Here is a 72,089-nt window from a genome sequence, read left to right on the forward strand (position 1 = left end):
CTTGATTTTTCCCATGCCTTGCCTGCCAGCATTACATGTGTCATCTGGCAGTCAGTTCACTGACACCTCGTAGCTCAGCTGGATAAATGAATCAGTAAACAATGCAAAATATGTTGAGGCATGCTGTCACTTAAGGAATAAATGTTAAGCTGGCTAGAATTATAGAGAGGAGGAAACAGGATATGGAAATAGAAGAAGAAGGAATGTGTGAGTGATTAAATATGAGGTCATGTACAAGGGATCACAGGACAAGTCAAGGAAGGATTGTTACAATGGAGACATTCAGAGTAAGATCGATGAGATTTATGTTCAAAGTACAAACATGTAAAATTTTAAAAAGCCAAGTGTTGTTTCAAGCAATTCATTAGGTTCTATAAAGATGATGACCAAACCAAACTCCAAATCAGAAGCAACTAGAAATACATGTATACCAGGCATTGTGGTTCAGCCATTCGGTTGCTACTCTGTGAACCGGCATTATTCCTTGGGTAATTAGATTGCACTGCCTGCTGCTTTTATATCTCATCTCACTTGAGCATTTATTTGATATTCAGAGAAAATGCAGGGTAATTAATGAATGCTGCAAGCACAAATGAATATTATTTCTATGCAGACTTTTTGGCAACTGAGTAAAACATTTGGAAAGAGTAAACCAGCATCAGAAACATGGATGGAGAATAGAGGCTTTGCATTCTAAACATATGCCTGCCTCTAGCTCCACACTTAATCTACTTGGGTCTTCCCTCTGTCTCCTCGCTGCACCATCCGGCTAACCAAACTGAGAGTTCTCCTGGTATATGTCATCTGACAACAGAACAGGGATCATTGAAAATTCCAATAAAGAACCAGCAAAGAATTGACTCATAAATCAAAGCCCCTGTTTTTGTCTTTAAAACATTCTGAACTTCTAAGTGGCTTCTAGGCATCCCATTTACATTCTAGGTCTTTTTAGGAAGCAGCAAGATATAGATAAGATGCACAGAGAATAAAGCCAGAAAGTATTAGGCTTTGTTCTCACACTTATTACCAAGACCTAAGGATCACTTCATGCCTCTTAATGAATGTTCATTACATCAAATTTTTAAAGAGTATAAAATTTTACTCTAGCTGTCTGCAGGATTACATGGGTAATCCATGTGAACATTTTTGTACACTCTACAGCAATACAAACATATAAGAACTTATAAAATTTTAGCACAAGGTTTCTAAGAAGTAGTTCTAAGAAATCACAGAAGTGCCAGAATATAATAAGATTTTTTGATATTTCCAAGTCAATGGAAGTCTTACATCTACTCAGGATATAGATGCATGGTCACTGCATAGCAAATGCTTTGACAAATATACTGAGGGTCAGGTCCACTAAGGCAGGCAGTGTCTTGATGCCAAAACACTTAGAAATCAGTAGTGCAAGGGTGCTTTCTTGTATATATTTTAAAGTTAACTTCTTACTGAGAAATATGAATGATATGTGAAATAATTTGGACAGTAACTCTAAAACTGCCATTCTGACTTCTGATCTTACTACCTAATGTTTACATCCTCTTTTTTAATGTATTTAATTTCCCAATGAGAATTTTCAGTTTCATATTTCACTTGAGAGATAGTTTGTGTTAATAGCAAAATAGCACAAATTATAAAAATTTGTCTCAGTTATGAAAGCAACCACAGAGATAATCTAGTCTTTATGTAAGATCTGACATAAAAACACTAAAGTTAACACTTACCAAGTACTTACTATGCTCCATGAAAAGGGTTGAGTGTGTGTGTGTGATGTTCATTTAATCTTCACACAGCTCTCTAATTAGATAAACAGAGACTTGTTTAAGGTCACTCAATCCAGATCTGTTTCCAGAAATTTCGCTAAGAAATTCTCTTTGTGTATCACACATATTTTTTGGTGGCTAGCCAACAGAACATTGGCATATGACAGTGATTTAAAGAAAATAAAAAGAGAGAATGATCTTCCATGTGTGGGTGTGCTGCAAATAAACCACAATAAATTGCCAAATGGAAGGTGAACATTCATTTTGTGGAATAGTTTTTATACAAAGGACAAAGGGACTCAATTCATGTTCACAGCAAAACACATTATTTTAGGAACAGTTAAATGCTGATCACTCTTCTGTAATTCTGTTTTAATTAAATACTACCATTAAGGACCATACTAAATAATGTGCTAAAATTTCAGTTTGTAGATAAGACACTAATCTGAGGTTCTCCATCATCAAAGTGTTAAAGTGTTAGCACTGAGCAACCTGATCTCTGAGAACCCTGGTTTTCTTATATTTTACAAAGTGTGTGTGTGTGTATGTGTCCTCCTACTATGTGTGATTATTAGGAGGCTTAAAGGATACAAAATATGTGATGTAGTATTTGATTCCCTCATCAGTGTCTCAACAGATCTTTGGCTGTGTGAACTTAATATGCTTAAGATATATCATTTCTTCAGAAGACAGCTATTTTCAGTCATAATATAAAACTTTACAGAGATATTAAGTCAGTGTTAATGCAAATTTACCATGGAAGTCAATCCATTCTATTTTCTTGGCTTGGAATAATTAGTTATTAGACTTTTAGGATACCGTGTATTTAAGGGAGAGTGAAAGTCTTCAAATGCTTAAGAGTCACATGGGTGCCAATTAGGTATAAACATGATTATAAATTCTGGGTTGTTCTGTAATATTAGAATGTTAACCTTCTATTAACTAGTTATATATATATACACATTTTATATATATATGTACATATATACATATATATATAAATTATTATATCTCTGAAATAGTTTCTTTGTCTGCAAAATTGGAATAATAAAACCCTGTCACAGTTTGTTGTGAAGATAAAAAGAAATAGTATATAAAAAGTACTTAGAATAATGCTTTCTGCATGGTAAAACAATAAATTTAAATATTATTACTTTTATTAATAACTATATATTGAAACATGACATTATCAGTTTGTTTCATTATAATTTGAGTGAAACATAAGACTTGGATTAATGATTTGCTCTCTTAATCTATTTCACATTAGTACAATCAAAATTCCTAATAGTAATATAGATGTTAAAAAACAGTAATACTGAACAAAAATTTTATCCCAGAATAAATAGAATCAAAATGTATATATACCTTTATTAGGCAGATGATATAATTTTGAAAGAAGAGTGAAGAGTCAAAAACATAAAAATAAAGGTAAAGATATCATTTTATTTGCTGTCTTCTATTTCCTACAAAGATAACTAAGAATTGTTTCGCTCTAGGAATGTTAAGTGGTTCCCCAAAATTCCTCTCATTTATCTTCTAAATTCAATACCATCATGGTGTGCAAAAATGACAGACTTGTTGTCAAAGTTTGTATTACTATTGTTATTGACAATACCTTGCTCTCAATTTCTGAAGGAAGGAAAAACAAAATAAGCCATGGCTCTAAAAGGACAGTCTTTGTGTATGTGCTCAAATATGAGTGAACAAAAGTGACAATCTTACTTAAAAAAAAAAAAAAAGCAACTAAGGGTAGAAGAAAAAGTCAATCATGTCCTAAAATGGAATATAAAGAGGGTTTTATTTTAAGATTCAAAATTTAGTATTGTAAAGAGGCTGTTAATTATTAGATCCACTTCATTAAAAAAAAAAAACCTGTTTCAATATTGTCTTTTCAATTCTATTCAGATGAATATAAATAAATGAAAACTCTATTTGTTAAAAGTGTCCATCACTTCAATGCATGTGTAAATTGGGTGTTGGAAAAGAGTCTGCAAGAGAATTTCAAGAATTGAGTAATCTGCATTCTTATATTCAGGGAAAGTTGGTTTAAGCAAAATATTACTTTGACAAGTAACAATGAGCTTCGAAGTAAAGGAGCATATTAATGCACTGATCTGATTTCACTGAAGGAATATGACACTTCTGGACAGCTCAAGAGATTGGCTGCAACATACAGAAAGAAAGGTGATTACTGGAGCCATCCTGTGCTCTTCTGTGAGCTCAAGTCACAGCAGACATTAATAAGTCACTAGCTATTTTCACATGCTTTTCATAACCTTTGTGTCACAATTTCAGGGCAGAGAGAATATAAGACAAAGAACATCACGTAGAGAGAGCTAAAGCAAGCCTGTCAAAGATTAGAAGGCCCAAATTTTATCTACTTTCTGCTTTTTTTTTTTTTTCACTGTTCCCTGAAAAGCTTGTGTCAATCTCACTTGGCCAAGTTTTCAAGCACAGCAACTAATTTGGGAAATGTCTGAACACAATCAAGTTGTCATCAGACTATCTTGTGGGCATTCAGGCTTCCTGGAAATGATACTTACTTGGAAAGCCAAATTTAGATAACTGTGCTTATACTGGCCTCTATAAAATCAGAATTTAAATTCTGCCTTTTAAAGTTGTAAACATAAGGCATCTCAGGAAAACTTCTGAGTTAGCAAACCTCTAAATGTAACATCTATTTTTGTATATGACATTGTGATGCTCTGGGAATGACTAATGAGTGGCTCACCCACAGACTCTTCAGTTACATATAAATAATCAATAGCAGGATTAAAAGGGAGGAAGCCCAACATGCTATATAACATTTTGGGATAAAGTCAGTTTAACTGAGTAAATATTACTATGAATGTCACTGATGTTAGTTCTATGCAAAAGTTTACATACACCAACTACAAAAATTTTTTCAAAAATATAAAGAAAAAGAAACTTAAACAAGTCATTGTAACAGTTAATATTTCTTATTTATGCTTATTTGGAGATCTAAATTTAGAGCTAAAATTCAAGTTAATGTTATTAAGCCATTCTTAGGTATGTATATCATCTTCATACATTTAAATAAAATTGTTTGGAATCTAAAAGGTAATTAACCATAACTTCAAGCCTAGGCATTTAGAGAAAGTCATCATTTTTCTATCTGAGAGCTACATAACACTACGCAAAAAGAAAAAAAACAGTCAACAAACTTTTAGAGTTAGTAATTTTTAATCTATTTATGTTTCCTACAACAGAGAAGTCTATACAGGAGCACTTTCCAGTAAAAAAAGGAAATAGGCTGCGGTCTCTCTCTCTCCCTCTTTGGAGATGGACCACACTCTGTCTATGGAGTGTGTACCTACTTCTAATCTGAACACCCAACCCCACACCTCATGGCCTTTCTCTCACCTTTCAATGTATCTCTCTGAATAAACCTACCTTTACTCAAAAAATAAATAAATAAAAACTAATTAGTTTGAAAAAGAATCAAGTCTACCTTCCTTGATAATCCCTTGCCTAACTGTATCACTTTTTTACAAATACAAGAATTTCTTCTACCCTTAATTTAACGTAAAACCCATTATCTAAGCTCTGAGTGAGCATATTTTAAAAATATATATGCATATATACATAGGCTTGCATATGCACATGTTTTAATTTTATTATTTACCAAATCAAAAATGATTATAAAAAAGATATAAAATATAGGTTTCCCTTCAAATTGTATTTCTCTGCATGTTTCAGTCCCAATTTAGGTGGGTCATCTTCTCCCTAGATGTTCTAAGGACCCAGGTTTCTTCTGACTTTTTAATTTGCCATCCTATTGTCCCATTAACAAGTTTAAAGCTAACTTACTCTATCAACCCCAAGAAAGAAGATAAGAAACAGAGAGAAAGCAGTGTTGCCTTAAGAAACTGGCATGAGACTTGTCTTTATGACTGCTGCTTATTTTGCATTAGTGAGAACTCAGTCATGTGGAAACAGACAAGAAAGCTGAGAAATGTACTCTCTACCTGGACTTCCATGGACCCTACAAAACAAGTGTGGAAAGAGAATAGTGTGAGAATGGATACTGGGGAAAGTTATTAAGCTCTGTCATATTGATCCATTGCTATTTTGAAAAATTTAATAATTTTGAAATATTCATCATCTAAGGAAATCCATTAGCATTTTGAAATTGAGGGTTCCCTAGTCACTGTTACTCTTTTAAATTAGCATGGTATAAACATGAATTTGTTGAAGAATTTCCCTCTCCCAGGGCCACCAGCTTTGTCAGAGTCAGAGTGGTTGTGAGTTACAGCTCACTGTATGTGCTCTGCAGTTTATGATGCAATGTCACACTCATTTTTGAAAGGAAATGGTCAATGGCACTCTCCTTTCTGAACATTATGTGGCAACTAAAGACCTCAAGATGATTTATAATTAGTAGATTTTTAAAATGTAACTTTATGACAGACTGAAGATTAGAATTCAGGGTATACTTGATAAAATCACAGAAAATAACACAACATAGTTTCATAATATGAAAATGTACATTTTTTATTTAATTCACACAAGATGAAAATCTCCAAGGAATGCAACTAAACCTTTCAAATGTAATAATTTCTGACTTGTTCTGGATATAAAATTCTTACTTATATATCTACTGTCATTTATTTTAAAAAATTTAAAAACCCTAAGTGGAATCAATGTGGGCTATGTAGATGTGACCTCAATATATGAGGTTTAAAATTTGTGATTTGATTTCTGAAATTTTTAGGTTTTAGATATATATTTTCTGTCCTATTTAATTTCATGAATTTTAATAATACTTGGCAAATAATTTTTAACATCTAAGCTTACTACCAAGGAAAGAAAATTTGCTTTTTAGAAGAGTCTCAATTCTTGAAAGTCAAATTTATCACTAACTGAATGGCAGGATCAAAAGAAGTCTCCTAATTGACCCAAGGTAAAGGAAAGTTTTGGCCTTGGCTAGATTCTATATTGCACTAGGACTTGAATATAAATATGTAAAAAATATATTTGCCCACAAAGTAGAAGGCATGATGGCTTCAGAAATGGACAGCACTGTGGGCAAATAATCAAGAATCAAAATGATATACATTTCCTCAATACTCATATGCTCATTTCATTCAGTCTTTTTCAGTCAGTGTCCTATGATAGATATAAGGAATTCAGCTGAGGAAATAAAATAGTCTATGCCCTAATGAAATTTAAATTCTAAGAAGAAAGATAGGCAATAAACATATAATTACAATTTTGATGAGTGTCATAAAAGGAGATGCAGAGAGATTACTTACTAAGGCACCTAATCAGCTCTGAGGAGATTAGCAAAGGAAGTGATATCTTAGTTAATACATAAAGGGTGATGTAAACTTATGTATGTGAAGATGTAGTCATGAAGTAGAGGAGCTTCTGAAAGAAGCAATTTCCTGTTGTAATGCCTGGATGTGAAAAAAGCAAACATGTGTAGAACAAACTGATGTCCCAATGACCTGAAGCATTCACAGATGTAGTAGAAGGGGATGAGAGATGAAATTCAAGAGGTAGGCAGAGACAATACCTTAACAATACTTGTTATCTGTATTAAGAATTTGGAACTTATTGTAAATGGCAATAGGAATTAGGAAAGATGGCCAAAATGCTCTATCTCTAGTCTCAGGAATAAAGGGCAGTGGTTCTCTGGCCTACAGCAATAGCAGTGATGGTAAAAAAGTGACAGATTGAAGAAGGGTATAGATCAATACTACTTGGTGATAGAGCTGAAGGAGGAGTGAGAAAGAGAGAGGAGTGAAGACTGATTCTGAAATTACTGTCTTCAGAAACTGGATATATCATTTTATCACTGAATGAGATTGAAAACAACTGAAGGAGGGGCTAGTTTGAGAGTTTAGAGAAGGGTCATGAGTCTCTTAGCCTAAGTCATCTTTCAGACATCTAAGTAGAGAGATTAGTGGGGAACTGGCTATGTAATCTGCAGATCAGACAGTTTCTAGGTTGGAGATGGAAATTCAACAGTTCTCAGCTTATTTCTGGTAGAGAAATCCTTGGGAGTGGATGAGATTATTAGAAAGGATATTAAAAGACAACAAATACATGTTAAGACAGGTTAAATCAAGACACAGAATTGAAATGAATGATATTCTTTCACTTTACTAAATGATCTAAATGGAGTGATTCACAAAATTATCAAATACCCAGGAACAAAAAGAGCAACCTTCTTTTCTAAAAAAAAAAAAAAAAAAAAAGCTAATTTTTAATAATAGGTGCTGATTTCAAGAAGAGAAATGGTCAATTTAAAACAGTTTAAAGAATTATAGAATATAAAATTTAAATAATCTTAAATTACTAAGTAATATAAGCAACTAACTCCAATAGAAATGACCTAAGTAAGACACTGACTTTAACAGCCTAGGACTAGGACAGTGATGTATGTGTCCCAGTAACAGACTGTCAGTGAATGAAACTGTGTCTCTTATCAGATTACAAATAAAAGATTCTTTGTCTAAAACAGTGTTTTCTTCAATATAATCTCTAGTTGTGCTCAAGAAATGGTAAGGTGAAAAGTTAAAGTTTCATTTCTACCATAATGTTTTATTGGGAACAATGGCTCTTATAACAAGAAAAAAATAACAACGCATATGTGCACATTTTTGTAGGAATTAACTTTCTCTCCTGAGGACTCATCCTTATTATTCTTATTAATACTTAGAGATACTTTAGTTATTAAGTTCATAATCCTAAGAAAAGTTGGTGGCTATGTCTTTAAAGTAATTTGAGCTAACCTTGTGTGGCAGAAAAGCCCACTAGTTACAAGACCTATATTAACATCCTGATTTTAACATTTACTTAAATTTTCTGAACCCCAGGATTTTCACCTGGAAAACAGATTAAAAACACTTTGATCACCTTAAAAATAAATTTGTGAAGAACAAAATGAGACAAGGTAATTGATAGATTTTATTACAATGTCTAAAGCAGCTTAAGTGCCATTTGGAATTTAGTCATGTAAATAAAGAACATTACTATCACACAAATCAAGAAGAAAATAAAAAGAAAGACTTCTGTGTCATAACATATTTCCCAGTGCACATAAGAGCAAAGGAAAAAGATCACATCTATGAGTCCACTGATGATACTTCTTGAAGAAAGCCACAATGACATCAAAGAATTCTATTCACTTCCATCTATGACACCTCCATGAAGGAGGAACACATGAAGACAGGAATAACAATGTGAACATAATGGAACTGCATAATCCAAAACTAAAGATTAAAAAGCTACATGAATGTCCTTGAAATGCAGAAATTCTTTGAAAACCTGGGAAGTTCATAGGCAAATAAGAGCTTTGGAAATCTCACATACTATATAAAAATGGAAAAACAAAGTGAGTTTCCTTAAGTAAAAGTTGTAAGTTGAATTAGCCTTTTCTTTTCATTAAATTTATAAATGTAGTAAATAAAACTGATGCGTTCCTAGGAAGATGACTTAACATAATCAGTACTTTTAAAGTATGTTTCCCCCCATTTGACTTATTTGCTCACACTGGTCTTTATTTTACATTTATATCTTAGGCTTTCTCACATTGGCAGTCACAGAAGTTGAAAGTTTAAGTAACTAGCTTTCCTGAAACTTTTGCTACAGTTTCACATCAATATCTATTCTATGTTACAGACAAGCATCCTTACAAGTGCTATAAGCAATGTGTGAGAAGTGTCTGCAGTACATGCAAACACAAGTGACATTAGCTCTCATTTCTCCCAAGAGTCATTAAACAGTAGATGTGAACAATGTAAATTACTTGTCATATTTTTCCATTTGATCAGTTGAAGAATCCCCTTGTAAAATGTGAGGAAGAGGAAAAGTACTGGCAGCGTGACACCCTTTATGTTCAGTTTGAAAGTTTGTTCAATTTTATATTCACACTACTCTACTCTCTGATGGTCTCTTTTAAAAATGGGATTCCTTTGATAGTCAGGTATCTTATATCTTATTCCTCCAGGCTAAGATCTCTATTTTTGCTGCTTCCTTGGAAAATCAGAATTTTTTTCTTCCAAAATATTTAGAGGCTTTTTAAAAGAGTTTATGACTTGACAAAAAGTGCATTAGCTGTGAACACTGATGAGAACTTGTGCTTGTGGAGACTGCAAGGAGGAGCAAATTCTCTTACTAACATATTGCTTTTTATTATAAAATATGACTCCCATTAGTTTTGGGCTACAGCCAAGTCTCTTCTTATGGTTTAAAAAGGAGTTACCTTGACAACATTCAACTGAAATGACATCTTGATCTATATTATGAACACAAAAGAACTCTTTCTGCATTAAAGTGACAATAAGAGTCTGATTTATAATCCTAAAGCAAAATTCAGAGTTAAATGAATCAAATGACTTAGCACTTGTCCCTAGATTTTTTGCAAGGGTGTGAAATCTATGAGGAAAAAAGAATAAATGCTGTTGCAAGTATGTCATCTGTAAACTCAAAGTAGTATATGGGTGTATTAAGCATGCACTTTCACTTTGGTGAGTTTCAAAAAGATAATTAGAAATAAGGCAACTGTCTCCTCAGAACTGCAATGCAATTTGTGGTGTTTCTGGACTCACAATAATTGTGAGGTTTTTTCTTTCTTTTCTCTCTCTTTTTTTAATAGGAGCATGATACAGGTTTACAACTAGTTCACATATTTCATAATCTTAAACACCCCCAGGAAAATTTACTTCTGGTAAGCTCAGAAAGTTAAACTACCTAGTACTTGCCTAAAGTCTCCAAGACTAACAACCCTATAGTATATAAAAGAAAATATCTCCACAGAAAACAGAGCACAACCTCAAGGAAAAGAGACAAACACTTACTCATTTAAAAAATCCAATCAGTATCAAGCACTATTCTGAATGATGGCAAATTTAACAAAATCCATACCCTCATGGAGCTTAAGTTTAAGGATGACTCCAACACAAAGATAACAATTATCTAATAGTTATCTCCTGGGATGGAGGGTAGGCTAGAAAATGGAAGGGACAGGTGGGGTCAAGATATTGCAGGAAAACTTTCAAAAGAAAGTAACATTAAGTTGTTTTACATGTGACTAGAGAGGAGGCATATGCTCTGAGCAGAAGGCATACCATGAAAGAAAGCATGCGCTTGAAAAAGCGTATACTTGAGGGATCCTGAAAAGAGCAGCTGAAGGGAGATGAAGAAGAGACAGAGTCTTAAGTCATGTATTTGGGATATCTGGGGTAAGAGTCTCTCACACATGGCTTTGAAATCATAATTTGAGATTTAGGATGAGATTTCTCCATAAAGAAAACCAAGCAAATGAGAAATGCTGAGCACAGACAGCTAGGACAGATCCATTTCTCTTCAGAGAGGATGTTCTACAGGCTAAAGGAAAAATAAAACTCCATTCACTTTCCTTTTTGATTTGAAATTCTTCCCAATCTCTATCATAACTACATGGATAATAACTCTCTAAAGAGTGACCCAGTTAGAAATAATTACAAATAATCCTGCAAACTAAATTAAACACTTCTGATATTTACATGCAACTAAATTTTACCTATTAATAAAATCAGTAAATATTTTTGGAAAATGTTTTAACATTAAGACGTATTAGACACTAAGAAGAAGTGTTAAGAGGATGACTTCTTGGTCGGCGCTCTACCAGAAATCCAGTTCAATTTAAAAGTGCTTAAAAAATAAAAATAAAAAAAATAAAAGTGCTTAGCTTCATAAGCAATATACGTTTTAAATTATTAATGCTGTTTCTATGCCTTTCTAAAACTAACACAGTATAAGTTAGTACTTGAAATAACCTTTCAACATTACTTGCTTTTTGATTAATTGAAATCTAATATAATATATTTATTCTAAATTACCAAAATATATCAAAAGTTGCATATAATTACTCACACATACACCCAAGTTGAAATATTAGGCCTTTACTTTGCCACTGTATAGTTACTCTTGCAAGGAAATACGTTAAAGTTAGTGAAAAAAATGAAAAGAAATCAGATTAGCAGTCCTCTATATTACTGCTACCAATGAAAGTGTACATTTTAATTAACACAAAACAAAGGAACTAATTACTGTCAGATCCAAATTCACATTGTGGGGATTGGAACTAACGTTTGTTTTACTTGTTTTTAAACAACATACAGGAAGCAATTGCCATGTTTACACTAATTCAATATTTTGTACTTAAGTAAACAATTCTAAAATGAAAGAACAGTTGAGGTGGAAAATGATCTTTAGACCACAAAACTCCAGTCCATATTTTTCAAAAATTGTGCTATATAGATTGAGAAGCTAACACTCTCTCACAACTTGACAGTATCAAAGTCCAGACTAGATCCAGCTCTTACTTGTAACCAAGGAATCTGTCCACCAGGTCATGTTGAGTCATTACACTGTGGGACTGCAGAACACTTGTGATGATGACTATAAATTGTAGCCTTAACCAAGGACAGCCCAAAATGGTACACCATCTCTCTGCCATCAAACTTTTAATGCAGCCCAGTAAAGGATTCTTCATTACTTCACACAGACCCCTTAGGTATTATGAAGAACTGAACAAATAAAGAAATATACAGTTAAATAATTCCCTCAAAATGTAACCATAACTATAATGACTAAGTTAGACCATAGTTCAGAAATAAATTCTCTAGAATTATACAAGAAGATGAAGGAGATTCTTTTGGATTCCAGACTGCTTTTGTCTTTAGTTTAACACTATTAAATCTGAGTCTATAAGCCATAAGCTTAATTGATTAGTAGTCAATTATGTTCAAATACTTTAACCAAAATGGTTACTTGACTTCATGTACCACTCAGTTGACTGACTGAGGGCAGATGCTTAAGGTTGTCAAAAAAAATCACTTACTGTTTTATGGGAAGAAAATAAATACTCTGAAATACTTTGAATAATTGGAACCTAATAAAAATAATACACTAGGCTTAAAAGTAGAAGGTCACTTTTAATCCAAGTCTAACACTTCCTACCTATATGTTTTTTGCTAGTCCATTTAATCATTTGTAATTTGAGATCAGTATTACCTTCTTTCTATTTCACAGGAAGTTTAAGGTATTAATGCAATAATATATTCTAAGTTGTCTTGTAAATCAAGACATGTTATATTTGCATTGGAGACTATGAGAGTTGCTTTAAAAATATAGAAAGAATTTTAACAAGTCCATCAAAAATTACTGTGTATAGACTTTCTTCAATGTTTTCCCATGCCTCTTTGCTTTCCTAACCTTCCAAACCCTACTTGCTTAACAAACTTCCTTGTTGTCTGGCTACTAGTTGGATCCAGCCAAGAATGCCAGCAGAAGCTTAGAGAGAGGAAGGAAATTGTGGAGCCCATCCCCACAGCTCTTTCACCAAACAACTATGTGCTTCAATTGAAGATGATCACAGAGCTTGTCAAGGTGCTCTCTCTCCTCATTTCTGTAACTTCATTTTTTCCTTACTTTTATAGTTTGAGTAGTAACAGTGTCCCATATTACTACATCATCCCCTTAAATTTTGCTATAACTTGCTACCCCTTTGTAATTACTCTTACTAAACTCTCTTCAAATTCCCAACTTGTCAATGCAATCTATTCCCTACTGGGGTTGTGACTGATACAAAACTTTAGCATTTGATCATATCCAGAACTGCAGAGTATGACATCCTGGTAGTGGTGTTTGTTTGCTTTTTCCCCCTTAGTAATATCTACTGATTTGCTTAATTGTATCTCCACTTTCTTACACAATCCACTTTAAAATTAAAAATTCATGTTTTCAAGTAAGGACTCTCTCTTGGGCTATATACTATTAACCAAATAAAGCTAAATGCCATATACCTTAAAATCAATCCCCATGACTTACAAATGTTAAGATGAATGATAGTGTTCAATAAAGCAATCCACAAGACCTCTTGACAAGCTGTCACCACCAATTTTTCACCAATCTTTGGTGCAGATTTTGTAAGTGATCAAGAAACCAACATATAGGATAATGGGACAATTGTCATGAAAGCCTTCCTCCTAGCATGTAGAACACAGTGAAGCCAAATGGCAGCTAAGAGCGATATCCTGGGGAAACTAAGCTGCCCAAAAGTTCTGTTTCTCCAGTGAATTAGGAGTTTGACTGCAGAGGCCACTATTTTGAGAAAATAAATAGCAACATGAATTCTAGTGTTGACTCTATGGCTACCTGTACCTCTGTGAAAAATACTGTAATACTTTTTTTGGTCAAGCTTGATTTTTTATTTTATATTTTTTTATTCATTTGATATAGAAAATACATGATCATATCAAGTAATGACTCTGAGAAAGTAACATTATCAGCACCTAAACTACTCCCCCATCTTAGAAAACTGTGTGGCATTTCCATACTGCTAGAATACAGTGAGTCAAATTACTTAGAAACAGAATATAGGTTTTGGAGTGTTTGTATATACAAGTTGGCATTCATGTGGATAGTTCCATGTCATAGGTCAGTATTTGATGTTATTCTCTACTTAAAATTATCCTAAAACTCAAATGAAAATCCAACAAATGCCTTTCTTAGGAAAGGAACCAGAATTGAGTCCTGATCTCTATTTACCAAAAATTTACTCCACTGCTGGTGGGAAGTAATCTTGCATTTTAATATGGCTCTAAAACAAAGAGTTAAAATAAATTCTCAAAGCATATAACTGAATTGTAAGGAATAGCTTCTAAGCTAAGCCAATCTAAATCATTAAAAATAATAGATTTCATCTGCTGTGCTATTAAAAAGATAGTATGGTGTTATACAGAGTAGAAACTTAAAATCATCACATATAGAAGGCACCTCTGGGAATAGAGGAGTTCCATCTTTACAAAATCTTTCCATCTGAAATACACTAGGTATTCTTAAAGTCTTTCAAAGGAATAAGTTATATTTATTACTTTTAAGTTAATGGTTTATAATTATGGCTTTAATATAATGACTCATCATCTTTCTTTCCATGTAAATATATCACTTCACAATTCATAAAGTGACAAGTATTGACATAGGCACTAGGCAAATTTTAAACTCCTTAAATTACATATATAAATTAGAAAAATGTCTCAAGATTGGATTACTGAGCCACAAATATAACTGATGAAATAAATTATGGAGGAAAATATTGCTGTTGTAATATAAATATTTCATTCCATGATATTTTTTAGGTAAGAGCCAATAAAATGCATTATATTTTCAATATTACAGCTAGTTACCTTTTTCTTTGTATATATGTACATTTTTATCACTTTATATTAAACTTTAAAAGAAGAAAATATCCTAAAGTTTAATTAAGAGTTTTAAATCACAGGGATTTACAACTTTATATCTATGAACAGCGATAAACATTTGGTAGAAAGAAAAATACATACAATTCTTTTAGTTCAATGTGCAAGGGACATTACTAACAAAAATGATTTTAATGGTGTTTAATTTTTAATGTAATTGTTATGACATGTGTTTATATAAGTATAAATTGGTTCATCTTATTTACATTTCTTGGCCATGAAACCGTGCTTTTAATATGTTTACAAGATTATTAAAAAGAATTTGTCAAAACCATGTAGTTTCTGCATGATTGGCATTAAAGCTTTTCCTGCTGGTATTTAATGAGAGCTTTGGATCAAATGTGTCAGAAGTACCTTCTAATTAACAACAAAAGACAAGAGTTTGTAGCAGAATGAACTTTGTTAAGATTTAAGATTTTGCTTTCCAAAGAGTTATCTGAAAACGTATATAATTTATTAAGGGTAGTTCTAGTACAAAGTAGAAAGGAACCCAGAACAGAAATGCACCTTCTCACCATCGCAGGCTCAGGGCATCCTCCCACACAGGCCGTCTGAGTTTCAGCTCCTTTGAAATGTCGACGCCTTCTCCTCCTCGCTCCTCCTGCCTGGTGTTTCTTCATGGAAATAAAGTACATTTTTTTCCCCAGTTCTTCATAACATTTCATTAAAGTCATATTGAAATCACAGTACTCTGCGGAGACATTTTTAAAAGGGAAGAAGTCCCTGTCCGCTCTGGCCCTCCACACTGTCTGGAGCGAGTTCTCCTCAATTCCACCCGCAGTCCTCGCTGGACAGGTGAGAGAAAAGTTTCCAGAAGCTGTGGCGGCGCGCCTGCGCAGGCGGGATGGCGGGGGAGGGAGTCCGCGCGCATGCGCTCAGGCCGCCGCCGCCTACCCGCCTCGGAAGCCGCCCTCCCATCCCCCAGCTTGCGGAGCCAAATTCAGCGGGAAAAGGGAACTCAAATGTAGCACAGACAAGGAAGAAAGTATTTTCTTGTGGGCCCAATTATTCTCAAATTCTTAGGGCAATTTAGAAAAAATGATCGTCTAATTCTCTAGTCTTTATCTAGTTCCAATAGAAGATGTAGATGGCCTTCTACTTATTTAATTCATTCATTTAACAAGTTTAATTTAGTGAGGACCTATTTCAAAGTAGGCATTTTACAAGATACTTATGATTTGGGAAATGGCAGTGCTTCTTTATTTCTGGTCTGGTTCCCTAAACAGATGTGGCAACATTAACCAAAAAAGGGAATATGAGAAGGAGATTAAGATTATAAAGTAATATATTATTATTTTTCTTTGATTTCATATCAGATTTATAACAAGTTGCTCGATATCTGAGGAAGTATAATGAATTAAACTTCTTCAGTTGATTTAGAAGACCTATTATGTACTTTTCTTGTCTGTTTCATAAATTTTTAATTATCAAAATAATTATATATTTTTCTCCTTCTGTTACTTGTAAATTCCTGTGGTTTTGAATGAATCTGAAACCTCAAAATTAAAACCCACATATTACAGGTTAATATTTTGCCTGACCCTATTCCAAATAAATTGAAGAATCTACCAATAAAGATACTTTTTCCCCACAGATACTTTTGACTTGCTCTCTCATCTTAATTTATTTCAATTGGCATTATCAGATTCTAGACCTCACAGAAAGTTTTATTTATTCTATTCAGGCTTGGAATTTCTTTCAAATTTAACAAGATAATACTTGGTGAAATCATTTAAATGTTCTAGGTAATATCTATAATATACAGTAGATTCACATTAAACTAAATTTATTTCTTTTTCCTTCATTCAGCTTTTAAAATCATTAAAGAAGACAATTTGATGATATAAACAAATTTTATTTAACACTTCATGAAGTGGACTGTCTTATTTCAGAGAACAGCAAAATGGGCAGAAGACAAGAAATTTTTATAGGAAAAAGAATAAAGAGCAAGGAAGAGGAAAATAAAAATTTCTGATGGGCTGAGGCTACATAGTCAACTTTTAGGGTGAGAAGACCCAGAGGAGACTTGGATTGTGGGGACCGGCAGACAGGATAGTCTGTGCTTCTGGTTAAAATAAACATTTAGAGGAACACAAAAGCTACCTAAGCTTCAGTTTTCTGACTTGGTACTCGAGGCAGGTGTGGCTCTCTCTGGGACCTAGAAAGTTATTTCAATGGCGCCCTCTTTTGATCAGACCATTCAAGAGATGTGATAGCAAATATTGGTCTTAGCATGATTCTTGGTTACCGATGCCTCTTCAGGTCTCAGTGTGGTAGTCACAGAGATCTGAGAGAACTGACTCTGGTGAGAAATGTCACCTTTTTGCCAGTTATCCCAGGATCTCATCTTTAGGATCCCAGGAGAAAGGGGTTCAGAGCATGGAGCACAGTCCTGGTATATACCAGAATTTGGCAAGGTTTTCTATTAATTTTTATTTCAATTTTAGTTTCCCTTGGCTGTTTAAGGGAATAATGGATAGCAGGTTACTGAAGAATCCCTCAGGGTCCTGTCAGCCCTGGGAGGGGCCTCTACGGGGACCCTCGTTTGAGGTGAAAGGGTAAAGCCACTAACTTGGCCGACTTTTGTTTACAGTCTGGTAGTCTCTTCAGGGAAGAAAGGCAATTCAGATAAAGGATTAGTAGACTGAGTACTCAAGTAAAGGAGGATAGAAGGAAGTCATTATCAGCCTCATAGTCCTGGTTTAGTCTTGTGTCTTTGATTTTTCATTAGCCTTTTGCAGTGAATCATTCAGTGAAGTGTGTTTGTTTGTTTGTTTTAAATTTTGAAGACTTTTGGATGCTTCTGCATTCTAATTAAAATAGCTATCCTATTCTGTTTATTTGATTTAGGAGCCCCTGCATTAAAGTGCACTTCTTAAGTGAACCGTCTTGCCTACTTGGAACATTTTCCGTGATGTTCATTGTAATTCTGGGTGTCTTATTAAAGATTTTGCCATTTTTGCAGATATCTACAACTTCCGGGCCCATAGTTCTTAGACATAAAATAAGTAGCTTTGCCAGAGGGTAACACCCTCAATGTTTTGAAGGCTGAGGATCCCATTTCTTTAGCTAAGCCTTGGGTCTCTTAGAGCCAAATTATTACATCAGAGGGAGGTGCCACTGGTTTGGGGATTTTGTGGTGTTTTATAGTGTACCTCATTGCATGGGAATTCTCTTGAGGTTGGTGAGAGATCAGTGTCAATCTAACTCATTCTGTGACCAATTTATTATAGGTTCGGGGTTTGAAAGTCAGGTGGTGAGTGTTCTAACAGCTTTTAAGTGCTTGATCCAGGCCCATCAATTTTTTTATCTTTGGCTTTCATGATTCCCACTAGCAACAGACCTATTATTCCTTTCATGAGAATATTTCTTTATAGTGTTGGACACCCTAATGGCTTTTAGTAGTATAAATTGTACTTACTTAGATTTTGACTGTAGTAGTCCAAACTGACCAAATTCCTTGTCTTCATTTATTTCCCCAAGCCCACCAGTGGTTTATGCTGTGGACTTACCTCAAAGCTTCATGAGTCCCTTGGTGGCTGCTACACACTGCAGACTCCCAATATAACTATCCTGGAATCCTTCTGGAGCTCCAGAAACTTTCTGGGGAGTTTGTTTTGATCAAAGAGCAGCATGCTAGAGAACAGAGCTAAATTCCAAGACTGACTTACCCCGGCCCTTCCTTAGTAACAATGAGAGAAACAGTGAACTCAAGGGGATCAGCAGACGCCATGCCTGTGCAACTTCTGATCCCATCGGCCATTAGCATTCAGCTCTGGGTCTCACTCCTGGTCACTAAAAACTGTTTTAAAAGGATGAAAAAGCAACATAAGTGATACAAACAAACTTTATATAAAACTTCATGAAGTGAATCTTCTTTTGGAGAACTTCAGAATGGGGCAGAAGGCAAGAAACTTTTATAAAATAAAGAACAAGAAAGAGAAAAAATAAAACATCTGATTGACTGAGGCCACATAGTCAACCCAGTTTTGGGTGCGAAGACTCAAAATTTGACTTGTCATCTGGGGTGGGCAAGGAGTGCAAACAAGGGAGGGTCCAGCCAGAGTCCAAGCTGTAAGTTCCTTGGCTTGAGGATGGGGAGGGATTCATGTTACATGTTCATTGGTCAGGAGATAACTCTTAGTCTTCTGTAAATTAGGAATTTATGTGAAATCAGTCTCTCAATTCTTAAAGCCTATTTTTCTGAGGGTACATGCCTGAGATTCTCCATGTCAAACCCTCTGGTTCCATTTTAGATTGAAATCCTTTCACTCTGATCATGAGGAACATTTTGCACAGACATAAACTTATCTAAGTTCCGGTTTGCTGACGTGGATCCCCAGCAGAAGAAGTACCATGTTGTGCCTAGAAAGTCATTTTAACACTGGAAATGTAAGTAAAAGACATAATTGAGGCTGGAATATCTGGATTTGACAGTAGCATCAGATGCTCTCCCACAGTGTCTTCTGCATGTAAAACTACAAAAATAATTTCTCTCTCCCAGTTGGTGATACACTTCAACACTAGCAGGTACTGAATGCCCTGACCATCCCATCTCTCCAAGAATAATGATAATGATATGGATCAAGGGCACTATGCGGCCACAGTACTGTGGGGTAGATGCTTCAGGTGCAAGTGAAAGATTAATTCCCTCTGAATTCACATAATGGGCTCATTTTGGATTCTCCCCATTGTTTTCTTTTGACTGCCACCCCTGCAGGCAAGAGAAGTGAGCCTGACTCCCGTATTGCCCAGGAAGTGGAAGTGACACAGATTCCCTCTTATAAACTGTTTTTGAACACTCTGCCCTTTATAGGTAGTAAAATAATAATAAAGTGAGCATTTTAAATTTCTAAGTTATTTATATGTATCATTTTATTTAATCCTCATTAGAAAATGATAGCATTATTATTTTTGTATTTTAAATAATGACTACTAATCTATACTGAATATTTACTATAGGCTAGGCAGTTCTATGATCTTTACATGTGTTAACTGAATGTATCTTTGAAATAATTCTAGGAGTAAGCACTATTATTATTCTCAATACTAGTTATCATAAAGCAGTGTTTCATAGTGGTCATGAAAAATGTGGACTCTGGACCCAGACCAGGTTTCAAAACAGGCTTTAAGTCACTTACAAGGTATGTGATCTAGGAGGTTACTTAAGCTGCCTTTTCTTTTGTTTTTTTATCTGTAAAATGAAGACACAAATAATGTCCTTTTTATTCCATTGAGTTATGCCTTAAATGAATGAATATCTCTAGAATGCTCTAAACAATGACTGCCACACAGTAAGTGCTTAATAAGTATTATTTATTAGCTATAAAAGAAGAAACTAAATGGCAGGAGGGTAAATAACTTTTTCAAGGTCAAACATGCAGAATTGGCCTTAGAATCCAGATCTCTCCATCTTCAAAGTGATAATGGCAACCACTAAGCTGTGCTATGATGTGGCTGTAAGGCTTTTCCTGCTCTGGGAAGGCCTGGGGTTGAATGAATGTACCAACTTTGTTCTGATATCAGGGAAACATACTTCTTTTTCCATGAGTTCAGAATTAGGGTATGGGTTTGGGGGAAAGAGAACAAAGACTCAAGATAGATTGTTAGAAAGAATCACCATAGCCCACATACTGTCCATCCCAGACTGGTTCAGTAGGGGTGAGGGCTTTACAGTGGAGTTCAGGGTGAAAACAATTATGTAATTTGAGATAGCAGCTTGGCAAAACTTGGTATTATCTGTCTTTTTAGTTTCCAGAATTTGGGTGAGTGTAGTACTATCTAATTGTGGCTTAATTTGCATGACCTTGATGATTAATACTTTGAGGCCCTTTTTCATTTGCTTTTTTTGTTTATTTTGGCTACCCTTTCTTGTGAAATGAATTCTGTGTATGTGTGTGTGTGTGTGTGTTTAATATGATGATTTATCTTTCTTATTGATTTCTGGTAGTTCCTTATATATTCTTGATATATTTGTCAAACATTTGTAGCCTTTTTTCTATTCTGTATTTTACAATTACCTCTATTGTGTCACTTTATAAAAAAGAAACTTGGTGTTTTTTTTTTAAGTCCAAGTTATCCTTTGTCTTCCTTATATGGTTAGCACTTTTTTTATGCTACTTAAGAAGTCTGTGTCTATAGAAAAATAAGAAAGACAATCTCCTGTGTTTTCTTCTTAAGGCTTTGTTGATTTACTTTTTCACTTAGGACCATGATTCATCTTGAGTTGATTTTTGGGTATGATGTGAGGTAGAGGTCAAAGTCCATTTTTCCATATGGATATTCAGTTGTTCCAGAGCCATTTCCCCAAATGAATTGCAGTATCTCATCACATTTTTTCTTCTGCTGCTGCCATAGCAACTTTTTCCCCTTTACTTTTTTTTCCCTTTTGTTTTTTATTTCTTTTATTTTTTGTTGTTTACAAGAGGTGGTAATGGCATGAAGAGTTGAATTCAGTCCTTTTATCATTCACTTACTGGCTGCATGATTTTAAACAAAATAATTTACTTTCTTGGCCAGCAGTTTCTTTTGCTAAAAACAAGGGCTCATGACTGAAATGAGTAACTTCTAACTACCTTCCAGCTTTAATATTTTGTTTTTCTCTATGACCTTCAATAACAAATTGATGATGAACAAATACACTAAGATATGCTACTTCAGACAGAGGGATTTAAAGTCTCACCTTGGTTTAAATAACACAAGTTCCAGTTATTCATCTAAAACCCTTGGGGCTAGATGTGATTCATAATTTAGAATTTATCAAGTTTTGTAAGGTTAATTTGATGCAAATATTGTGTATTGTGTAATTCTCACAGAGCGGTTGGCACTCTGCACAGTAATCAAAACTTAATGTCTATGCAGTGAAATGTATGAAGAGAGAGAAACACTGTAAATAGTGATATCCATTTGGGAAATAGTCTATTAAAAGTTAGTTCCAAAATATTCTTAGTTTTCATACTTCTGGATTGCAGCATTGTAGGTAACAGGTTGTGGATCTGAGTAGTGTAGATTCATGACACAGTCAATTAAACATTAATGACATTAGTTCTGGGCAAATTCTTAGCTAATTTTCTTCAAATTTTACAGTGACATGTTGTTATAGTTGGTAGAATGTTTTCTCTTTGCCTATATGAAATAAGCATTAGCAAATGCAGAGTGAAAGCCATAAAAAATCTAACAATTTGTGTACAATAAACTTTAAAATGAATAATGTAAATCTAAACAGTAATAATGAAATCATAGTGTAAATATTAGGTGTGAAATACAAATATAAATCAGATATGAATATCAATAAAGTTACAGTATTTATACTCATACATATATTTAAAAATCAATGCCCATTTCAGACTTAAAACAGTAAATAATTTCCAAAACCATGATGTTTTCCTCTCTTGCTTAAAATGTTCCTTTCCAGCACTTCCTTGTCGACCATGCCACTGCGGCTTCCCTGTGTGCACTGGGCATTAGTTAGTTTCTCCAAGACAAACTCCTGTACATGTGGACCTTTCCCACTCAACCTTGCAAAGGATACAGTTGTGTTTAATTACTCCTAAGCTTTGGACATAATAGGAATCTAGCGATTCCTACTAATCTCTAGTTGTTATTTTAGATAGAAAAGAAATTAAACAGTTTTAAAAAAAACTGCTTAAAGCCCTTCCCAGCAGAGCACTGTGGGTATTATAACAAACTCAGGAGCCAACACCATGGGCTCTAAGTAATCCTCACAATGGAGTTCACAGCACATAAAAATACTAACAATTTTTTAGTTTGATCTATCTAATTTCTTTTCTATTTTGTTATGGATGGTATGAAAAACAGGTAGCTGTAAATAATTATTTCACTATTCGTAGCATGTTGATGACATGTGAAACCAAGTTGGCCTCCCTAAGATCAGAACATAAAATCTAGTTGAAGATGTTACAGAAAAGTTGAGCACTTAAGAATAAGAATAATTATTAAATATCTGGTCTTACATAACAACTATGCATTTAAAAGTACTAGTTGTGAAATATGTGGATCCAACCTTTACTAAGTGACAAATATTTTGCTCCCTAAAATCTCTACATTTACAGAATTTAAAGATAAACATCTAAGCACTAGAGTACACTTAGTTTACTAAAAAAAAATTAAACATGGAGACAAACATTAACAAGCACTAAGTTTATTCCGTTTAGAAAAGAACTCTTTAAGTCAAAAAAAAAAAGTAAATTTAAAAAAATTATATGACTTCCTTAGAAGTGTAATATACCTACCTGGTGATTTGAATTCAAGACATTATTTCAAAATTAAGATATGTGTTGAAAAATAAATTAAGCATATTTATCTTCCAATGAGTAAAATCATGGAAATAAAAGAATTTGCTTAGTCAAATAGGAAAGTCCCAAGTTGAGGGCTATAATCCAATAACTCTCAGACTATATCAAAAAAGCTTTCAAAAAATTCTACTCCATGTAAGAGATTATAAGTGAAAAACAGTTTCTTGTGTAACAAATTCAACAATATGAAAAATTTCCTTAGGCTCAATGTTGCTACACACTAGGATGGATTGTTATTCTTGAAATTAGTCTTGGAACTATTCTCATATACCTGAGATAATGGAGTTATGACTGAAGGAAGAACTGAAGGAAGAAACCAGCTAAATTTCTTAGGATCCTTCCAACTCTATAGGACTACAATTCCAGTTAGCCTTCAAATTGATAACTCAGCATGGTATCAAAGCAAAAATCTGAGTATATAATCAGAGTATATTGATGAATGAAGAAGTTCTTATTTTCAATAGTAGAACCTGACACAGACTTAATTTAACACCTGGTTCAATGTTTAGAACACAAATTTCATAAATGAATTTTGATTGCATGGAAAAAGTATACTTGGTATAAGTCAAATCAGTGTTCACGTGTCAATCTTCTAGAAGTAGTAAGTTTCATAATCATTTCATAGTGGAATTTTCCAGAAGAAATAAGAATAGAAAATTTGCTGTATACTTCTCAAACAAGGGAGGTAAAAGATACTTAATGCAACTTGAATGTCTTCCTTTAACCTTAGAGATTTTTTATAAAATGACGTCTCTTCTGAAGACAGATTGATAATAACTTATGGCTCTGAGGTCTGAGGCCAGTCTCTGATATTATTGCCAGCCCAAGGAAACTTGTCTTTTGAATGACATCCGATCTAACCTTCAGTACCTGATCATTTAGAAGGCTCAGAAAGCCTAAAGTGCAGATATTAAAATAACTCAGTTTATATATGCTGTTCTTTCAACCCCCCTCTTCTTAAAAAATCAAATCTATGCTTTAAGATTGATTTCCAAACTATTAAAGAACTCAAGGTGAGTCAATGGGCTTTAATTTATGTTTCTGTATACAATTGTATAACAAAAACATAGCAAGAATAATAAAACTTAGAAAAGCACTATGGATGTTTTATGGCTGTTATTCTAAGTACATTTAGTATAGTAAGAAAAATCATCCATGTTTTTAAAAGGTGGAAATATTGCCATTTATAGAAGGCAAATTTAATTTTGTATTTTAATTGGTCTTTAAGAAAATCTTGCAAAATTGAAACTATATAACTTTCTATACAGACACAATTTAAAAATAATTATTAAAGTATCACTTCACAGAACAGGTTTTCTCACTCACACGTGTATGTGATGATGGCACATGGAGAAATGTCTAATGAAACTATTGATTAAAGAACAACTTCAAGGGTATTTCAAGGAAAGATACTTCAAAATATATCGACTCACCATGAATTATTATTTTAATGTGACTATTTCCAGAGGAAAGTCAAAAGTCTCTGTCTTCTCATTTTTTCTGTAAAAAGAAAATGCTATTTTATTAGGATATATGAATAAATCCTTTTTCATGATAAATATAATTTCTTTCACAAATGGAATGATAGAATTCTGACTAGTATTTTATTAGTTTTACAATTCTTCTTAACATTGGTTTAGCCACAAATGTTGCCAAAGAAAGCTATTTTTATTGCCTAAAACACTACTTCATGAATTTTTAAAAATGGAAATTCATCTAAAGGATTTGCTTCCTTACTTTACAAAGTAGTAAAATTCCCCTGACAGCTTTCCTCTTTATGTCTTGCTTGATTGCTTTATCTGAAACAAGTGGCATGCTTATAAGGTATACAATTATCTTCAATGAATAATGAAAAGTCATGAAGCTAAATTGCAACTATATCAATAGGAACTGCTAATTAGTAAATGAATTTGATTCTTGTCAAGAGCAGCAGTTAAAGTTGAATTGAGTTGATGGGAAGAAAATCCAAAGCAAGAAAATAAAATCTGAATTCTGGTTAAATAATGTTGGGGACAAAATCTTCTCACAACCCAGAAATTCTCCCTACAAAGTTTATAGAGAAAGCAAACCCTTCTATTACTGAGTAAGCTTTACACCAGAATGCAGTGAGCATCTCAGGCAATCAGCTAAGAGATTGCAAAGGCAAAAATAAAATGTCACTGTTCTATATAGCCAAGCAGATACAACCCATTATATAAAAAAATTTAAACAATAACTAGTTTTCAAGTCAGAGGAATTGGCAACACCATTTGTCACACATTATTCATACTAGTTTTACCTGGTAACTGTACTAACCATCTGTGTTAGCTAATTAGTTTTATCTAAAAGAATAACAAACTTTTCATTATTACAACAAGAGATAGTTTTGCATCTCAGAGCAAGGTGGCCACCAGGAAATTAGGCTCCTACTCTCCCACAAAAACTGAGAGATCAGGAGTCCTATCTCCCTTGATGCTAGCATTTCCAGGAGATGGCTGGCAGGTTCTTGAGAAAAACTATCCTGGGGCATAAAGCTGACAAAAGGCCAACAAAAGGCATATTTAACCTTCAAAAGGATTTACATACATCTGAAGGAGATAAGAAACTGCTACAATTACAAGCTTCCTGTGAATGAAAATACTGCAACCACATCAGTAAAGAATGCTGAAACCAGGTCATCAGCAGCTGCCGCCACCCCCCATTGAGAACAGGCCTGCAGCCCAGCCTCTGCAGCCACTCACTACGGTGCCCTCTGAGTGGACTCAGAATAAGAAAGGACAAAATAAAACACCCTAGATAGCTAGAGGCTTGTCAGAGGAATGAATACAATGAGCCCAAATGTTTGCTTCCTCCCATACATAGAAAAACACTCCATTCTTGAAATTGAGATGCCTGGCTTTCTTTAGATAAGCAATCTTTTATCATTCCCACTACCTGGCCTTTGTTGTAAAGCACCTGTATATCCTAGCTCCTACCCTACCTCTTCGGAGCAGCCCCTCAGAACAATCTGAGGGGCTGTCATCCTGGCTCGAGTTCTTCTGCCAGATGAAACAGAACTCTCAACTTTTAGGCTGTGCATTTATTTCAATCAACAACACCAATTAGGTCTCAGAGATCCTGGACGGAATAGGATTCCCAGGATTGGATGTTTTCCATTTTAGTATGTCTTGCTGATCAAAGTGGGATCAAAGGGTAAACTTTCCATCACTACTCAGATCTGAAGAAATATTAGATATTGACAACTTATTTCCATTCACATTATTGATAAAATGGTAACTCAAGCTATTTAATTGACTTTCCCACAGGTTAGATCATGACTAGTAACTTTTTTTTTTAAAGTAACTGTCTTTTTAGCTGACCAATGATTCCCTATTATGGTGCATGGCACATTCATAAAATCCCACTCCTAATAATATATCTTTGTCTTTACCCCTTATATACCCTAAAATGGAATCAAAAGTTTAAGGCTCAATATGATTAAAATGATTTTGTAGAGCTGAATACTGTCTCTGTATCTTCTGATAGAATTGTCTAAGAATTTCAACATTTTTCCTTTTCTTAGAATTCCACAGTAGCCATAACTCAATTCTCAGAATTTCCCTCAAGAATATACTACTCTTTTGGGTTTTTTTTTTTTAAATAATTTATAATGAAGTCAGAAACCATAGCCTCTTAATGTATATGCAGACTGTCTAGCAATCTGATTTTAGGTATATTTAAAATTATATTATTATATATGTATATATGTAATATACAGGCATGTGGGTATTTATATAAAGTATCACTGGAAATAACAGAATAACAGTGGTGATTTATGTGGATAAGAAGAGAGCTGAAAGGATGAAAAAAGGTAGGAAAAATTTAAAATGTTCAATGTAACATTATTCCTCAGAGTCTTGTAATAAATAGTGCACCAGTGGGCCATAGCTGGTGATGGTGCCTAAGTGAGGGCATAATATGGATTTGCTAAATGTGCTTTACTTTGAAATGGAGGCTCTGCATTCCCTGGGTATTGATGGTATCATTTGTAACATTATTTTTATTCAACCATGAACAATGGAAAATTAAAACGACTTTGATCACTTCGGAAATTCTCAGCTTGGCTTTTCATTTGTACCTATCAGTTATTTAAAGAACAGTTTTAAATGGCTCTCAGAGCCCTTTTGGGGGGAAAATTACAGTAATTTAGGTAGCAAATGTGAATGATCTCTGTTTTTAGTTCCATATGGAATAAAAATGCCTTATAAAAGAGTCACACTGCCACATACTGACAACTTTTTGTGAAAGAACCAGCATTTTCTCATTAGCCTAATTGACTGTGCACTTTAATGATCTATTACTTGGCATGTGGCTGTATGAAAAAAGGGGTAACAAAGTGTATCCATTGCTCAGTGCATCTACTTGAAATAATCTCACCATTCACAGAGGCCATTTCAAGCTATTCAGTTTTTAACTTTTACATACTGCAATTGGATACATTTTTTTCAGATACATTTATTAACGGCATTACTGCATAGTATTTCATAACTGATAAAACTATTTTCAGAAAAGTGACTGCAAAGTGTATGTTAATAAATCTTCCCTGCATGTATAGTACGTAGAGACTTGCTAATAGGATTTTCATAATAACAGCATTCATCTCCCAGCACATTTTATAGTACCAACCACTATGTAACAGTAGTGTTGTTATTACATTATGTGAGAAATAGGATTTGTTCTAAGGACATGTGTTATAACCTGAACCACGAAAGTACAATGGTAGTTGAAGCACCTATGCACTAAACCATTTTCATTCCTATCCTTTTCTACCTTTGCCAGAGTTGATATAAGAAAAATATCCAGTGCTACTATAAACAGGTCAAAGATTCATATCAGTATTTCCCATGAACTAGGAGCTCAGGAGTGTATCATCCTGCTGTACAGTGACTATGATGCTGCAGATAGCAAGAATCAATCCTCCCAATTAGTAGCAATCATCATCAAATGGAATGTATTCCTCAGCTGATTTCCATGGAATCATGTTACTTATTTCTCTTTCTGCCATGTTCCAAGATGTGGAATTTCTCTCCAAGTTAAAGTTTAAATTCAAAGCATTATTTTTCACAAGGGAAAATTCATGAGTACTTTTATCAACTTTTCAGATAACCACAGGCTGTGCATATTTTAAAACAAACACAAAAGAAAAAAATGCAAACTTGGCCAAACTCATAATCCCTTACAAAATAATTCATACACAAAACCCGAGCTCTGAGCCCCATGTAACAATAGCCAAGTTCCTCAGTTGTTCATAATCCTCACAAACAAAAAGAAACAATTTTCAACCTAAAACTGCTTAAAATAGCTTAAATATAGGTAAAAATCAATCAGAGGACATACCATCAGCCTACTGTTTTACATGTTTGTTGCCTGAAGTCAATGGATGGAGAATACACAGTACTGCAGAGCTGAAAGCCATGCACTGTTCAAGTAGGGCACATAATTGCATATATTGTCATAACTGGCTCTCCTAAGATTTATTATGAAACACAGTGAATTAAAGGCTCTCTTGAATGGGGACCCAAGAAAGCATAACATTCTGCTCTCAGAACTCCAGCGCAGTTTGAGTAAGAAATCACTCAAGAAGATATGAAAGGCCTAGATTTTCATGCCACCTTTTAACTAGGTCTAAATAAATGTTAAAGATTCTTGCTACATTTCTTTGCCTTACAAAATAGAGCACTTGCAAATGACTATCCAGTTAGAGCCACTACAAAGAGCATCATGACTGAAAGATATCTAGGCTTCCTTTTCCCTCCACAAAACATATTTAAAAGACTGCAGAGAAATGCATATAGAATATGGAACATTTCCATTAATAGCACTGTTATTTTATAGAAACTTCACAATGAAATATTTATAGTTGAACTGTTTTTCACTTTATTTTGCTTGTTTCATATTATAAGCTTGTGGATTATGAATAAAAAAGCATTATTTCAAATTGTATATGACTTTAATAGTAGAAGTAAAAAAAAATCAAACTAGAAATATAATGTAAGAAAATCTTGTGGTGACAGAATTTGGAACTGTAATTTGTGAGGGGCGTTTCTGACTAAGCAAGAGGCAGCCTGTGAGAACCAACAATGGGAGGGATCTATGGCAGTTCTGCTTCAGTCTCTCCCCAAAACTATCTTGGGACTAAGAGTGTCGGCTCTGGTGACCATTCAGAACTCCAATACACATGGTCAAGAATAAAATCAGAACAGCACAGAAGCCCTGACAAAAGAGATCTGACAGAAAGAGATGGAGACTCAATTTGCACAGCCACTTGCCCATCCCATCTGCAAACGCCCTTGGGTGTTGGAGACACTGTATTGTAGGGATTGTCTGTCCTAATGCTGATTCTCCTTGGAAGGAAAAAGGTGAAGCCATTTAGCCAAGGCTTTGTTTAATGGGGTTGGTCTTTAGAAATGGTTTTGTTACAGAAATGACAGGCCAGTCAAGAAACAAGCACCACTTGGAGGGTTGGAGTACTCAGATGTATTATGCCACCTGGCTCAGAGGGGCTTCTGCTCCGAAGCTCTGAGCACCTCCAAGACGTGCGCATGAGGTTTTATAGGGTAAAGTACAAGCTTGGGGTATTCGGCCAATAGGCATGGAACAGCTTTAGTAGCATTATCATCACAAAAGTGGAGGCGGGGAGGCAGCAAACCAACATTCCAAAGCTGGATATGTATCTTTGAAAACCCAGCTGGCTAGCAAAAAACATGAACAGCAAACCAACACTAATTAACCTAGAATTACAAGTTAGTCTAGCAGAACTCAGATCAGTATTCCAATACTTAGATTTGTGAGTTATCTTGTTAGCCCAGCCCAGCCTCTCCTTCACATTCCTAGACTTGTGAGTTATCTTGTTAGACCAGCCCAATTTTTCCTTCACATTCCCCTCTCTTGATGCTTTCACAACTCTAGTTGGAGTAAGCATCATCACTTATCTGTTGCAGGGGCTCATAATTGGAGGCTAACATCTCAAGTTTTATAGCCTCTATCCACTCACTGACAAAGCGGGTCAGGAAGTTTAGGACACAGGGCCCAAATAGCAGAACTGCAAAAGTCAGGAGTAAGGGACCTATGAACGGTGCCAGCCAGGAGGTCCAGCCACAGGGACCTGTCCATGGGCTCTTATCTAAAATATGTTTTCTCTTTTCCACTCGGTCTTGTAAGTCTTGAATCATCCCTCTGACAATTCCTGATTGATTGGCATAAAAACAGCATTCTTCATTTAGGAAGAGGCATGGTCCCCCCTCTTTGGCCGTGAGTAGGTCCAGACCCCTCCTGTTTTGTAAGATCACCACAGCCAGAGAGTCAATCTGATTTTGCAGAGTTTCCAGGGTTTCTGCTATTCATTGGAGATCGTGGCTGAATTCACCTGTAAGCTGAAAATACAGGCCGGTACACGGACCACCTGTCACCCGGTTCCGTGCAGGTGCAGTGTACAGCTAAGGAGAGTGAGGACATTAGTGTCAGTAACATCAGCCTAATGATTATCTTAGACAGGATGCTGCAGTGATGGCACTAATTATAACAAGATATAAAATAGCTATCAGGATTCTATGGCCTATGTTCCAGTCAGGTGGGGCGGCGCTAGCTAGCCCCACTGCTAATACGCAGACTGGTATAGCAAACAAAGAAAGAGGCAAGGGAGCACAAAAGAAATACATTTAACAGCTGCGTTGAGCTTTCCTTAAGCTTCGGCCGTGCGTTGACTAGCCAGCTTCTGGGTGTGGCTAGAGCAGGGCTCATTGATCCTTTTCTGGTCCCTCTTGATCTTGATCTTGAGCGGGTCTCCCGGGAAACTCTCAGTTTTCCAGGGACCCTCTGTCTGAGGTGAAGTCGCTCTCTTAACCCTGCAGTGGTGGATCCAAGGGATGATTCCTGCAACTTTAACAGTTGTAAGGGTAGTTAATACCACTAAATATGGTCCCTTACAGTGAATAACGGCATGTGTCACTAGATGGCCCCCTACCTGACAGGATCGTGGTTGGCAGAAGTGGCGGGCAGTTGAGTTCCCAGTAGCCCCTATAACAGTCGCCTTTTTCTTGGTCAGGGGGGCTACAGGTTGGGTCACCACAGAATACTCTGCTCCTGTGTCTACCATAAAAGTCATTGCTTGGCCCCCTGTAAACATCTTGACCTTGGGCTCCTGGGGGCCCAGGGGCAGGGAGCATGGTCTCTCCTGTTCTGAGTCGACCGCAGCCAGTCCGATGTGATTACTGGCTGGTGGCTCCAGCTGATAAGTAGGCCTTTTGGGGGTGCTCTCTTTCCATCCTCTCTGGGCACTCGTTCTTCCAGTGTCATGTCTCCCGGCAGTATGCGCACTGGTCTTGGCCCAGGGGCATCCATGGCTGCGGTCCCCTCTTCCGAAGTGGTGCAGGATTCTGGCTGAAGCTTGTTTTCCTCAGGGATGCGGCAAGGAGTGTGACCTTCTGCTTCATTCGCCGGTCTCCTTCTCGTTGGGCTTCCCGTTCTCGGTTTACTAAAACTTTTTGCTACTTCCAGCAGCTGTGTAGCATTCATCCCTGCGAATCCATCCAGTTTTTGGAGTTTCCAGCATATATCTGGGTATGATTGGGCTACGAAGGCAGCATTGACCATCCGCTGGTTTTCTTGGGCCTCAGGATCAAAAGGAGTTAGACTCGGAATGCTTCACATAGTCTCTCATAGAAGTCAGTGGGGGTTCCGTGTGGCCTCTGGGTCACCGTGGTCATTTTAGACATGTTAGTTGGCTTCTTGGCTCCCACTGTTAGCCCTTGTAGGATGGCCTCCCAGTACTCACACAGCGCTTCTCTTCCTTCTTGGGTGTTAAAGTCCCAATCTGGTCTGGTGTCAGGGGCATGTGTCATGGCCCATCCCTCAACATCCATTGTGTCCCCAGGGGCTCGGCCCTGCAGCCATTTTCGTGCTTCAGTGAGAATGTGTCTCCTCTCCTCTGTATTGAAAAGAGTCAGAAGCAGCTGGCGGACATCTTCCCAGGTGGGCCGGTGAGAATGGAAGATAGACTCAACGAGGTCACTCATAGCCTGTGGCTTTTTGGAGTAGGAAGGAGTATGATGGCGCCAATTGAGAAGGTCTGAAGTGCTAAAGGGTTGGTAGCAGAGTACGGGGTGCCCGGGCTGAACAGTCCAGTCTTCCCCAACTTGCTGCGGCCCTTGTGTCTCCCGCAGCGGCATTTGGAGGGCCGGTGGTGCTGGCTTCCCGGCTTGTGCTGAGCGGAGTCTCCTTCCTACCAGTTCAGGCTGGGGGCTGGGCTCTGCCTCTGGGTCCTCAGGCTGGGGAGGTGTTGGTGCCCAGGGGGCATTCGGAGAGGGTAGACATATCTGTCTTCTGGGTCTCCCTGGAAAATAGGCTTTTTTCTGTCTGTCCTTTTTAGCCTGGACCGGCTGAGCTGCTAATATCTTGCCTTGTCCAGGTCCATTTAAGCAGAACCGAATCCATGGGGGTAGATTCTTGGCGATATTCAGCCAGGAGTCAATGTAAGGGAATTGATCTGGGTGGCCTGGGGTTCCAGTGATTATTTGATAGATGGCTCGCACTGTTGCTAGGTCCAGAGTTTTTCCTGAGGGCCACCCAACTCCAAAGGCCGGCCATTCAAGCTCACACAAAGTGCGGAGCCTGCCAGGGGTCATTCGAATTCCATAGTCTCCTGAGAACCCCTTTTTGAAATTCTTAATCATGCAACCTAGAGTGGTGGGTTTCGAATTAGAGCCTCCCATTCTTTTTAGATGTTAGGGAAGTTAGCCTTTATATCTTTTCTTTCTTCACTCCTCAAAATACCAGAGTTCCCAGAGAGACTGCTCTCTTGCTGGGTCTATGAGTTGTTTGAAGGCTAATTTGGTCAGGGAGTCTGGGTTCCAGTCACAGTTGATGTCTCTGGAGCTCAAGGCCTCGAGAAGTTCCAGGGACTTTCTTCATTAAATCCTCTCTATATCCTGAACTAACATATCAGGGGCGTGGGAATGACAGCAGATGGTAAAACAAATGGACTAGAAAAGGGACCTCCAAGGCCAGGTGAGCCTGGTTCTGAAGGAATTCATCTTCTACACTTGAGTCCTGGGGGTCTGAGGCTAGTCAAAAGGGGCACTACTTGGGTCAGTTCAGTAGGGGAACAATAAGTCTCGGGTGTTCTGTGACAGAATCAGGTAGGAGACTTTTTCAAAGAAGTAGCATCCTAGCCTCCGAGGGCACAGGGACGTTGACTCATTGGCTGTCTATGTCCTTTTCCCTCCCAGTGTAGCTATTCATAACACACACACACACACAGACACACACAGACACACACACACACACACACACACACACAATGTGTAAAGGAACCATTATTCAACATTTTCTGTCTTACAGAGGAGTGGTCACCAGTCTTAACAGTACACAGTGTCATAGTTTCTACAACTTTAGGAGTCTCCAAATTCTTTAAAAGCTGTCATCCACAAAAGATAGAGGAATTGAAGTAATTAGCTTTTTATCATCTCTGTAATAGCATTAAATATCTGTTTGAAATAATTGTAAGCAAGAGGACATTTTCAGTGGAATAAGGATGTAAGAAATTTCCAGTTTACTTACAGAAAATCTTGAAATTGTTACTTTTCTTCTAAAGCTGCCACTGAATAGGAAAACAGTTACAGGGAAATAGAAATCTCTTGCATAAAACAGTTCTAACAGGTGTTAAAAGTTGTTAAAAGGATAAACTATATTTATTGCTTACTAACTAGTTGTTGATTATTGGTGAGTCTTTACTTCGTCTATCTCCAATAAGAAATATGTGAAACTAAGGTTTATATATATATACTTTTATAAAATTAAATGCAAGGGAAATGTTCAATGTATAGTGTGATGGTCAATAAGAATATCTCACCCCCTAAAAATTTCAAAAAAAAAAAGATTACTTGAACTTGAAAAGCTCAAGGAAATAAAAATTAATTAATATATCCCAAAATTCAAGCAAAAGAATAATTAATGATCAGATTTTTCATGTCAAAAGACTTTACATAATAATGAGTATGCAGAGTTATAAATATGTCATTTTTCATAATATATGATGGATTCTCATTATTCCAGAAAACTTCATGTAGCCATTCCTTTCCAAAACTACCAATGAGCTGCTTAAACCAAAAGTAAATTTGATGTGCCACCTCCTTGGGCTAAGTCTCCAATGGCATTGAATGATTCATAGAAATCATAACTTGGTATGTAGTTCTTAATGGTAGTTGCACCTTTTAAAAACAAATAGAAGGTGGAGCTGACAAATATCTAGAAATAAATTTCAAGGGGCATTATTAGAATTCTAACTCGGTATTTGAGTCAGTTTCCTCATATATGGGGAATTCTGAACAAACAAGTTTGTGGCCACCCATAAGCAGCTGTCACTTCCATGAAGATGAAATAGAGACAATTAAGGTACTAAAAACAAGGGTGTGGTGTACCCTACAATGTATTTTACTCTCTGTATTAGTTTCCTGGGGCTTCCAGAACAAAGCACCACCAACCAGTTCGCTTAAAAAAACACGAATGTATCATCTTGCAGTTCCAGAGGCTAGAAGTCCAAGATCAAGGTGTCAGCAGGGCCACGCTCTCTCTGAAACCTGTAGAGGAGTCTTTCCCCACCTCGTACTAGCTGCTGGTGTTTTGCCGGTGATCATTGGCATTCCTTTGCTTGCAGCTGCATACCTTCCATCTCCATCTTCATCATCACGTGCCGTCTCCTTGGGTGTCTCTGTCTTCACAAGGCCTTCTCCTTGTAAGGACACCAGTCATATTGGATTAGAAGCCCTTCCTACTCCAGTGTATCTTCATTTTAACTGATTATGTCTGCAACAAACCTATTTCCAAATAAGGTCACATTCTGAGGTCCTGGGGGTTCAGACTTCAACAGATCCTTTTGTAGGGGGACATGATTCAACCTGTAACACTCTCATAATACTAGAAAGTACTTGGTAAAGCATGAGGCCTTATGAATTACTGTCATTCCCTTCTCTTGACTTAAAACTGCTTTTCAGAGCATGAGGCTTACAATCAGCTCTATTGATGCCACACTCAAGCATTAAAAATTAATTCTAATGACTAGAAAAAGCAGGATGGAACAGAGACCCAAAGAATTCAAAGGACTAACTACAGTCTATTCTGACATCCTCCTGCAATCAGACAGAAATGTATCTAAATCACATAATCTTAAAAATAAATTGGCATTTTTTCCAGTTGTCATTGGCAACTAAACAATTACCCTATATGAATAGACATGAATGACATCGACAATTATTTTGAGGAAATGCTTAATTCTAATAATGATAATTGCAGTTTCATATCTTACTAAGGAATGTATAGCACGCACCATTGGTTTCTCTAGGTTTCAAATAGTTATGTAATAAGGAAATTTTTTAGAATTATAGTTTCATGAGTCTGGAGATAATCATAAATGTCTTCCGTGCTTCAATCTCCCCAGCCAAGGGTACCTTAGCTGTATTTAAGCAATGTAACATTTTTCAAACTTTCTTCTATTCTAATCAGATTCTCTTCCAACACTATACCAAAAAAGGGAACACAAATGACTTCCAAAGCATCAAACAATCAAAAACGTGCTTCCTGATCCCTTGATCCACTGATCCTTTCATCCTCATCCGTGGGGATCTCCCATATCCCATTGTGATTGGTCCAGGATGTAAACAGTCCCCAGGCCTGGCAATGAAACCAGGCTATGGTGGTGCATATGCTCAGTCCTAATGAGACCACCAAGCTTGTCCATATTCTTGTTGAATCTATAGTGAGTCTCTGGTATTAGAATTGAGAGAATAATGCAAAGACATTGCAAAATATATATTTTGTAAATTACATCTTGATTAGGTTTCCCAGCAGTGATGCTAATGTGATTTTCTTCTGCATTTCAAGGGAAGCCTTCGGTTGCTTCTGCAAGTGTTCATCTGAAGAAGCAAATATGCAGCCATATTTCCAAATGGCAACCACCTGCATGTCCTGCCAATACCACAAATTAAACATGTTCAACACTGAACACATCATTTTCATACTCTAATTACCCTTATTTGTATGTACTGCTGAATTTTTTTTGGTTAACACAATCACTTTTCCATCACCCAGGTTCAAAAATCAATCTTTTTGTTTTTTTTTTTAAACATTCCGTTTAGGAAGCCTCTCATTCACTTTCTCATTTTAACTCCACCATATTTTTCTATCTGTTCCCTTTTCTTCATTTCCACAAACACCACACTCATTACTTCTTTTAGAATAGTGGCTTTCTACATGGTCTTTCAACTTGCTTTTCCAGCATATTTGTCTCCTTGAAGCACAAATCTGATCATTATAGCCCCTTAACTAAAAATCTCTATTCCTTCCATTAGTCCACAGAACAAAGGTCAAAGCCCTTTGTCTGACATTCAAGGTCATTCATAATTATCTCTTATCTCTGTTTCCTATCTTCCTACTGACCATCATACCCAGAATACTATTTTCAAAATAAAATTACTGCCATTAACCAGACCATTTTCAATTCATGACATTTCTCACACAGGTTCCTCACTGAGAATGCCTTCTTAGTATATCCAAATTCTATTATTGAATCATAATAATTTTTATTTTTTATTGTACTATATGAAATAAGACTGAACTGATATCCTGTGACCCAATGATATACTTTCAAATCCTTCAAAACCTATAGCTTGCTTTAATAGCTCCAAGATATATCAGAAATATAATATCTTCAAAAATTCACATAGTGAATGATTATTTGCAAGTTTGATATTAATAGGAGAAAAGTGTGAATGTGGATTTTATTCTTTTAAACTATCTAATATGTTCTTTGTATAGCATAAATTATTCAAACTCATAATCACTCTGTTCTGAAATTTTCCACAACAAAATTCTTCAAAAAATATAGCCAAAGTAAAATACAATTTGTTAACAATTAGATTTCCAATTATTACCTTGTTCATGTAACTCTGGGTTCATTAGCTCACATAATATTTTCATATTTAATATGCTTAATATGAACATAGAAGAAATAAATGCTTGATATGAAGTAAGAGGAGAAATTAAGTTTTCAATTATATGCTGGTAAGAAAATTCACAATTTAACTTTACTACAACCTGAATTATTGCTATTCTAAATAACTTTTCCATAAATGTACTCATGGAAAATATCAAATTCAAATTTCCATTTTAGTGTAATTCTTTCAAATCAGTAATTTTGTTTAAATTACATTTCATTTTTAATGATGTTAGAACCTCTAGAGATAATTAAAGATGAGAATTTGGTAAGAAGTTCTACTTAATGACATTATATTAACATAGGAAATAGATGCTTTCTGTATATGACATTATAGAATTTTCACTGAAAAATAATCTTTGAGAGTTCTACTCAAGATGGCAAATAAATGTACTTTGACATAGGCCCTGTGTCCCCAAAACATAGTAGTGATTGATAAAATATAAAAAGAGAAAACCCAAAATTCACCAGGCCTCAAAACTAAGATATGAATTTCTGTAATCCAGAGTCCCAAGAGGAATCAGGACAGAAGCCCAGGACAGCTGAGCTCCTGGATGAAAAGGCATAGTGACAGGTTTTGTCCAGGTGATGAGCTTAGGTGATAGCCCAAAAGGAAGTGGGAAGCCCAGAAACAGGGCCACATGCATACAGAGGAACTGGGTATGTGATGTGATGACCACACGTGCCAGTTCATTCAGGAATCAATGTCCCAGTGAACACCTGCTGTCCTGGTGATTTGTCTGGCTTAGGAGTATCGTTTGCTTGCTTATTTCATTGTTTGATAATTTCCAATAGTTGCATCAAATTAAGTAGGGTTGTGACATCTCTTGTACTTCGAGAGTCTCCCATGGTCTGTCCAATGTTGTGTGAGACACATGTGTAAGGAACTGAGTTAAAGTAGCTTTGCCCAACTCTTCCCAGATACAATTTTCCCAGGAAAATGTGCAGGGTATTTACTGATATGTGTGATTTGAGAGGAGTAACTAAAGGTTCTTTCCAGCCTCCAGAGGTGGTTAAGAGAAGCATTTGATGCTGGATGCAAGCCACTTCATACACCAGCCAGCTTCGCCATGCCTTAGGCTTTGCCTTACAAGATACATCAGACTGCCAGACCACCGGTTGGTGGATCATGTCTTGGCCTGAAAGATGTGCAAAGCTGATAGTTGATGTGGTCCTTGGATATTGTGGGGAATCATGGGATGTGTTTGTAAGATACAGAGGTAGGTTTTATTGTGGACTCTGTAGATATTAGTTGGAATGCTTTTATTTAAATAATTGTGTGACAGATGTAATAACTTTTATTTTTTGCAGATAAACCCTTTTGATGACAATGAGCTAAAAATATGAATGCTTATACTTAATAAAATATTAAATATAGAATTTATGGACCCCAAAATGTTGATGGACATAAAATTTCCACAAAATGCTTATGGCTTGTTAGTCACTACAGAGGTCTAAGAATATCATGACTATGTGAAAACTAAAATACACAAATTTGCCAAAGAACCAAATTGAAGTTATCTTAAGACCATGTTGAAGACCGCAGTTTATTTTAAAAAGAAGCCACAGGAAGTATATTTTCATCCTTCCCTGGGAAGCATGACTTTTCATTTAGATCAAATTACTATTCTTTTAAATTAAGTTCACTCATCTTCAAATTCAAGTTTTCTTATGCTTAATTGAAAAGTTAAGCAAGTGCTGTTAACAGGTTGGATCTAATATTCAAATAACTTCACAGCTTAATGTCCCTGTTTGTATATGTGTTATTAAATGCTTCAAGTAAAATACAGGTTACTTCCAAAATTCATTGGATTTTTTTTCAACAAATTCATGGAATAACACTACAGATGTTAGAAGTTCATTACGTTTTAGTTTAAATGTGTAAAATTATTATGAATGTTGTTATAAATTTAGTTTAAAAGCTAAGATCATCCTTTCTGGTGATAATATAAATTTTGGTGAAGCACATTTATGAAGAAATGTGTGGATTTTATACATAGTTGAAAAAACACTTAAAGATCAATACAAAGAACAAATAAATCCACATTTTACTCATGTTTATAACATAACTAGACAATAATAAATACTATAAATTTCAATGTATATTAAGGAAATACAGAAGAGGAAAGCCTGTAAAAAGATACTTGGCCTCTCTGTAAGCAAAATAAAACAATGAGAAACTCACAGGAAATAAAAAGCTACATATTTTCACCATTTTGTGAAAAGGAAACTTTAGAGCCATGAGCTAGGAAAGAAATCATGACCCAACACTTTCTTCTGAAAGTACATTCATGTACTCATTTTATTTTAAAAATGAGCAAGATAAAAGCATTGTATAGACTCCAAATATTCATTTATAAATTACACAAAATAATTTAATGCCCCTACAAAAAATGAAAGCCAGCCAGTAAGTCATGCTTACAAAGGAAATAAAAACTGTAATTTACTATATCAAAATCAGCTTAAAGAAAATAAGCAATGTAGAAACTATAAAATAATACTATAAGTTAGAAAATCTGCTAGAAGTCAGTGAAGTAACACATTTTAAATGCTGAGGAAAATAAAATAGAATCCACAAGTTTTATATCCAGGCCAAGCTGATCTTTAAGCATAACCTCAGACAACCTGTCATGAAATGCAAGAATTTGTGGGGTATTGTTCCCATGAGTTTTTCCCAGAGAACAGAAAGAGAATGAGCTTCAGACACCAGAAAGTGTAGAGATCATCAACATAAAGACAAGGGAAACCTTGAGGCCAGGTCCCACCATTAAACTGGTCAGCTCCTGGGAGCTATTCAAATACCACCAGCAATTTCAGCATCAAAGTCATCACCACCTCAAATCAGACCACACCAAGAACTTATTTGTGGAGAAAAGGGAGCCCTCCTACACTGCCGATGGGAATGTAGTTTGGTGCAGCTATTATGGAAAATAGTATGGAGATTCCTCAAACAACTAAAAATAGACTTACCATATGATCCAGCAATCCCACTGCTGGGTATATATCTGGAGGGAATTCCAATTCAAAAAGATACATGTTTCCTAATGTTCACAGCAGCACTACATACAATAGCCAAGACATGGAAGCAACCTAAGTGTCCATCAGCAGATGACTGGATAAAGAAGATATGATATATTTAACAATGGAATACTACTCATCCATAAAAAAGAAATAAAATAATGCCATTTGCAGTAACATGGATGGCCCTGGAGAGTGTCATTCTAAGTGAAGTAATCCAGAAAGAGAAAAAATATACCATATGATATCACTCATATGTGGAATCTTAAAAAAAAAAAAAAAAAGGCCACTATGAACTCATCTACAAAACAGAAACAGATTCACAGACATAGTAAACAATCTAACAATCTTATGGTTACCAGGAAAGTGGGGTGGGAAGTGATAAATTTGGGAGTTTGATATTTATAAATGTTAGCCACTATATATAAAAATAGATTTCAAAAAAGTTTCTTCTGTATAGGACAGGGAACTATGTTCAATATCTTGTAATAACCTTTAATTAAAAAAATATGAAAATGAATGTATGTATATATCTGCATGACTGGGACATTGTGCCATGCACCAGAAACTGACACATTGTAATTGACTGTACTTCAATTAAAAAACAAAACAAAACAAAACAAAAAAACCTTTGCATCATGTACCTTGGTGAACCAACTTATCTTTTGAATAGTGCACAACATTTCAAAAGGAGAATTTATTAATAAGAAAATAGACATTTATGGTAAATCCTGCCCTGTCCTCATGAGTTATTGAGGGTAAAGTTTCCAATTTTGCTGTGATTGGTGTTAAATATTCCTTACCTGTGGCTAAACTTGGAATAAAATATCTCCAATAAGAGAGGCAGAGGAGCCTGACTAAACCCAGAATCAAGGCTTTCCTCTTGAGGAAAGAATCTGGTTGGAGAACCCTCTTCCTCATTGGCTTCTTTTGTCAACATTTTCAAGCATAGGAACAGCCTTAGAAAGACACAATGTACATGACTTTGGGATTGGAATGAAGCCATAAAGAGCATGTTTTTATAAGAACAAGAAGTCAGAAAGCTACTCTTCACTGGTTTTCCACCTACCATGTGGAATGTACCCTGAGACCTGTGTATGCATCAGCTTACCAGCTGATGGGAGAGCAGCATAATTGCATTAAAAATGGGGTTCACTGTGCCTTTATTTCAAATGAACAAAAGTAAAAAATTTAGGTTCAAAAATGTTTTTGTGCTGTTATAATTAAGTCAACCAAACATTATTTGATCAATATTAAAACAGAAAGATTAGTAGCAGCTGAAGTCACAAACAATTTTCTGTGAACTTAGATGTCTTGAGAAAAACTGAGATGTTTGCACAATCTTCTATGTAGCAACAACGTTCCACATGCATATTTCTCTTTAAAAAGAAACTCCATGCTCAATGGTATTCTGACTTCAAGGACTGAATAAAAAGCATCTCAAGTCAAAAATCCTGTTCTAAAAGTTGAGATGTAGAGGAGGTCACAAGTGTATTGATTTCTCTTTTAAATCCTTTATGGATGCCTAAAAGCCATATATTGATTTAAAGTACTAATTTACTTAAATCTTTGAACTTGAACTTTTATCTATCTAGTTCCAGTATCTTTCCCAAAACCTTCCCAAATGTTTGAGTTTTCTACAAACAAGATAAATCACTGTACAAAACACTGAGCAGAGGAGAAGCTGAAGTGTACAACAAACTTGCTTATATAATTTTTCTCAAGACCTGGAAATCAAAATGTTGAATGTGACCTACTATTTTCATGGAATTTTTCCAAAATATAAATCTCAAAGTATATATTCTATACATTTAATTTTTAAAAAGATCCAAATGTAAACAATAAACAGTAAATCTCTGAATTATACTTATTATGAACATCTTAATTTCTCAGAACTTTGACCATGACAGCATTTAATAAAGCAATATTTTTTGTGATGAAAATGACTTCACTTTGTAGCCAATGGGAGGTATGCCCCAAATTATAATTTTTCCTCAATATAATAGATTTGTACCATATAATATTTTATTTTTATGAATCCAATTATGTGGTTGGTGTCATAACTTTACTAGTGTCACAGGTAATAAAAAAGTCCAGTCAATATTTATCACACATATTCTATATTAGATTACACAGTTATTAGATTATTTTACAATATTACATATGTGTTATTGCATAGAGTTGTATTCACAAGTCTGAAATCCCTGAGTAAGGTGCTTTCAAAAATCTAAAATAAAGTTGGCAGAAGAACTGTCACACGCTTATGTTTCTTACCCTTATTTGGAAATAATGATAATGACCATAATAACAATTATGCTATAATAGTAAAAGTCAACAAAGTTATGGTAATGGGTGACTCAGTCATCCAACTAACTAAGCTGCCATTTGTAAGGGGAATTAAGCATCACTGGAATACACTGTAATATGTTTATCAGTTAGCGCAGATTTCCACATGAGACTTCTTCCTGGTTGCTAAGATGAAATTTGAGCCTAATCACCCCAAGTAAGCAACAGTAAACAAAATTTAAAATAATAAATAGATTTTTACCAACCCCAATCTCTCTTCCAAGAAGTAAGCTGCAAAGTATAACTGCCATACCTACCGATAAACCTCAGACCAGCCAGCAGAGTTGTTTATGTTTCACAGTCTTAGTCAACCGAAACTGTTAATATGTGGATAAGGCTCTTTACCAGAAGAAAGTAATGTACATCATTGTCTGAAGTTTAAGTCATTCACTAAGCCACTAAGCCTCCCAAGAAGTTTATGATTTAGGAAATTACACACACACACACACACACAAAATTCCCTCAGGAATTTTTTAGGACAATTACTACAGATGGAAGTGACTTAGTAAGTAAATCTATTTCAGCTCCTTCTTTATCTATAAAAGCTATTTTTTACAGAAAGTTATGTTCACACTGAATGTGAAACCAAAAATAAAATAGAAGAATGTCTGATTTCTGTTGCACCTAATATTACTTTCAAATTTCTGCAAGTGAAGGCCAAGTTGGGATTAGAACAGTTCTTTCCCATGTATAGCTAAAATTCCATTATGTGCTGATAAACAAGATGTGACTGATGTTCAACATTAACTACAGTGGTCTGCTAACTAGTCCTTGAGACTTGAGTATTTTATGGTGAAATTCTAACATTGAGGATGTATACAAGAATAAACAATGAGTTTATTTAACTTTGCAATTCCAGTAACTGCCATTTGTCTGTTTCAACGTATTGCAGAAAAGCTGCTAATGGAAAATCTGACTTGTAAATTTGCTCTGTGATTTTAATACACTTACACTCATCAAAAGTTCTTAGGATTGTCCATGTCAAAAGAAAGTCTGAGTTCCTTGGAAATACTTCTAATTAAAAAGGAAAAGTGTCACAAATAATAAAATATTTTCTAAAATAAAACAAAAATAATTTTAAAGCCTTTTGAACAAGAATTTGCAACTTTATCTAGTAGGTCATATTTATTCCGGTGAGGGAAAATCACTGTCTTTAAGGAGTGAGAAAGTATTAAAAGAAAAATTCAAATGCATCAAAATGTTATAATACGTTTGGTGCAGCAATATATCTCTTATTATAAATATGATAAAAGAAGGTGCATTTTTTTTTAAGAAAATTTCAGTTTCTCTGCCCTCTCATTAAATAAACATTGAACACATTGAACATGGGTCCAGGAGATCAAATATCATGCTATTTGCTTTTTATTTGCATGTTATTTTCTTTTATATCATTTTATTTGCTTATTTGTCTCATTTAATCCTCCCAATAACCCTATCAAATAATTCTACTATCCTACCTTTACATATGACATGTGATAAAATTAAGGCCCAAAAAGGTTAAGTAAATAGCAGAAAATCATAGTTAGCAAGTTCAAACCCAATATAGTCAAACTTCAAGCTAGTGTTCATAACTCCAAGATAATTAGCCCTCTGTTGACTAAGTTTCTATTTTTTTGAATGCTCAGAGCATTTAGTCTAAACATTTATTATTAGTATTTATTCTAAGTGCTCTGGGTATATACACTTCTGCATCCTGGTTTTTTGAACTCTTTTTAAAAATTTTTCCATGAAGTAATTTTTGGCTTCATTTCACAAAGAACAAATCTGTCCATGTGCCCAGCACTACAGGGAAATACAGTATGAAACATTTTAATTAAAGTAAAACATTTTCAGACAGTACAACAAAATGAAAAGTTGATTAGAATTCAACCCATAGTCTGTGGGAACTGGGCCTGAATAAGAAAACCCACAGACCCACTGTGCCCTACTACCAATGTTTACAACAGCTCCAGTGTTCATAATTCAAAGACGATCATTTTGACTTCTCATTAACCAATACAAGCTTTAGGCTACTTGGTTGTTCAATCAACCCAGTTTGCATAAAATAAGTTAGTTCTGGTATATTGTCTAACACCTTCTAAAACATGCTTTCCAGAATGCCATTGTAGAAAAAAAACAAAAAGGCAAGACCCAAAGATACATCAAATACACAGTACAGAGAAATGAAAGTGCAAACTTACTCTAAAATTCATTTTCAGTTTTCTGCCCTTTGCTTTAGAAATAAATAAAGGAAACGAGAACAAAGGACTGTTTGATCACTAAGTGCTAAAAACTTCTGTCATAAATTTCATGGACTCCAAGTGACTTTCGGCGGATCTGCCCTGCCCTATGAAACATGCAGAAAGCATCACCATAATTTCACTGCTTTGCTCTGAACATTCACGTCTCCGTGTTATGCATCCATTCAGGGGACAAGGACACATCTGAGCCTCTCACAGTATGACTTTGGTGAAACACTCCAGTGATCCTCTGAGTAGAACTGTTCAACAATTCCAGATTGTGGTGGAGTGTAAAGGGCTTATTTTAGTTTTTTATTGAAGTAGTTGACTTACAAAGTTGTGTTAGTTTCTGGTGTGCAGTACAGTGATTCAGAAGCGTACTCTACAGCAAGCAGAGGTTCCCAGATCTTTCTTTTCTGGGGGGATGGTTGAGGAGTGGGGATCACGTTGCAGGTGGGATCAGAGGTGGGAAAGTCCAAGCAGGAGATATAAGAACAGATATGTCTCTGGACGCATTAAAAAATAAAAGGCTACTTCCTGCCTGTTTGGTTGTTGTGAATAAAACTAAAGATGAAATAGGATAATATCTCATAAAATAGACTGAACCAGTGAATTATAATATAAACATGTGTATGCATGAGTGGGCACTTATGGAGAAATGAACAACTGTAGATCTTGATGTAACTATGCCACTGGTTTTACCTAGTATTAATTTAAATCCTTGCTAGAGAAGAAAGGCTTTCTACAAAATATTTCTGCAACACACACATAAAAGATATGTAGAAGGCATTCTTTGCTAGTCAGCTTGCTTCCTGATTGATGCGCACAGGACTAGGGAGGAAAACTAATGTGCAATTCAATTATAGGAGATTTTTATGATCAAGCAAGGCAATTCCAGTTTTCTCTCATTTAGATATAATTTTCAGTTAAATCCTAATAGATTTAACTCTTCACAGGAAGGCACTGCCTGGATCGAGTCCAGCATAGAAAATTTGTTAATACTCTTTAATGAGACTAAGTAATTTATTTTTGTCCTTTTGTCAGTTTTCTGGGTTAATCAAAGATCATGGAGGTCTGTTGTTAATTCTATATTTTGTCTCTGGCTGCCCGAGTCTCCAAGGGTACTTGAATTTCAGAGGCATACTGAATTAAGCCTAGGGCATACAAAGCCTCAGGAAACATATGGAACATCTATTTGAAAATTAATTTTATTTTTAAATGTTTAAATAAAAACACTATTATCTATTAAAAATTTATATTTTAGCACATTTCTTACTATCTTATTAATATTTATAAATTTTGTGTAGGGCTAGATCATTTCAGACTATACCTACAAACTCTTGGGGTTTCATTTTCCCTCTCTCTATTCAAGAGCATTTCAGTGGGAAATTCTGAGAAACTCATGAGTAATTACACTAGGACAAACCTGAATTAAATTTTAGAGAAAGGCACCATAATATCATAACCCTAGGCCACAGGCCGCTTGTCAGTATTCACAGTAGATACTTACACAAAGGAACTGTTTCTTCATCTCTGAATTATTGCTGTGGGTCAGCCTGAGATGCAGTGCTATCATATTTTAACTTCTCCCAGTCAGGGTACATCTTACAATCAAAGTGATAAGAAATTATAGTGCCATAGTTGAATTGTCAGTATTCACTATTATTTTCCCTAAAATAATGATGCTGCTTACAATCACTGGTGTCTCAGAGTCAATATAATACATTAAAAAAAATCTTTGAACAACCCCACTGTTAATGAGTTTAATGTTACCAAGCCTACTCTTCAAAATTCAATCACTTTTAACCTGCATTGAAATGGGATAAATGTTGTTGCTAAATTATGCTGTAAGCAGTCAATAAATTCTGGGTGCTACTTATATTTTGCTGGTTGATGGTTCTATTTTCATAAATAAATGCATGAATACATACATACATAAATGTACATTGGTGATATATGGTGCTTTATGTTCTAGATACCATCCTATTTTCAAAATAGTCCAATAGATGTATTAATATTCATTTTTCTATTGAAGAACATAGCAAACAAGTATAAGAAGTGCCAGTTTAATAAACAAATTGCTTGTCAAGAACGCTAATGTGGTCAAAGTTTTATTCATTAACTGTGTAATGACCATATGAGAAATTTGCTTTGAACTCCAATCCTTCACAAGTACATAGTGCAGATTATATTTAATTCCAGTTTCTTGGGGGTTAAATAAACTATCAGCACTTTATTGTTTAATTGAAAAATAAGTACATGCTTTTAGAGTGTAATGACAATGACAACGACCTTGGCAATAACAATGTGAAGAAAGAAAGGTCAAAAACTGAAAGTCAAAACTGAAATTGATTCTATTATGACTTCTCAATTACCATCTCTCAAACAGCACAGATTAACTCTATGTAATGTGAACACGACTTAAGCCTCCTTTGGAAGAGCCCACTTTTACTACATAATTTGGTTCAGCCACACAAAAACATACTGGGTCATAGTGTCAGTATAAAAATATATATTCACAGATGGAGTCTTGAGAGCAGATAGAAAAGGGGACTTTAGAAATTGAGGGGTTAAATGCATAAGATCTTTCTAGCTGAAGCTTCTGACTCACATGGCCCAACTCACAGGTGTCATCAGACTATCACACCTGAGGTTCCACAGATAAAGGAATAAAATGTGACTCTTGGGTTTGCAGTTTCATGTAGTAGTTACAAGACTTATGAATCAAAGCCAGGACACACAACAAGGATTTATTGCTGCAGTTCAAATATACGTTTAATACAACCCCAGTAAAATGAAAAAAACTTTTAAAGAAACTTATTTTTTATAATCTGTAAACTAACTGCAAGCATAACACAACCAACTAACCAATTAATCCTCCTCCCAAAATAAAACTCCAATATAGAAGAAGAAAGTCATATTCTGAGTGCTGAAAAATAAACATTAAAATTAAGCTATATTTAGAAGTCTCCTAAGATGGGTCCCAATCTTCCCTGCATTTTAAAATTCAAATACGTATCTGTGTACACACACACACACACATGCATGCAAACAGATATACACATACATATATTTCAACTTCTATGTACAGCTGCTGACAATTTTAGGGTACTCATAGATGACCTTTTTAAAAAATTGAAAGTTTTCTGGGATAAATTAAAGGATTGCTTTAAAAACTATATAAGCACTTCTCTCAATCACATTTGTAGATCTGTAAAATATGTTCTAAAGACCAAGAGACTTAAAAGTGCAAATAAAATAAAACATATTAAGTGCATTATAAAATTTAGACAATGTAAATATTGACATTAAGTTAAAATAAGTGTATTTCTTGAAATATGTGGATAAGACATGGAAAAACTCTGGGAATTAGCATTCATTTGGGGCTAGGTCTGGCAATGATTAGGTATGTGAGAGCCAATTCAGTGTGATGGGTAAGAGCATGAATCCTGAAGCCAGCCAGCCTGGATTCTTTTCCTTGCTCTGCCAGTTAACTATGAGACACTGGACAATCTCTTTATGCCTCAGTTTCCTCATCTCTAAATGGAGATAATAAGAATATCCACTCAGATGAGGATCAGACAGGATAGTATATGTAAGGCATTTGAGACAGTTTCTGGCATGTGGTAGAAAGTTAAAAATATGTTAGCTAAACTATGAAAGTGATCTTATGCATAGAACTTAGCTCTATGCATCATAATCTTTCCAGATACAAAACAAGAGCTTGAATAAGTTTTTAAAGTCCTTTACACTCTTAAAATCTTGATGATTTTTGTTTTCTATCACTCAAAGTACTTAAAATAAGTAGAAAACATGTATCCATTCATTTATTCAACACTATTTATCAAGTCCCTACCACATTCTAGGCAGGGTACTAGATATTGATAACACAAAGATCAAAGCCTGCTCCTGCCTTCTAAGAGCAGCTCCAGAGAAGCAGCATAGGGTAATAGTTAGGAGCCCAACATCTTAGATCAGACACTCTAGGACTTTATGATTTTGGGACAATTTCCTTAACTAGTAGTGCTCTAGTTTCCTCTCCTTTGAAACGGGAATGATAATAGTTGTACTCTTATAAGTTTGTTCTGAGGATCAACTGAGTTAATCAGTTAAATCTTGTGGGCAGAACTTGGAACATAGTAAGCACTCAGTAAATGCTAGTATTATCAGGAGAGTCAGATAGGAAAACAAACAGTGTGAAAAGTGTGATAAGTGTGATAATGAGGATGAGAAGACACAGTGGGGAGGGTATGGCTCGGTGGTAGAGTGACTGCTTAGCGTACACAAGGTCCTGTGTTCAATCCTCAGTACATCCATTAGTAAATAAATAAATGAACTTAATTACCCCCAATAAAAGAAACAAAAAAGAAGGTGACGACACAGTGCATGGGGAGCTAGAACAGTAAATAAAAGAGGACGCAAAACACTGTAGAGTTCAAGCAAGTTTCCCAGAAAAGTTAATATTTGATCTCATATTAAAGAATTAAGACAAGTTGTTGAAGGAAGTGCGGCACGGTTAAACATTTCAACATGAAATATTTTAAGAGTATAAAGAGAATTTCACCAAAAGATAAGCAAGTGACTAAACACTTCACTTCAATACACATTGACTGAGGTGTCTACACTCTTTGTCCACTCACTATGCATCTCCATTTCCAAATAAATGCAATATAGCATCCACTGAGTTTGCCAGTAGCAGTCATATGCCAGGAAAAACAATTCAGATAACCGTATTACACCTCTAGGGGGACCTGATCCTAAACACAAATGCCTCTCAAACTGGTAGCATTTTAAACGCAATTTTGGGGAAAGGTACATTGTGGTATTCATGCCATCATATCACTCATCTAACTCTGCCCATATGATAACTGTCTTCAAATAGCTGGGACACTACCAAGTGGACACCAATTTAACTTACAAATTGCTAGGAGGTGAATTACCAAGAACAAGTTCCAAGAAGGACTTCTATCTAGGAGAACTGTAGTACGTAAAGCTGCTAAACCCTCTGGGAGCCTTTTCACTACCCCTCCAGATAGTGCCACCATGCTTAGCACTGAAAGCATTCATTCGAGCAGACTGAAAAATCATTAATTCAGGGGTGTTGTAACATGGACTGTGAGAGGATGGACTGAGTCACATGTTTTTTGTATGCAGAGAAAAGGTGAACAAAGTGACTTCTAAATCTCCACTCAATTCTAAAGTGCAATTCAGTTACTTAAATATCCATTTTACTGAGCATAAAATATGAGTCAGGAAAATGAGGATTTCCCTTATAGTCTTGTTTATGCCTAATGACTTGGTGAAATTATTAATAGACAACCCTTTGAATCTCAAAAGTGTCCACTGTCACTAGAGAATGTTAATTCCTTTTTTTAAGTTTATTAATTCCTTTTTTAAAGTGATATGCCTCTAGGAGTCTGTCAACCAGCTCCATGGAGACTGACAAGCTGGATTCTATGCCTGAAAATAATAATCTCTTTGGTTTTCCTTCTAAATGTAGGGTTTGATGTTACTAAATGTTAGTGTCATCTATTGCTTCTCTCAGCTACAACCCTAAACCTGCCAGGCCTGATGTGTTGCATACATTTTGTGTAGGTAAGAATGAGAAAACATTTAAGAAAGTAATTTCTAAAATCAAGGCAAATCAAAGGATTTAGGAATTTACCTGAATACTGGTTGTTAAAAGTTATAATGGAGGAATCATACCCAAATTCAACCCCTTGCCCTGGAGCCCCACCACTGGTGCCTTATGTTAGGGCTTCATTTCCTCTGATAGATTATAAATACAATGTTGAACTGTTAATTCTCATCTACATCCTAGTCAACAATCATGGTGTGACTGAAGATTTAGAAAAGGGACTTGTCAAATGTTCAGATGACCTAAAGTTATGATTAAAATATAATTTGTTGGATAACAGGTTAAAGATTCTTGAAGTTCTAAATAGGCTAAAACAAAAAGCCCACTCAGAAAAATACAATTTAATGTAGATAAATTAAAATTCTTACTTTTAGCTTAAAATGAAACCAAAAGGATATATGAGAAAAGACAGGTGTAAAATTGTTCACATGAAGACCCCCCCGGAGCGCAGGCACGGAAGACGGACGGCAGGCGGCTGGAAGGCGGCTCCGCCCAGTGGGGTGGGGGTGGCGGTGGGGGTCCGGGGCAGCGCGGCCGCGGTGGGCGCCCCCTAGTGTTGGGTTCCTCTTGGCGGGCTCCTCAGCTCCTGGGGCGCGGGGTGCGCGGCGGCAGAGCTGGGAGGCGGGGCGCCGCTAAGGGGAGACGCCCTTCGGCGCTGGAGGACTGGTGGGGCTGCCTGGAGCGCGGGGCGCTCTGGAAATTTTAGTTCTGGAGGTGGAGGGAGCTGTGCCGCACGCGGGGCCTCCGGCTCAGGCCGAAGCATTTACGGCTCTGCCCGGGCTGCACAGGACCATTTTCTCCCAGAGAGTCTCACTATGTTCCTGGCAGCTGGCAACAATTACGGGCACATAGCCGTCTTTAGCTTGTCTGCTGCTTTGAGCTCCAAGCCAGAGAGGAAAGTAAGAAGCCCGTGGTGACCTTCCAAGCCCATGATAGGCCTGTCTACAGCATGGTCTGCACTGATCAACATCTGCTCGGTGCTGGGGATGGGGAGGCGAAAGCCTGGCTTTGGGCAGGGATCCTCAAGAAGCGCTGTAAGGAGCTGTTGCTCCTTATGTCAGCACCCACACAGGACCAGCCTGGAAGTACCTGAGGTCAGTGCTTTGCTTCTCCTCCCCAAGGAGAAATCCCTCTTCCTGGCTGGGGGAGACTGTCAGCTGCATTCGATGGACCTTGAGATGGGGACCTTCAGGCGACTACATCCACACCGACTACATCCACTGCCTGGCACTGCGGGAGCGGAGCCCCGAGGTGCTGTCAGGTGACGAGGATGGGGCTGTGCAGCTTGGGGACCTCCACCAAGCCAAGGAGGTCCAGACTACCGAGGTCTACAAGCACGAGGAGTGCTCGAGGCCCCACAGTGGGAGCTGGATCAGATGTTTGGCAACTGACTCAGACTGGATGGTCGGTGTAGGTGGCCCAGCGCTCACCCTCTGGCACCTCCGATCCTCCACACCCACCACCATCTTCCCTATGCGGGCACCACAGAAGCACGTCACCTTCTACCAGGACCTGATTCTATCAGCGGCAGGGTCACTGCGTCAACCAGTGGCAGCTAAGTGAGGAGCTCAAGGCCCAGGTGCCTGGCTCCTCCCCAGGGCTGATAAGACTCAGCCTCAGCCAGCAAGCATCAGCCCGAGTGCAAGGCCCTGACAGCCGCAGGCAACAGCTGCAGGGTGGATGTCTTCACCAACGTAGGCTACCGAGCTTTCTCCCTGTCCTTCTGACCTCCATCGACACCCCCACCTCCATCTCGGGTTTGGAGCGTTTTTTCTTCTTTTTTTATACAAATAAAATTTTGGGCTTTTCAAAGAAAGGAAGAAAAGAACCTAGGGAATTATTTGGGATAGTATGATCCAATGGTGTGATAAAGACACTAAGAATGGGTAACATTTATGTTGAAAGAAAAGTAAAATGTCCAGACCAATAAGTGAAACAGTCCTATGGTATTTTACATTGTTAGGACCATGGGTGGTACTGTGTTCAGCTCTATAATTTAAGGTAAAATAGACCGAAGTCTATTAAGAACAAATAAAGGGGCAAAGAATGTATAGCTGGGCAAACAGAGATGTTAGGGAGGTAAAATAACAGCACAACAGTAACGATACTATACTGCCTGCACCATTGATAAAACAGTGCTTTCTGTGTGCTGGAGACACTTTAAGTAATTTGTCTGCTTTAACTCCTGCATAAATCCTAGGAAATAATACTACTGGTTCCTTTTTTCAGATGAGGAATCTGATGCTCAGGAAAGTAAGTTGTCTAGGATTACTTCCATACTAAGTAATTGAAGGCATTTGTGTAGAAGAGAGAAAGACATCCTTTCCAAAGGGAAAGGAATAGAAGATACAACTGGATGCAAAAGAAAAAGTCCTAATATTCATAACTGCATTAGGATGAAACTGTCTGCCCGCCTACCAGCAGGTTCTCCTTTGCTACATGTAATCATGCTGAGGTGAACCGAAAGAAATAGAATTTACAGAAAAAAACGTTCCTGTGCTGATTGGGAGGTGGGGTTAGGTAACCTTCAGGTTTCCCTCCAACGTTAAAGTCCATGCTTCTAATTTTGAGAAATGGGGTACATTTTTGACCTTGGTATTATACACTACTTAGATCAGATCAAATAAAATCAAATTGAAAAAGTCATTCAAGCAGTTGTGCTGAACTGACAGGTCTCTTTAATCAAAATAGCTGTTCCAGTTAATCTGTGTAGATGTATCCATTAATCTATTTCTGTAAATGTTACATTTCACGTGGGTTTTCTATTTGTAAAAGCAATTTTATGAATATTATCTATACATCATATTAGTAGCAAGAATATTAGCAAATTCTTTGCCCACAGGTTTATGGAGTATAGTTAGTTCACAGTCTCTCCCTGCCCCACTAGACACACACAGGAGCCGGTGCTGCTGAGCGGGATGAGCCTCCGACAAGCTCATTCATAACTAAGAGAGAATCTCAGCCATTTTGACCATAGAAAATAAGAATTCTAAACCATTTCTGGAACCTGTATCCTCCCTGAAATATAAATTCCTCAAATCTTACACAAGGCCTGTGGTAAGTAGACGGAAACCTTTCAACTGAATTGGCCCCACATGAGTTTTGTATATCTAACCAGTTTCTTCCCCCCCACCCCATTTTTGTCAGCTTTCAGTCAAATTCAGGTGATTAAAAAAAAAAAGAACAATAACCTTGGGTTGTGCTCATGAAGCTACAATAGAGAAACTGGAAGAACCCAGAGCAAATACTTGTTACTTGGGGAAGTAAAACCACAAAACGCTAGGGTTTCCCTGATAAAAACAAAAAGATAGGCATAAAATATAGACAAGGTGGGCACATTCATTTCATTCTTTTCTTTTTTTTTATTTAGTTCTTTTCTTTACTTTGTTTTTTTCTTTTTTTGTAAATGTGTGTGTCTATAGCATGTCAGAAGCTGAACAGTTCAAATCCTGACCAAGTCCATCCTTTATTTTGTACTCTTACTGTGTTTTCTCTTCTGTATCTCTACTTTATTGTGTTACCTTAGAATTATTTGTGTGTCCATTGCTTAATATCCGTTTCCTCACTAGACTGTCTGCCCTATGAGGGTAGGTATAATGTCTGTTTTCACTCACTTTTATCCCTAGAGTTTCAGCACAATGCTGCCATGCATGGTGCCAGTCAATAAGTACTCAGTGAATGAATAAATTAATGAATGCAAGCTTGGAGAGCAAATTTTGATTAACCACAGGCTTTATAAATCATTTACACAGGAAAGCTCCAGGACAGACTTTATTTTATCCAAAGAATATCTTTGCAGAAAAGTCTAAGGAAAAACCATTCTCACACTGTTGGAGAACTCTACCATTAACTGTGTCATCTCTGAAAAATAAAAAGGACAATAAACAGCCCACAAATCAGCCTGAAATTGGCAGAAGTCTAAAATGTTTTTTCATTCCTAATTTATGTGATTTTATCACTACAATCTTTTTTTTTTTTTTTTTTTTTGGAAAGCCAAGCCAGATTTCTGGCTTTTCAAATTATACTTCCCAAGTTCCTCTCTAACACACAACAGGTATGTCTTGAGTCACCATGCAATGAGATCTGACATCAGGCAATGTGGATAACACTGTACCACATCTTAAGAATACCTTCCATGAGGCATACGAAAGAATAGCATGATGCAGATTTTGCTGGCTTGCTTAAGTGGTGCCTTTAAGCACTTCCTGTAAGCTGAAATGAGCAGGGAATTTTTCACCACTGATCTGTGTGCAATCTATGTGATGTTCATTACAACTGTTATGAAATAGACAAGTCAAAGCCATACCCATATTCACAAACTAGAATACTTCACAGATCTGATTTGATATAATGAAAATTAGAGGATATTTTGTTTCATAGTAAATATTTCAATAAAATGATATAGCTCTGATTTCTTGTTCTGTTACAACTTGTAGCCCTTCTAATGATAGACAAAGGAAATTAATATATTTTGGGAAAAAATTATATCCTAGATTTTCTTACTAAAGGTATAATCCCATAGCCTCAAGGTCCTGGAGAATGGCATTCACAGAGGCTATAATGTTTTGATAGGTATGTGCTATCAGCAAATTTCCTAATTATATTCACTTGCAATATTGTAGAAGGGTAATAAAACACATCAGATTGCACTTAATGCATCCTCGGTGGCCTGGGAAATTCATTTTTTTATGTTCATATAGGACTTCGTTTTTCCAAAGTAAAATCTCTTCTGCATATAACTGTCACCTCTCTCATAAACATTAGGTTATGTCCCAGGTTTTTATGTCAGGTAGGAAAAGCCTTATCTCTCTTATTCCAGGAAGCTTTTTAAGAATTCTTCAGATCTGAGGTGTTAAGATATATTCTGTTGCAGATCTTTTCCTTTTCAAATAACTCTCTGAAAGAGGAGGCCCTGCCCAGCAGAACTGCTCTCAGATTCTCATTGAGAGAATTATTCACATTACAACAGAATTAGCTGATATGTCTTCTTAAAGTCTAGAGAAATTCATTGCTTAACATAATCAAGCGTGTCTATCAAATCCAAGACAGTACACATTTTCACCAGGATTTGTTTGTGTTTTTTTTTTTTTTGGTTTGTTTATTCATTTTTTTTAAACTAAAGTCCATACTTTGTTTAGATTTCCTTAATGTTAGTTAATGTTCTTTTTTTGGTCCAGGATCCCATCCAGAATGTCACATGACATTTCCTCATCATATCTCCTTAGGCTCCTATTGCTTTTTTTGATGACCTTGACATTTTTGAAGAGTGCTTGTCAGATATTTTTTACACAATGCCAAAAATGAGATTTTTCTGATGTTTCTTTCTATCATGCTTAGACTGGGGTTATAGGCTTTGAGGAGAAGACTACAGAAAGCAATGCCATTCTCTGTTACTTTCACAACACCGATAAGCAGACACACTGTCAACATGGCATACCACTGTTGACGCTGATTTTCATCCCCTGGCTGCGGTAGTGCTTATTGGGTTTCTCCACTGTAAAGTCCCCTTCTGTTCCCCCTTTCAATATTGTACTCTTTAGAAAGACAATGCTTGAGAATTGGAGAGTTATGCTCCACCTACTTGAGGGAGAAACATCTATAAAAATTATTTTAAATTCTTCTACACAAGAGATATATTCACTGGGATCTAAAATAATTTTAAAACAGTCTTCATCTGATTACTAATAAGCTATATAGTGCTAAGAATGTCACTTAGGTTTGCTGGGTACAGTTTGGAAGGCAAATGTTTAAAATTATTTTTAAATAGTTGTAATTTTTTAAACATAATGCTATGTGCCAGACTTTGTTATTAGGTGCTTAATAAATCTAGTCTCATTGTCACCACAGCAACCTTATGAGGAAGGAAGCATTATCCTCATTTCATACATACAGATATTTGAAGCTCAGAGAGGTAAAGTAGCCTTCTCAGTTCACAGTTACAGCCCATCACATGCTGAAAGCCAAATTATATACATGTACATGTACACACACATACACACACACACACAAACACACACACACACACACGGGCATTAATATTATGAAATAACACATTTCCTTATAGAACGAAGGCAGAAAGCATGCCAATGATTCTTGTTTGTCTTTTTTTTAAAGAAGGGAAGACTTGGCTAATTGTAGATTTCTAATTTTGCCCCATTTATTTTCCATCATAAATAATCTAAATAGCTTCCCTATCACCACTACCACGACAGCTGGTCATCTCCTGGTTTGAGCTGTCCAGTTCTCTAGGCGTTGTACTCATTTGCGTGCATAAGACTCCTTAATATAAAGTCATGAGAATGTAAGAGGAGTGTGTATTTTAAGAGAATGTGAATTTCCCAGTGAGCATATTTTATTTCTAGGCATAAATATGTGTTTGTTTATATATCCACATGTTCTGTGTTACAAGACCATTATTCTAGCTCAGCAAACATGAAATTTCTCATGTTTTTACAGAACCAGATCTCCACTTATTTTGCTAAGGCTTGCATGACTACCAGCACACACATATTCCTAATACTAACCAGGAAGCTCCCTGTGCTGTACAAAGTCACAAAATAAATCATAAGGCAGGATCTACTTGATAAATGCTAACGAGTGTTTCACATTTCTTATTACAAAATGCAATGCTTACAAATGTGTAATGACTCAATTGAAAACACAAGGCCAGACTCAGGTTGTTTAAAAGAAAAGAAAATATGCCACATGAGACATACAGATCAGCAAATATCATTTAATATACCTCTCTGAATAGAGAGGGCTCTTGGCACCTAACAGATTCCTCAAGGAAATGATTAATGCCTTTATTTTCAAAATGGAACTTAATTTTTTAAATGGGATTCACTTAATTTGCAAAACCAAACAGACTTAAAAGAATCAAGTCATTCCTTTATGTAATACAAATAGACTTATGCAGTATGTATCTTGCCTGAAAGTACCAGTGTATATTTTTACATGGCTGGAACCTTCATTGTAAGGTTTACTAATCTTGGACTTAATATGTAATTAGACTGAATTCTCTAACACAATCTGTACTATATAACCTGTAAGCGTGTGGAATACACCAATGAATGGAAGACAGAATAGGGTTCTTTACCTGCATCTGAATTAAGAAATTTTGAAGTGCTTTAGGACTGTACTTTCCTCCTCTTATTTGAAAAGATGGAAATGGAGTCATTCTCATTTTATGCAATATTGGAAATTACTCAAAGTCTCCATATACCACAAATACAGAAACATTTTCAGTCATAAGTTTATATTTTTTCAATAATACTTATTATCTGAGTATAGCACCCTTGTAAAATCCTCAGTTCTAAAATACCAGTGTTATCTTTGGTGAAGACCTGTTTTATTTTATTTGCCTAAGTGCTATTATGACTTTCCCCCTCAGAATTGTATATTTACCTGATTCTCCAGCTGCTTTCCCCATCCTTTCATCTGTTGACCTTATTACCCTATTACTTTAGGTAAGTGTCAGAGCTGTGAGGGCCACTCACCCTACTGAGGTGGGAAGCTCCATGAAAAAGACCAGCAGGTCCTCTACTCTCCTGACAGCACTATCCGGTTCCCTGGTCCAGCAGCTTTATCTTAACTTTTTGCCTCTGAAAGGGCTTACTTCTAGGAAAGTGGAACTCACCCCTAAAATTCTATTGATTCCCTGAGCTAACTCCTGATTGGCCCATTTGTAGTGCTTTATTTGTATGGAGCTCACTCCTGATTGGTTATTTCTATCACTCCTGATTAGTCCATTTCCCTCACTCCTGATAGGTCCATTTCTACAAAGCTTGTTCCTAATTAGTCAAGTTTTATTATACCTTATTTGCATATGATGTTGCAAAGTGTAAACTGGCAGCCTATAAAAGCCTGTATAAACCTACAGATGGGGTCCATCGCTGGGAGTGTTAACTCCTCTGGGCCCGCTGATGTAATAGACCTGAGTTCTCCAACTCTCTGAGGGCTGCTTTGTCTCTTGCCCGGATCCAGGTTGCTGTCACAACTAAGCTATATCACTGAGCTGTCACATGCTTTTCTGCAACACTACCATCCCAGCTTCTGATCATTCACCCTTTCATAATGCAACAGCAGAGTTCAAAACCATTTTCTTATTATTACTATTTTTGATGTCCTTCAAAATTTGACAGTACCTTTCTATCATCTTGTTAGTCTCTTTTCCTATCAAATTCCATTCCCTACTGAGTAGCAGGACCTATAGCACATCTACTTATGAATCGTCCATCTCTCCATCCATTTATTCAGGAGAGACACAAGGAATTTGCTGCAGAATAGAATGTATGGAGTCAAGGAAGAAGAATAAATCACGATATTGTAAAAGAACGGTTTAGGTAGGGGTAGAACATAGAGAACTGTGGAGAAAATTGCAAAAGATGAAACTAGAGAGGTGAGCAAAGCCCAGCTTGGTAAGCTGTGGAGTTTGATCTTCATTCTGAGGGTACTTAGGAGCCCCTGGTGCATTTAACCAGGAGAATGGCATGATTAGGTTTTGACTTTTGGAAAGTTCTGGTTGCCCAATGTAAACACACTGGGATAGATATTAAGATCTTGCAAAGTTATTTCATATATATTGTGGCATATGGTCATAACTTCCCTAATATCTCTCTCACATGCCTTCCTGCTCTCTTTGCTACATCAGCTCCAAAAGCATTTAATCCTGGTTTTATACTCTGCAAACCTAGGTCACCCATTCACCTTTTGTTTTATAACTTAGTTTTCTGTAATTTTTTACATAGACTTTATCCTTTTAGAGCAGTTTCAGATTCACAACAGAACTGAGCACAAAATACAGAGTTCACACGTAGCCCTCCCCACCCACACATATATACTCCCTTACCTTCAACATGCCTCATCAGTGTGGCATATTTAGTACAATCGATGAACCAACATGGGCACATCCTTCCTGTAATTCTTAAATAAAATTTTTTAAATGTATTTCTTTTTTTGAATAAAAAGAATAAAATCATCTGAGGATTGTGGACTACTGCAACCTAATTTCTGTCTGTAATTCACCAATCAGTGCTTTCAACATCAGCTTATCCACAAAGGTAGAATGAAAGGAAATAAGAAATAAAAATTGGTGTGAAGTAACTGACAACCACACGATAAAAACGGGTTCACAACTGGTCTTGTTGAAAGGTAACTGTAAGTGGTAAAATGTGGTTACCAAAGGAAAAAACTCTGGTCCAAAATATTTCTCTGAGGTTTCCTTTATCTACTGATTCCATTACTATTTATAAAGGCCTATTCACATTTATCTCCCCTGAGGACACTTATTTTGAAAAGTAATGGAAATTTTAACATGGTCAAGTCCCCATCGTGGCCATTTCATTCCTGCTTATTGGCGTTTGCCCTCAGTCTAGATATACTTATTTTTCTTTAAAAAATAAAGCTGATATTATTTTGATTATAAAAATGGCACACACTTGTATTGTACAATAAAAACAACAGGCATAAAAGACAAAATGTAAAAAATATTCAATTCCAGCACTAAAACGAACCCTTAGCCTTGTGAATGTTTTGGGTGTGCTCCTGTCAGTGGTTTTACACGTATACTTACAAATACACATCCAGCCTCCAGTACTCTCCGCACACAAAGTCAGGGCTGTAATATGTACAACTTTTCTAAAATGAGGACAGCATCTATGTACAGAATTGAGAGGATACAATAAAATGACACCTTTACATTGTCTGTTCTAGGCTTGGTACATATTAAATGCTCAAAGTATTAGCTATTATTTTCTATTGCTATAATTTTTCAGGTATATAAGCTTGTTCATTCAACATTTCATAGGGATTTTCTCTTGTCAAAATATGATTTTTACCAGCTACAGTCGTGGTGTCGCTGAAGACATGGCCTTTCATCATCCAATCCTGCATTGGTGTGTCTGCTGGTTCTGCCAGTTTCTGCTTGTGGGAGCGTGTATGTGGTTTCCTCATTCAAAGCTATGGATAGCACTGTTCACCTTTCAGATTTTTTTTAACATTAGAGATCATGTATGCAAGGTCTCATAGTACATACCAAGTAAATAATTATATCTATTGTTCACAGTGTTCCTGTTATGATACCTGCAGTGAACACGGTCATGTATATTACTTTTTCCTTCTTTTCAATTATTTCCCTCAGAATGACTCCCAGAAGTAGGATTACTTCAAAGAGTATAAAAAATAGTTATGTTCTCTGTGTTTACTGTTATTCTGTTTTCCATTAGGTTTGAACCAATATATAATGTAACAAGCAAAACCCCTCATACATTTAAGAATGATCCTGTACCTGTTTCATTCAAGTCCAGATCCTCTGCTCATCAGTTAAGAAAGGAAGACTCTGGGATGGATTTTATTGCAGAAATTCCCAACTGCTGTGAATTGAACAGCTGCTGCTGACTCATTTAACATTTGGAAGACCACCAGTCATCTGAGCTCCAAACAGCTTTCAGAAACATCTGGATTTAAACTTACAGCCTAAACATGACAGGTTAAGTAGTATAGAGTTACAAAATAGCTTCCTGCCTTAATTCCCAAAAATATGAATTCACTGAGATTTTTACAATTTTTAAATGATCAGAAAAATTTCAAACATTTAGAATCACATAAACTGTATGATGTATTATTTTGGTATTTTGGACTCGTGGTTGACTTGGAATTTAGGAAGGCTCAGAGGATTTTTACAAACACTATTTGGAAGGTAGAAAAATCCTTATTAATAAATATTTTGCTCAAAGGAGTACTAAGATCTATGCAATCTTCAAGTTACATTTATTGAATCTTAATTTATGTTAAAGTGAAATATTTATCTAATAAGGACAGAAAGAAGCTTAAAAACCAACACTTAATGATCTTCTATCCATATCATGAGCCTTACTGGAAGGACAGATTCTGGAAGTCAGTGCACATGTCTAATGCAAACTCTCCAGTGATACCATAGTGATCGATTCTATAGTAAGCCCTGCAAAAATGTTTAAGTTTCTCTAATGTATGACCCACAAATTTAGTGGCTTGGCATTCAGCTATGCTCATTAGGCTCCCAGACCTAAGGATTTCAGACAAGGTCCAGTAGGGATGAGTTATTCCTACTCCATGATGTCTGGGACTTTAACTCCACATCTGGAGGTAACCTACTGAGCCAGGGCTGGAATCATCTGAAGGCTTGTTCACACATGTGGCTACAGCTTGGGCTGGAATGACTCAAAAATGGGGACTTGCTAACCAGAGTACCTACATACAGCCTTTCCATGTGGCTTGAGCTCCTCACAACATGGTGGCCTTAAGATAGTTGGACCTCTAAAATAGCAGCTCAGAGATCCAAGCAAGAATACTGTAATGAACAAGATGAAAACTGAATTGCCTTTTATGACTCAGACAGTTTCAAAGAGAAGGGAATTCTTTATGGGATGATGCCATGTAAGACATAATACTACTTATGACATACTACTATAAATATACACACATACAATACTATTATAATCATCTTTGGAAAATACGACCAACAATTACCCTCTAGTACTGTTTTCTAACTATTTAACTTACACTCTTTCCACCTGTTACATTAAAAATTGCATTTTTTGCATAGTTTTTTGGTTCTAAATTTAAAAACTATATAAAATGTTTCAAACTATACCTTCCTCAAAGATTCTGAGTGTCCACTTAATGGGCAGGTAGTACTTGTGTACATTTCTGATAGAAAATCACCTCTTTGCCACTGGTTTCTCAATTATTGCCCAGTAATCAGAGAAAGACTGAGCATATATTAATTTCATTTTCTACAGGGGATATTTTGTATTTGAGCGGAAGAGAAATCCTCAAAATATTTGGTAAGTTATTTGAAACATAAAAAATTTTAAAATGTACTTATAGAGTTTATTTGAATTTTTTTGTTACCTATGATATCTTTTTTGGTCATGACTTTCAGAATTAGATTCAGCAGAAGACATTTTAAAAAACAAAATAATATATAGGGACACTTTATGGTCAGGATAATTAATTTCCATAGTGACCTTTTCCCCTGAAAATTGCACAAGTTCGATTTGTGAACTCAAAGCATATGAGCTTTAGTCCCTTATGAAACATAATGATCACAAAATAATTTCCCTTTCTCTCTGCCATGGAGACTTCTTAGCTCCAATATGTATTCAGTTCTCAATTAAGAGCTTTATTGAGGGCTGAGTGTGGGATTTCCACTTCTATTGTCAACTTTAATCATTTATTTGAACCAGTCTCTTTAGTTGATTAGTTTATCTTGACTGTCAGTAAGAAACAGTGACAGTTTCACCTTCATGAGTGTTTATTAATTTTCTGTTCTTTTTTTCTAAGCATAAACCTGGAATCAATTATTATATTTATATAGTTAAGAACTAAAATAAAGTAGGATTAAGACTGCATATGGCATACGGTCATTTTCCTAGAAATACCACAAACAGGACCCTAATTCATTAGTGTTGAAATATTAAACCATCTCCTCTATTGACTATATTTTACCCCTATTTGGTCTTTAACTGAAAGAAATACAATCTAGCACTACGAGGTTCTGTTTATAAGCAAAAATGCAGATAAACTAGTTTAAAACATTATCTTTATTATATCAGAGTAGCCTCAACTGAGGCAGTTTGTGTGAGGAACTCACTTATTTGGAAACATGTAAAAACAGCAATTAATTTTTGCCTCTGACATGTTTTTTAATTGAAATAAATTTCTTTATCCAGTCAGGAATGATTCCAGGGACTAGGTTTCCTAAGAACATAGCTTTCTTACAGCAATTTTTATACTTGCATGGCAAATTATTCTGATCTCCAAAGAAGGCTATTTATTCTGGATATTTTCTCCAAAAACTTAGAGGAAAGTATCATTCATTTAAACCTCTTCCCCACCTTCCATTAATCAAAATTTATTTTAATTTGTGAAGGAAAAGTGGAAGGGGTATAAATAATGAAGAGATTTAGAGTTAATCACTCAGAATACTTGGGCTCAAATTCTGTATCTGTCTCAAAGTAAATATTTAACATTTTAAAAATTATTTTATTTCACTGGTCCTCAGTTTGCTTATCTATAAAATAGATATAATAAGACCTACTATATATAAAAATGTATTTGCTTATCTGTTTGGATGTTGATATTTCTTAATCAAGGTAGACTTATTAATACCCTTTTGTTACTAAATACATTTCTTAGTGGAATGTCATTTTCATACTTGCTTTTGGGACAGAATATCTGCCCTCTTTGCAGACAAACTGATTTATTCCATACACAAAGCAATAGCAATTTCACTGGCAAGAATTGTAGTTAAGCTATCAGATGAGATAAATCACACCATAACCATCTGTCCAGATAAAGTACAAACTGTAAAACAAATATGGGAGGTCACTTCCCAACTTATATTAATATGTACTTGCTGTTCTGTCAGCTAACACTTGAGAGGAGATAAAGGTATCAGAAACACTAGATGAAAGATGAAAAACACAGAGAGGATGAAGAAAGAAAATCTTAAAATTAAAAGTTTTAATCCTTAAAACTCTCCTGCAGATTGGGAAGAGTTCCCCTTGTTATTATTCATCATTAACACTAGGATGCTTCAGAACACTTCACTGACCAAAAAGTTGCCCCCGTATAGTTGGAGCACCAGAGCATGCATTTATTCACGTACATATCACAGCGTGCATTTTCTCATGCTCATGTCCTACCAGTATCTTTGGGGAACCTATGTCGACATGCCCCCCACTGCTGATCCTTAGTGCTTCTTGGGAACTCGGGTCAAGCAAGCCGAGTTTGTTTTGTTTTGTTTCATACGTGTTTTAATCTGTCCCACTATGCAAAAGTGGATGATGAAAAGGCATGCCTGAATTCTGTTTCTCCCCTCCCCATTCTTTCATCACTCCTCTTTTGGACTCCATGCAGAAGAATGGACAGAGGGAAGTTAGGGTAAGCCAGAGCCTTCCCACCTCATGCAATTGATGTTTATCAGCCATGGCCTCAAAGCCCAGGCATCTGAGTGGTCAGGCCTCTGAGATCAGGGAAAAGAGAGGAAGAGCCATCACAACTGCTTACAGGTAGCAGTGTTTTGGCCTTGAACCAAAATACCAGAAATATTTTAATTAATAGGGACAATGATAGATAAAACAGGAAGTGAGGTAAGAGGTCACTGCCTGAGAAAACAGGGCTTGCCTCATTTTTACACCTCTCTGAATGACCCACAAAAGAAAGTGCATAGTATTATTTTAAGTTCCAGATGTCCTTTTGCTTTTCCAACAAGGATTGCCCACAGATAAATCAAAGAGGGAGGTCGCTAAATTGAATGGAAGATATTTAGAATAGGAAACTTCACCCCGTCTAAAGTTACCCTTTCTTCGTGTTGTAAAATTTTAAAATAAATAGTCGGATTCAATTAAGCTCTGTAACTTCAAGAGATGGTGCTTCTAAGGAGACAGGCAGGAAGGACTGCAGACGTGGGATTCCTTGGTCTGTTACCAGGCCTGTGGGAGGGCGGAGAGAATTGGGCTGTTGTGCTTCGATCAGCAGCATAGCCTACATGTCACAGTCAATTTAACCACGAAGCTTTAGAGCTAGGATGGGGACAAATGGTGGTCTGAAACAGAACTTCAGAAAGGGGCAACTCATTTAGTGTGAAAGAATTAAGGGTTGAGACACAAAGACTACCACAGGGAAAAAAATTAAGTAGACAAGGTTTGAAGACTGACAAGAGGAGACATCACAAAAGTTGCTGTAGCGAAGTTCATAGTTGGTTAAGAGCACAAGTCAGAGAGTCAGAGTGCTTGGGGTTGCATACAGGTCATGCCACTTAGTCACTGGGTAATGCTGGGCAACTTCCTTCCCCTCTCTGTGCCTCAGCTTCCTCACCTGCCATGTTGGAAAACTATCATTGTCTCTGGAAAATATTCTATGAATTAATGCATATAGGGTTCTTCTAAAGGGCCTGACAGTTGGTAAAAGTGCTCAGCATTTAACCATTACTATAACCCAGAACTGCCTGCAAGGAATAATTAATATTTACTTAGCATTTACTATGTAATAGGACTTATGCAAAGTAATTTATGTGACTCATGCTTACTCCTAACAATCATCCCATTTTGTAGGTACTATTATTACCTCAGTTTACCAGTAATAAAATGAAGCATGCAGAAGTTATAGAATTTGCCCAAGGTCACACAGCAAGGAAATGGTGCTGTCAAGATTCAAACCCAGGCAGTCTGGCTCTAGATACAACATACTCCATCACTGCGCGGTACTGTACTCATACTCGATACAGGAACTAGTGGACACAAACAATGCATCTGTTTTCATGTCTGTCTATTTCAGGGGTTTAGGCTTCTCAACAACAGGGGCTACTGTACCTAGCAGACCCCCTATACATAGCACATATTTGATTAGACAACTGGCTAAGTGGCGTCCTGTCCTTTGTTAGTTGCAGGTGCTTAGCAGCATGACTCGTGTCTGTATCCTGAAACCCCGTGACAGGACTCACTGCCATCTCCCATGAAGCAGTCTTTCTGACACTGCTATAGTCTCGTGGCCCCTCACTGTGCCCCCCAGCCACCAATAAAGGGACAGTCACTGGTCTCCTGTTCATTCACCCTCCCTCTTGTCCTTCCTGTCTCTAACACTTCTGCTCCATGGACAGTATAAGGAGAAGCACAGAGGACTTTACTGAAGACAAGACCAGAGGAGGGAGAAGAATGAAAACATCCGGGCCTGGAACCAGCTTCTCTGAGTTCCTTGTCTTTCCAGCTCTGAGGACTGTGTCACCACCTCTCTTTTCTAGTTTTCAAGCCTCAGAAGTCTCCAAAGTGCAGATTGGGCAAACTGGTTTGAAAAAAAGCAGGCTGCTGAGAAGCCAGGAAAAAATATTAGAACTTGCATTTCTAATACAATAAGCAAGTTAACAATAACTTCATAAAAGGCCTGACTTTAGAGACTTCACTCCATCAGTCTATCAAATGGCTGTGCATTATTCATCTCCTAAAGACAGACAGAAAGCTCCACAGAATGAATGGAATTGAAGACACTGCCTTCTTATGATTAGTCTCCGTCAGCACATTGTGCTTTGTTGCAGCTTAGGTGTGTTTGGGAAAGTGGATTGATTCAAGTATGACTGTATCTAGTCTTCACTGAACTAACCTTCACAGACAGGATAGTCTCTTTTAAAATACTAAGTAACCAGCACATATGGACAAGAAAATGGCAATTCTGGTAAGTGTCACATACTAGAAATAAAAAACAAAGATTAACTGAGTCAATCTAACAACAGTCTTTGAAATTTTTGAAAACATCAAAATGCCTCCTTAAAATTCATATTTCCTTTCACTATCCTTAACAATGAATTCTGTTCTAAGTGAATATTGTACTGTATTGTAGCTTGAGATATTAAGAAATCAATGTAATTTATGTTCCTAAATTTAAAACAGATAAGTGTACACTATTATGAAATTTGATAATTTGGAAAATAGGTACGTTACACAGTTTGTCACTAATTATCCATAAATTGTCTATTATCTTAACATATTTGGGTCATGTTAAATATAAGTGGGCAGCAACACTTTTGAGTCTAGAGCAACCTGCATTTTTTTCTGTGATCTACACATTAATATTCTTAAGGTGTTTTGTATATGACAATTTGGACATTCTTACAATCAGCTTGCTAAATAATATTAAAACTATCAAATGTTATGATTTTTCCTGTCTGCCAGTAGATTGGTATTGGCAACTTTACATACCTAATATTTGATTATTTGCAAGTTTCACTGCAGCCATCTTAAAATTGTATTCCTTTGAACACATAGGGCCCCTTGAAGGATGTCTCTGGGGAAAGGGCTGAAGAGTGGCTGGGCCTCACTCCAGTTCTCCTCTAGTCCCTCAATTTGCATCTCGATTACATATTAAGCTTCTACCTAATAATTTGCTTGGAAATAGGTTTCCACAACTAAAAAATATTTAAAATTCATCAATTCATTTGTTAAAAAATATTAAGCCTTCACTTTATTATTAACATTTTAAAGTTACTAAATATTCAATTTATTCAATAAATTATTCATTATTACTATAAATATTAAAACTACTGTTTATTACAGCTCTGTTCTTGATATTTAAAAACTGCATAAAAGTGGAAAATAAAGAAAAGGCTGGTGATATTAGTAATAAGGATACAATCCTTACCTCTTATGTCTGTCAATTGAGGTAAGATAGATATCAGGTCTGCTGCATGCAGCAAATCTTTAGCTGCAATAAATATCCATTGGATTTTAATCTAGCCAACTGTATATTAATAGCGAAGACAAAAACAGTGTTGAAATGTTTTATAAAATCTTGTAACTTTCTTTAAAGGTTTAGAAATTAAATGTAATCTGGGATTTTAAAATATTTATTTGTTCTCTGGTAATGGTAACCCTCCAATAATCTTTAGGGTCTAGTTTTATAATTCAACTCATTCAGCTTTCATAGAATAGATATAAAGTGTACACCTTTTTAATGAGTTAAACCACACATAAAACAAAACTTTAAAATACACCACCTTCCAAAATTATCATCAGCTGTTCCACAGAAATGTATAGTAAGTTTACCTATTTGATGCAAGTGAGTTTGTTGACTTTCATGTAAACATTACTTACAACTCAGGATAATGACATTTCATTTGCATTTTATTAATATTTCAGCTACTGATTTACTTTAGACAGTTTCATGCTTGTGCTCATTTTCATGTACTTCCAATAGTTAAACCTGAGCTTCAATACTTGCCAATGTCGACCTGCGGTAAGTGACCTGTACAGTCACACAGCTTATATAAAAATGTAACATTCATTACACATATTTTACTCTCCAATACTTACTGCCAAAGGAAAACATCTGCACATGCCCAAACACATTATAGATGAAATTATTAGCTACCAGTTGGGATGTATCTGGCTTTACATGTTTTTCATCACTTTCTCAGTTAAATATTAACTTTTCTTTTGTTTGCAGGAAGAAATCAGAACATTTGGACAGGCAATAAAAACCAGACAAACCTGAAAACCTCTTACTTCTAGTGTTTCTATGTAAGAGTTAGAGAAAAGTGTTCAGGTACAGAGCCTCCAAATTTAAAGAAAAGACAACCCATGCATGGAGTGCTTCATTCTTTAGAAACCTCTTTGATAAAGGAGGGGGCACATCTTTTTACATTTTGTAAAGAGATTTAAACACTAAGAGGCCCTCCCTCCCTCAGACCATGGGGCTTGAACCAAAGGGGAGGTGGAGCTTCCCAACTACACAGCAAATGATAATCTTGTATCTCGGAACAAATGCAAGGATGACTCAGAATGTAATTAGAGTTGTGCGTGTAAGCAAATGACACGATACGGCTTGCGGTATTAAAAAAAGAAAAGAAGATAAGGCCCTGGAGAAGTCTGCTCATGTTTAGAGACAAGGCCACACAGAAGAAAACAAAAGCCCCTTAATTAGCAGATCACAGCAGAAGGGCTGACAAACCTCTGTGCTTCCTAGCGGAGCCTCCCACTTGTAGCTCCTCCCCTCTCACCACCTACACAAGTGGGACACTTGTAGTGTTTATATCTAAAACAAACTACAAAAGGAGGAAAGGTTTCTAAATAGACTGCATATAAAAGGCTGAGCCTGAAGTTTCCTTTCTATGAAAACAGAATGCCTGGGATGCTTTGCCAGCATTCCTGCTAATGCCACAACCAGCAGGACGAGACAGGCGCGGAAGGCAGACGAGCCCAGCACCCAGACTTGCTTATCCAGAGACTGCCGACTTGTGTTGTTATTCAGGTGCTTTTTCTTTTTTAAGATACATCTGGTTTGGAATATTTTTCTGTTCACATGAAGATGGGCAGGGAATTTAAAAAAAAAAAAAGACATGAAATTTCCCTGCCTGTACTGCAAAATGTCACCTCACAGCATGTCCCAGTACCAAGCCAAGAGATGGCTTAGGCAGGCTCTCTGCCAGCTGGCGTGGGCCCGAGATTACTTGGCTTCCTGGAGGGCCATCTTTTCCCCACACAACAAGCCTCACAATTTATCTTGCAATGGCCCCAATGTTAATGCTATATTCCTTTTGTGATGTAGAACAGGGGTCAGAAAACTTCTTCTGTAAAAGGCTGGATATCCATTTTTAAGATCTGCAGGCCACTTGGTCTCTACTGTAACTCCTCAACTATGCCTTTGTAGGAAGAAAACAGCCATAGGTAACACATAAGCAAATGGTTTGGCTCTGTTCCAATAAAACATTATTTACAAATGGATAGACAATATATTAAGGAATGCACGTGGTTGAATGCCAATAAAACTTTATTTACAAACAAGGGTGCTGGGCAGAATTTAGCCCAAGGGCCATAATTTTCTAATCCTTGAAATAACATATAGAAACTCAGGATTAATTAAAATTTCTTCCGTTACATAGTAGTGTAATGTATAGAACATAGTTAAGTCTCATTTTCATACATATATTTAATTATAGTCAAAATCTGTCCATGGAATTCATTCATTTCTCTAGTTATTTTTTTTTAAAGTATTCTTTCCAACTACATCCCAGGCATTGTGCAAGAAAAGTAGATCTACTATCAAAATAATAAATAAAATAATAAATAAGGACTGGTGAACAAGACAGGCAGTCTCTGCCTCACAGAGTATAAGGTCTGGGGACTATACTTTGCAAATATTACCGAGGTCCTACTATGTGCCATGCACTCTTCTAAGAGTGATGTGTGCTGCAGGGAGCAAGACAGACAGGAACCTCTTGTGGTGTTGGCATTCTTAGTAGAGGGAGATGAAACAAATTATGTGACAAACAATAAGCAATAAAAGGTCACAGTGGTAAATGTCATGAAGAGATAATACATATATTATGCTAGAAAGTCACTTAGCAAAGTGAGGGAAAGTGGTAGGTAATGGTGCCCAGAGAAGACTCTGTGAAGAAGATTTCTGAGCAAAGACCTGAATGAAGAGAAGGAGCCATCATGCGGAGACCTGGGGCAAGGATTTCCCTAGCTAAGTAAGCCATGTGAAGTCCCTGAGACAAGATGAGCTGCTCTGCTGGAGACATAACAAGAAGGTTAAAGTATTTTGAATGTCTGGAATGAGGGAAAGGTGGTGAATGGTGAATCCAGAGGGGCATGTGGAGGTGGATTATATGGGACCTTGTGGTAAAGAATTTGGGTTTTATTCTTACATAATGGAAAAGTGCAGGGGGATTTTAAGGAAAAGAATGGCACATTCTTTTTTATTTTAAATTACATTTAACCAATAATTACATATGACATAAGTGCTACTAATGGCACAGTCAGAAGTAAGGAAGGTCTGCAATCAGCCAAGATAAGAACCTACTTGCCATGCTTCTGACACCTGAGATCCCCCAGTGGAGACAGTTTCGGGGAAGGCTTGCTCCTACCCGCAGAGAAACCTGAAAAGTTGTTATACACCAAATGCCCAGCTTCTGGGGCTCAGAAAGGCTTTCTGACTTCTTGAATCTTTGGATTCCAAAATATAACAAGCAAACAATAAAACCTAGCTATTTATTGAAAAGTTAATACAGAAGCATTAACTAAAGGGCTCCTACTTGACTTGAAAATCAGGTGTTATTCTCAAAATTGGCAGGGAAATACTACTGAGTTTAAAAGACGATTATTCCTAGTAACCTTTCCTAACAATTGCCTTTTTTTTGTTGTTATTTCTATGCATAAATCACATATGAATATTTTCTTCAAATTTAGTGACAATTAAAAAAAATACTTATCAATTGTCTGCTTGTTTCACACATTCTGGAAGTCCCTCCACATATTTATTTAAAACAGAGCACCTTCTCTGGTTTAGTTTTGCATAATCACCAGCCACCAAAACAATGCATTGATAAGAAGTCACTTCTAGTTACTGAGGTTCACATGCGCAAATATTATATGTAAATATATGCCACTGTTGTCTGCAGTAAATGTTTGCCTACTGATCTGAAGTATAAAATTCTTTGTCATCCCACAGGAAGATCAATTTCACCCTCAAGTAACTTAGAAGCAAACGTTAGCATCTGAAAGCTGTTACAAGGCCCCTTAACTTGCATTATTTTATACTTAGCACCACACACTTGAGCATTTAATGTTTTTTGGAGGTTTTTTAGTTTTCATATTATCATAACAGAGACACTGTTCAGACACTTATTAAACATTATCAGAGACATAAAGATGGATAAAGAGATATTTGTTACAGTCTAAGGACTCACAGTCTAAGTAGGCAAACAGCCCTCAACACAAATACTGAAAATGACAACAGCCATACAACGTGGAAATGCAATGTTGACATGATACATGCAATGTGATAGCACTGGAGAACTTAGCCTGGGATGCTAAGTGGAGCATGGGAGTATGGGGACATTTCATGGAGAAACTGTCAACAAAGCTGACTCTTAATGAATAATTAAGAGGACAAATGGAGTGACTGTAGAAGTTTTTAAGATCCTAGACTAAGTACAATTTGGGTAATTAATAACTACCTAATCTAGACCCTTTATCTT

General features: G+C 36.2%; 1 pseudogene; it reads left to right on the forward strand.

Moving 5' to 3' along the window:
* The first annotated feature begins 33,323 nt into the window (after window positions 1-33,323).
* On the forward strand, window positions 33,324-52,305 carry LOC135318483 (THO complex subunit 6 homolog; annotated as a pseudogene).
* Window positions 52,306-72,089: the final 19,784 nt, after the last annotated feature.

Source organism: Camelus dromedarius, chromosome 15, assembly GCF_036321535.1.
Source record: "Camelus dromedarius isolate mCamDro1 chromosome 15, mCamDro1.pat, whole genome shotgun sequence".
Classification (NCBI taxonomy): Eukaryota; Metazoa; Chordata; class Mammalia; order Artiodactyla; family Camelidae; genus Camelus; species Camelus dromedarius.